Source organism: Hemitrygon akajei, chromosome 1 (genome assembly GCF_048418815.1).
Source record: "Hemitrygon akajei chromosome 1, sHemAka1.3, whole genome shotgun sequence".
NCBI lineage: Eukaryota > Metazoa > Chordata > Chondrichthyes > Myliobatiformes > Dasyatidae > Hemitrygon > Hemitrygon akajei.
Genome location: NC_133124.1, coordinates 119,810,369 through 119,862,685, shown reverse-complemented (window position 1 = coordinate 119,862,685; position 52,317 = coordinate 119,810,369). Strand labels below are relative to the sequence as shown.

Here is a 52,317-nt window from a genome sequence, read left to right as displayed (position 1 = left end):
CATAGCCCTCCATATCCCTACTATCCATTTACCTATCCAGAATTCTCTTAAAAGTTGAAATTGAGCTCGCATAGATCACTTGTGCTGGCAGCTCATTCCACACTCTCGTGATCCTCCGAGTAAAGAAGTTTCCCCTCATGTTCCCCTTAAACTTCTCACCTTTCACCCTTAAACCATGACCTCAGGTTGTGGTCTCACCCAATCTCAGTAGAAAAAGTCTGCTTGTATTTACCATATCTATACCCCTCAAAATGTTGTGTACATTTTTCAAATCTCCTCTCAATCTTCTACAGTATGTTCTAAAGAATACAGTCCTAACCCATTCAATCTTTCCTTATAATTCAGGTCCTCCAGACCCAGCAACATCTTTGTAAATTTTCTCTGCACTCTTTCAATCGTGTTTACATCTTTCCTATAGGTAGGTGACCAAAGCTGCACACAATACTTCAAATTAGGACTCACCAACTTCAACATAACATCCCATCGTCTGAATTCAATACATGGATTTATGAAGGCCAATGTGCCAAAAGCTTTCTTTGCTTCCCTATCTAACTGTGATATCACTTTTAGCAAATTATGTACCTGTATTCCCTTTGCTCTACCACACTCATCAGTACCCTGTTCACTGTGTAAGACCCACCCTGGATGCTCCTACTGAAGTGAAAAACCTTACACTTGTCTGCATTAAATTCCATCTGCCATTTACAGCCCATGTTCTAGGTGATGCAAATCCCTCTGCAAGACTTGGTAGCTTTGCTCACTGTCCATTACATCCCCAGTTTTGGGTGTTATCAGCAAATTTGCTGATCCGGTTAACCACATTATCATCTATATCATTGATATAAATGACAAACAACAAAGGGCCCATCACCAATCCCTGTGGCACACCACCTGTCAGAGAGGCAACCCTCCACAACTACTATGGGTGAAGGAATTTCATCTCAACTCTGACCTTAATGTCCAGCCTTTTGAGGCCATTATCCCTGGTTCTAGAACTCAATCTGAGGGAAAATTAACTCCAATTTATCTTGTTAGGTCCTGTTTCAAAAAGATCATCTCTCCTTCTAAACTCCAGAGCATACACAACTAATTTGCCTAATCATTCATCAAACGACAAGCCCGCTATCCATTGCTTCTAGGGTGAGGAGACCAGACCTGTACGTAGTATTTCACTTATAGTCTCTACATTATTGTAGCAAGACACACTTGAGCCCAAATCTTGAAATAAAGAAATATATACAGTTTGCCTTCCCAGTTGTTTTCATGTTAACTTTCTGTGATTCATGTATAAGAGTATTCAGGCCCCTCTGAACACCAATACTCTTCGATCATTCCCCCTTCAAAAAATACTCCAGCCTTTTGTATTTATTCTCCAAAAGTGATTAACTTATATTTTCAAGTTATACTCCATCTGCCTGTCCTTGCCCATTCACCTAGCTTCTCTCTTTCTCCCTCAAGCCTCTCTGCATCCTCCGTGCAGCCTACTCTACCACCTAATTTTGTTTCATAAGCAAAATTAATAAATTACACCTGATCCTTAATACAGACCTTTGACATAGATTGTGAACATCCGGCAATCAATAACTGACTCTCCTAGCACTGTTATTCATAGGATCTCAACCCAAACATGAATCATTTATTCCTATTGCAACACCTGTAATGATAGTAGCTGGCAGTATCTATGGATGGAAATGGGCAGGTCAGGTTGAGACCTTTCAAATGGATCCTCCTACTCTCTGCTTACTGTCCCATAAGCAACTTTTATTCATACCAGTGTATTGCAACTAATACCATGCTCTCCAGTTTTTTCATTTAAAGACATATAAAAGTTACATTAAATATTTTGAAATTAAATATTTTAAAAAATTGTTTACTTTCTCTTTTCTTTTTACTAAAAGTTGTTAACTCCATTCATTTAAATACAACTGGACGAGATGCGCCAGCTGCTATTAGCAGAAAGTTGAGGGGTCAGAAATGCCTCAGTGGGTCAACCTGTGGAAGTACTCCTGGCCGAGGGTAGAGTCCTGCAGTGAGGCCAGAAGCACCACAGGGACAGAAATCTAGAAAATTCTGACACATGCACTGAGCTGCCTGAAGTGTCAGTTACATACTAGAGGCAGAAGCACGTGGCTAATTCATGTGCTGACTAAAATACAAGCTTTTTCCTCACATCCTTAGAAATTAAATTAACAATTAACCTGTTCTGTGAAAAAAAAACCTTTGCCAAAGCTATAAGAATCAGTTTAGAATGAACACGCCATCATTTGCTTTAAGGTAGCTTTGTTTGTATGCGATAGATGGAAAGGAATGAATATCTGCTGGTCCTGGCGGGTTTGAGGAATCCGACACAGGTCACGATGGGCAAGGAGCATTCTATGGTTTATCCTGTAGGTTATGGTACTCCTCAAGGGAGTGTTTGTAGTCCAGTCCTGTTCAATATTATGATAAATTATATTTTTTTCTAAAGTTGATCCAGACATTTCTAGGTCCTTATATGCTGATGATGGGGCTGTATGGAAAAGAGGAATACAAAATATGTAATTAATGAGCTTCAAGCTGCTGTACACAAAGTGGGGAAATGAGGGTGGAGGGTTAAGCTTTCAGTGGCAAAACCTCAGATTATTTGTTTTAGTAAACGTGCCAATAGGCCCACTGTTGACCTTAGACTGTATGGTCAGATGTTGGAATTGGTGTCAGTGATTAAGTTCCTCAGTATGTGGTTGGATGTAAAACTTATATGGAAGCACCATGTCAATAAAATACTTGGGAAATGTCAAGTTGACTTAATGTCCTTCAGTGTTTGGTGGGATATGATTAAGGGGCTAATAGGGTATCTATGATTACCTTGTACTATGCATTGATTGGAGCAGTCTTATTTATGGCTGTTTTGCAAGTAGGTCTGTGGCCCCCTCACTTTTGACATCGCTGAATGTTATTCAAGCCTAGGTTTTGCATCTGTGTCATGGTGCTGTTGGGTCTCCTCCTGTTTCTGTTCTGCAGGTGGAAATGGATCAGGTGCCATTGTATTTGTGAAGACTGCAGATGGCTATGAATGGTTGGGCACACCTCTGTAGTCACAAGGATAATCATCCAACTAAGAATATATTGAAAGATTGTTGGGAACATCGAGTAGTTTCCTTTACCTAGGGTAGATTTGATACTTTGGTAGAACACGCCCAGAGGTAGTGGTGACTCTATTATGCATCATCAATATCATGGAATGGTTCCAGCATTTACAGATGGTTCTAAAGACCCAGTGCAGCAGTCTAAGTCCCAGAGTTTCAGGTGTCAATTAGAAAAAGGTTATCTAATAAACTTTCAGTTTATACTATTGAAATGGTGGCAATCCTTGCATTGCCATGGATAGAGGATGTACAGCTGAACCGTGTTGTCTGTTCTGATTCCTTCTCTGTATTGTGTAGTCTTAAGGTGGGTGTGTCCTGTAGTCGTCCAGACATTTTGTTAGACAAACACTATTACTACTGCAGTATTTAGGAGCGTATGTCTGCTTTTTGTGGATCCCAGCTCATGTAAATGAAGCCGTCAAAAGGCTGGATCAACAATCTATGAAGACAAGTGCTGTTGATACTGTTATTCCACTAAGGGGGAGGCAAATGTTTTAACTAAGGACCACGCTCTCTCAAGCTGGCAGGGACTGTGGGATACACACACAGTTATATGGAATACAGGAAAAGGTTACTCCACTTTGGAGGAGAGGAAGGCCCAGAAAGGAGGAAGTGACAATTCCTGGACCATATTGGTTTAAATGCCACATGGTTCAGCCTTGGTAAACATACCTCAGGTGAAAGTAGACAGTGTGAACTTTCAGAGAAAGTCCCACATGTATTATTAGAATGTAGGGCACGTGAGTGAGAGGGAAAGCAGACACTGGGAAGCAATATTGTTACTTTGGATAGCTTGGTGGGGTTATAGTCAAGAAGCACCAGAGATGCATAAGCAAGTATATAAATTCTTAAAACCTGTTGGGTAGTTTGATACCATTTAAGTCAATAGCATTGGGGTTTATATCATTAATTATTATCCTTATTTATAGTGTCATTTCTTCTTGGGGGAGGTGTTGGTGGTAGGTGTTACGACCACTCTCCTGAATCCTCCTCACACTCCCGTGCAGTAGGTGGCGGTAATACACCTTTTGTAAAAACAGGAGAAAATCTGCAGATAACACACACAGAACGCTAGAGGAACTCAGCCGATGGGGTCCTGATGAGGGGTCTCGGCCCGAAACGTCGAGTGTTTCCTCTTCTCCATAGATGCTGCCTGGCCTGCTGAGTCCCTCCAGCGTTTTGTGGGAGCGCATCGCCAATAAAGAGCCGCAGAACACGGGACAATCCGACGGCGTTAGGACCCAGCGGAGTGGCCGCTGTAGGGGCGCATGCGCAGTGGGAAGGTCTGGCGGCTGGCAGATGAGCGCCGGCGATAGGAAATGGGCCCGGGTAAGTGGGGAAGGGAGGGATGGTGGGAGGGTCTGGGGGGGGGGGGGTAATTAAATCCGTGGGGCGGGGTGGATATAGCAAAGTTGGTGGGCTGAGGAAAGACGGAGTGAGGCAGGGGGTCGAGGGAAATGTGAGGACTGCAAACTGAGGAGGCGAGGTTAGGGGTTTGGTGGGGTAGTGAAGAAATTGGGTGTATTTGGAGGATGTGAGGGGTGGGGAGAATAAGAAAAACGGGGCGAGTATGGGAGAAGGAAAGGAGTCGGGATTTGTGCCATTAGAATGCACCTCTAATTGATGTTAAGATTTCTTTGAGAAAATACATGTTCATGTGTCAACTTGCAGATCCACACGGGACATCAAGACCCCACACCGTGGTTCCATCTCGTGACCCACTTGTAATAGATTATTAGAGGCTGCTGCCACACGAGCAACTAATATTTTAAAAACTACATTACAAAATGCAACAACTCAGGAGAGACCTTCAACGAAAATTTGAAACACTTTCATACCAACTGTAATTTTTTTCAAATATGGTTCAGGTAGTATGTAGGGATATGTTTTATTTATATCTGTTAGATAGAAAATGGCATCACAGTGTTAAGAATGACAGTACAGTACATTGTTGGGGAGGGGGGAGCTTTTCATTGACCCATGGCTGAAATAATTAGTTATCAAGGATGGTACAGTAGTATAGACATTTAGTCCTTGGGCATCATCACTGACCTCTCCATTAAAAGGTCAGAAGTGAGGATGGGTTCTTGATTTTACCAATGTTCAATTTCACTTCACAACTGTAGGTAATGAGTTAATAATCCCCAGGATGTTCAGTGGCATTACTAATGCTGAGCTCTTCACATCTGATATTCTGAAGGAGCAGAAGATTAACTGGAATAGTCACAAAGATTATGCCTACTAAACCAGGTTAGAGGCTGTGTGTATTGCAGTTAGTGATTCTCCTGGTGTTCTAATGTATTTTCATTATCTGCAATATACTTTATGTTGAGACTACTCTTGACATTCTTGAATGAATGCAGCAGCAGCAAACACAGAGCTCTACAGCATTTGGGAGAAAACGGCGTGCTTGAGTGGCAGCCATTACTTCACACTAAACACTGCCTATCTCCCTCTTGGCACACTGAGGGTTTGGTGAATACCATCAACAGCAGTTTCAGTGCTTCCCAAATCCTCAATTTCTACCACCCAGGAAGATCGGGGCAGGAGATGCCTGAGAACTCTACCACAAGCAATTTCCTGTTTAAATTCTGGTACTGATCGTTTTCTCATTCTAGTGTTTAACTGCTGGAACAGTCAATCCATATGGGGTGCAAAGGTAGCAACTTACCACCACCTTATCAAGGTTAATTAAATATGTGCAATAATTATTGGCTGTATAGGTAATGCCCACATCTGGTGAATGAATTTACTAAAAGAAAGCAACTGAAGACAAGGTGTGGCTTTAATCACTGAAAATTGGATATGTATAATCAGATTTATTTTCATGATTTTGTTTTTGTTTTGTAGCATCAGTACAATGCAGAGACATAAAATTAATACTAATTACAAAAGTAAATGCTGTAAGATGGAATAATGAAGCTTGTAGGTTCATGGACCATTGAAACAGCTTCTTTATTGTTGTGTGCAAGTCTTTGTTCCATTGTTCAAAACTGGAGTAGGGATTCTGAAGTGTTGCTGGGCTAGAGAAAGTTAACAACTCAAGATTCTGCAGATGTTGGAAATCTAGAGCAACACCCATAAATACTGGAAGAACCCTGCACCTCCTCCCTCTTCCCCACCTTATTCTAGATTCTGCCCCCTTCCTTTCCAGTCCTGATGAAGAGACTCGGCCTGAAACATCAATTGTTTATTCCCATCCAGAGGAAGCCTGATTTACCAGCTTCCTCCAGAATTTTGTGTGTGTTGGTCTAGAGGAAGTTGCAATTAGGGATGACTGAGATTTGGAATGATCTTAACAGTTTTACATTTCTAGTATTTTATAAGACCAAGAGGAGGTGGAGAAGGCTCTACAGCTCAGCATGCCTAATCAGCCAATCCCAATTTTTGCTGTTTGGATCTTTGGCCTTCAATAAGTGTAAACTATATTGTTGATTCTGTTCTGCTACTTGTAGCCAAAGTGAATGACGAACTCACTAGATAGCTTTCAGGCAGAAATGGACCCTGGGGAAATCAGGCACAAGACACTGTGCTATTAGGTGTTAGGTACATTAGCTGCTTTGCTTTAAGCCAAACACGCAATTGGAAATAAATAAACTAACAATCCTGTAAATCCATTTTCTTTCAGATTTATAGCTAGAATTGCCTTATTTTTCTCTTATTCCCCTTTCCTCCTGATATTATTTCCTCGAGCATATAATTGTTGCACGTTTCAGTGTATTGTTGGGCTGTAGAGGACCTAATCACGTGATAATGAAACTAATAAAGTCTACTATCATTACACCAGGGCTTCCCAACATTTTTAATGCCATGGACCCCTTCATTAACTGAGGGGTTTGTGGACTCCAGGTTGGGAAATGCTGCATTACACTGAAATTGATGACAACAGTAATTTAGAAATATTCCCTTAACATCCTTCTTGGTTTGCTGCCTGATAATTCTTCAACATTTGTAGTTGATTGTGCATCAGCCTTCTCGATGATGTGCCATGGATCCCTTAAAATGGCTGCCTGGTGACAAGTCCATGACTCGGATCATTAGATCTTTGATAGCTTTCCTTATCCATTATGCTGGCCTTTGTAGTCCATCCTCACCAAGGATGCACACATTTTCAGTAGAAGTCACTGATTTTTCCATTCCTGATCTTAGAGATATATCATTGCCTTACATTAGGGGAAATTGTATGGCCATCAGAAATCTGGAACCCAGCTTGCTACTTCCAACTTCTCAATTGATCAGGCTGGGGTTAAACCGGCGGGTTGCTGGTGGCGCTGCTGAAAGGGCCAAGAAAGGTCTATTCCACGCCGTTTCCCTAAATAACAAAAAAAACACATGCTTAGACTGCAGGAACGAATCTCAAGGCAGGAACAATAATTGCATATGCATTCTGATTACTTTTGCCTAAAACAATGTAAAGTCTTTATACCATCAGTTAGTGGGAGGGTCAGTTATAAATTAAAACTGCTCAAAGTCGTTTACTGGTGGCAACGTCAGCTGTATCAATACACTGCCGCTTATTAATTGGGGAGATAGGGACTTAATTCAAGAGAACAATGAGTGTGTAAGAGAGGAGTCTTTCTTGAAAAGATACAAATGTTTTCATTTTTTTATCAGTGAGAGATAAGAACATTATTGCAATTCCTTCTAGTATCAGCATTTTATTGTTTCCTATCTTACTCATTTTAATGATCTTTTAAAGGATTATCTGGGAAAGGAAGAACGTAACGTTCACAAACTCAGTATCGAAATGCAATTGAAGGTTCTAACTACTGTATAAACAAATGCTTTGTCTTAGAAATACAGAATGTACTTTCCAGTGAGACATAACATGGATGGCTTACAATCAATAAAATGTAACCTGTTTTAACTCCTCCTTTTCCTTACAGTGGGAATAAAACGATGGTTTTTTATTGCTTTTTTTTTCCCGAAACAATAATCACGCTTTTTACTATTTCAGTTGTTGGCGTGGCATTGAGGAAATCCGGATGTTTAAATGACATCGCGAGAGATTTTAAGGACGTGTTGGTCTCTCCGCGGCGCACATTTCAACACTGCAATTACCCTACACTTTCGAGGCGCCCTCGGGACCTTTTACAAGGCGACGAACGCAATGCACCAGCCGGTTGACGATTGGAGATTTGGTGCCTGAGAAGGGGTTGACGATCTCTCTCGGAACGTTTGGAATCTGGGTGTGAAATAAAAAATGGAAGAACGTCTCGGCTCTCTACAGCTATTCGCCCTACCTGTCAGCAAGCTGGCTTCTTGGATAGCGGCAGTAGCAATGATTTTTGGCGGTGTCTTGCCTTACATTCCTCAATATAGGGACATTAAACGAACCCAGAATTCAGAGGGATTCTCCATCCACGTTTGCCTGGTGTTACTTGTGGCTAATATATTAAGGATATTGTTTTGGTAAGTGTAACGAAACTTTACCAAACTTTCTAACACTCGAGTTAACCGCACGGATCCTCTATTTTAACCTTTTACTCTAATACTGCGCATGTTTAATTTGATGATTGTGGTTTTTGGATACCAATGAATACTACAGTTTAACCTTGGAATCGTGAAGTGTGATGTCCTAGTGATTTTAATAGAGAACTTAGCTGTGTTTTCAGGAAGTTAGTGTGTACGTTTCACGATGCCGCCTAGGCCAAGGGGATTGTGATTTATTGTACACGTGTCTGAGCACTATTTTGTCTGGATTATACGTTGTAGTTTCATAGATGTGAGAGTGCAAAGTAATAACGAGACGCTGAGCACCACAGCACAGAAAAGGGCCTTTCTGCCCATCTAGTCCATGCTGAACTGCTATTTTGCCTAGCCTCAATGACCCACACCTGGACCATAGCCCTCCATGCCCCTCCCATCTATGTACTTAGCCAAACTTATGTTAAATGTTGCAATCAACCAGTTCCACTGGCAGCTTGCTGCCCACTCAGAGGGCGGTGTGAATGTGGAAGTTTCCCTCAGGTTCCCGAAGTATTCTACATTTCACCCGTAACCTATGATCTCTAGTGCAAGTTTCACCCAACCTCAATGAAAAAAGCCTGCTTTTGTTAACCCTCTCTGTACTACTCATAATTACATATACCTCTGTCAAATCCTAAGCTACAGGGTCGAGAGTCCCTGCCTATTTGGCCTTGCCCTATAACGTATATCCTCAATATCATTGTATTTTTTTCTGTACTCTTTTAATTTTATTGATACCTTTCCTGTAGGTAAGTGACCAGAACACAACACTCCAGATTTGTTCTCACAAATATACAAGTTCAATATAACGTCCCATCTCCTGTACTTAATACATTGATTATGAAGGCCAATGTGCCAAAAACTCTCTTTACGACCCTATCTATCTGTAACGCCACTTTCATGGATTTATGGATCCATATTCCCAGATCCTTTTGTTCTCCCACACTCCTCAATGCTTTACCATTCATTGTGTGTATCATAGTTTGTCCTCCCAAGGTGCGTCAGCTTGCACAAGTCTGCATTAAATTTCATCTGACTATTTATCAGCCCATTTTTCCAGCTGGTCCAGATCGCACTGATAGACTTTGTCACTGTCCACTACACCCGCAATCTTTGATGTCATCTGCTGATCCAGTGCACCACATTATGATCCAGATATAGATGGCAAACAAAAGTGGACTGGGTATCAATGGCTGTGGCACACGACTAGTCACAGGCCGCCAGTCAGAGAGGCTACTGTTTACCATCACTCTCTGGCTCCTCCTGCGAAGCCAATGTCTAATCCAATTTACTACCTCAGCTTTGCTTTTCTTTTGCTCTCTATATATCTGTAGAAACTCTTGGGATTCGTCTTTAACTTTGTCTACTAGAGCAACCTCATGCCTTTTAGTCTCCTGTTTTCCTTAAGTGTTTTCTTATATTTCTTGTACTCATTTGTTCCTTGCTGCCTATACTTTATATTCACATTTTTATTTGCTTTTGCGCTACTATTAATCTAACATATGTATACTGTATATATTTTAATTTTTTCCTATATTTATCATATATTGCATTGTACTGTTGCTGCTAAGTTAACAAATTTCAAGATATATGGCTGTGATATTAAACCTGATTCTGTTATACTGCTTCTTAACTAGGGCCTCAATATCCCTCACATCCAAGGTTCCCTAAACCTGCTAGACTTGTCTTTTATTCTATTGGGAACATAGGCAAATCAAAATTCCACTTTTGAAGGCCACTTATTTTCCAAGCTTTGCCCGACAAAAGACCTATCCTAATCCACACCTGTCAAAATTGGCCTCAGATGGTTATGCGCAAAATGTAGACAAATGGACTAGTTCAGAAAGACATACCGGTTGACATAGCTGAGTTGGGCCTAAGGGACTGCTTCCGTGCTGTAAACTGTTTGGCTTTATTTTCTTAAATAGCATGTAAATGGAGTTAGATCACAGATTACCCATGGTGTGATTGAATGGTAAAACTGATTTGGGTTAAAGGCTCTTCCTGTTTCTTTAAAATGAACATGATAAAATCAGTGGCCAATACTTTACTACCATGATAATCTTGTTGATAAATACCATAAATTTAAGCTGTTCTATTAGTCAGTTTCTCAGTAGGTGTTCTCATCAGTCTGCTAAAAATGCCCCAGAATTTTCTGAATGTTCCTTGAGGGGGTGGAAAAGGCAATACTTGGCACTGAAGGTCTAGGCGCAGTGTTGCAGAATCAGCAATTTTTGCGGTATGTATGGCCACAGAGATTATGCAGAATGCATGAGTAAGATCCCTACTTAAAGCTAACATTTTTTTTGTAGCTTGTGAAATTCAAAAGCAGTAAGTATCTGGTATATTCAAATTCAAAACTAGAAAATTGAAGTATGTGTTAGTCTTGGAATCAGAATGATGATTTTTAGGTTACTTACAAGTTAAATAGAGCCACTGCATCACACCTGCAGTGACCCAGATTCTGTTCTGACCTCTACTGTCTGTGTGGAGTTTGCACATGCTCTCTGTGACCATGTGGTTTTCCCCTGGGTTCTGCAGTTTCCTCTCCCAGTCCAAAGGCACATTGGTTAATTGGCCACTATAAATTGCCCCTGGTATAGGTAGGTCTGTGGAAGGAGAATTAAGGTTGAATTGATCCACACACGAGTGGAAGTGGGTTGCAGAGAACCAAGTGGGTGAATGTATTTAATGGGATCGCTCTGATAGCTAGTATATACTTGATAGGCCAAATGGCCCCCTCCTATTTCAAAAGGAATGTGAAATGTGAGGTAAATTGAAATAAATCTGAGGTAAATATGAAATTGAAGATTCTTAAGTGCTGATGACCTGATTTTAAATAAATAAATAATCCCCCCCCCCCCCCCCCCATTCTGGGTGTGACTGACCACCCCTAGTTTCCTTTTAAAGGTGGAAGTGGACTGTGCAATCTTTTCTGGTTAAAGTTATTCCTTTGATGCTGTTGGATAGAAGAGAGGGTTCCAGGGTTTAAATCTAGTGACTTTTTCTATATATTTCCTATATATATTTCCTAATCAGTATTATTTTTCCCAGGCGCTTGCTGCCCTTGCTCTTCTTGGAGTAGGGGGTCATATCATTAGGTGGTTCTGTCCATGTAAGTTCATTTTGTAGATGTATACTATTCTGCCCTCGCTCAAGAGTTTTCCTGTTTTCTTAAGCTTGGTGACTCCAGTCCCAGCATAGCTGTAGCTGAAGACGATTTTGTTATTCACCAACGTGTTGCAGCACGCAAGGAGCCAGTGTAAAAAGACAGTACTTCTCAGTGTTCTAATGAAAGGCAGATTCAAATATTGATTGAAATTCTGCTGACTTCTAACAAGTGCTTCTATCCACTAAATGAAATGTACAAATGATTATAGCTGACCTAATGTTGAAGACTAATTGCTAAATGTGATAATAAGTAATCAACAACAGCTGTGAAGTTAGAAGTAGTGAGATCTAGTAATTAGAGATAAACAAACCACATCAGGAAAGACCTAACACTCCCCAACTAGTATCTGTAAGATGCCATCAACTGAACTAATGGCTTTCACAACAAACGACAGTACACATATTGAAGTCAATGCTCCTGATCAACAGAATAGCACAGTCAAATACTAGAGATATTTATGACCATCAACTGGATTCGAAATACAGGAGTACAATTTTGACCTTAAAGTGGAATCACTACCCAAACTTTGAAATAAGCCAATTAGATACTATCAAATATACAAGAGAAACTAAAACAATTCTAGAACCTGTACAAATTTGAAATATTGACTTCGGTTTTACAGATTTGTAACCGAAATTCATGTTTATAAGTGTATGATTTTTCACACAACCGACACTACCATCTTTTCTGCCCTTCCCCAACGTCAATACAATATGAATCATCAATCTGTACATTAATTTCCAAACAATCTATCTGAGCTCTTCTTTATTGATATTCCAGTTATGGAGCTCTCTACTTCATATGGCACTTTGCCCTACCCCACAAAGTTACGATTCCGGGTGACTGACTCCTCTGGAAATTGTTCCACCATTTGGCGTAAGTTTGCCAATTTGTTTGTCTTAAGATAGCTGCCCATTCTTTTTTCCCCTTCAGTGCCAATCTTTTCCTGTTGGTCTGAAGAATTGGAGTGGAGGTATTCCGTAAAAGCTGGAGGAAAGGCAACAACTTGAACTTCTTGACAAAGGCGATGGTGATGGACTTTAGGTAAAGTCCCTGCATTGCTCCCTGCTGCTATTGATAGTGAGGACGTTGATGTGGTGAGGACCTACAGGTACTTGGAGATGCACCTGGATGACAGACTTGAGTGGAGAACCAACACAGAGGCTGTGTACAAGAAGGGCCAGAGTCACCTCTACTTCCTGAGGAGACTGAGGTCCTTTGCAGTATGCAGGCCTCTCCTTCACATGTTCTATCAGTCTGTTGTCACCTGTGCAGTGTGTGCTGGTGCAATGTCATCAACATGAGCAATGCCAACAGACTCAGTAAACTGATTAGAAAAACTGGCTCTGTTTTTGGAGTCAAACAGGAGGAGGCTGTGGTAGAACAAAGGTCCCTATGGAAAATCCTGGCAATTCTGGACAATGTTTCTCACCCTCTGCATACCACCTTGGCTGAACAGAGGAACACTTACAGTAATAGACTAAGACAACTACACTACTCCAAAGAGTGCTGAGGTCCTTCTTACCCTCAGCCATTAGGCTCTGAGTCAACCTATAGCAGGGGAAGTGATGACCCCGTCCTGTTAAACTGCTAGTGGTAACTTACTTTTTATTCTTTCTGCTTCTTGCCTAATGTTTGTATCTGTGCACTTGTAATGCTACTGTGACATGGTAATTTGTCTTGGGATCAATAAAGTATCTCTATCTTTCACAAAGAGGATGATGCAGATGTTTCCTCTTGAAGTTACTAATGTCAATCATTTTTATTCCATGTCTGTATAGAATAGTATTGGATTGATTCCCTGCATTGTACACAGCAGTAGTTTCTTCCATGCAATCCTTCTGGTTAAAGATGCTCACATAATACTGTTGGATAGAGGATAGAGAGTTCCAAGTTTTAAATAGTGATTTTTTTGAAGGACTGGCCATATATTTCCTAATCAGTATTAGTTTTCCCGGGCACTTGCTCCCCTTACTCATGGTGTAGAGGTCGTATTATTAGGTGGTTCTGTGCGTGGAAGTTCATTTTGTAGATGTCCACTGCTGCCGCAGTGCACTAGTAGCAGTAGCAGAGAGAATGCATATTTAGGATGTGATGTGGGATGCCAATCAAGTTGTTGTTTAGTCCTATAGGGCATCAAGCTACTTGAGATTTGTTGGAACTACACTCATGCAAATAAATGGAGGATATCATTAACAGGAGAAAATTTGCTGATGCTGGAAATCCAGATCAATACACACAAATGCTAGAGGAACTCAGCAGGTTGGGCAGCATCTAAGGAAAAGAGTAAACAGTTGATGTTTTGAGCCAATACCCTTCATCAGGAGAGTATCAGATTATATTGCAGCATTGTTGTTGATGGAAAGACTTTGGGGTATAGGAAGGTGATTTGTTTTCTTCAAGGAACCTTTTCTCTGATCTGCTGGTGGCTGGTCCAGTTTCTGGTCAGTAGTCGGCCTGTAATTGTTGATAGTAAAGGACTCAGCAATGATAAGGCTGTTTAAAATTAAAGATAGGTTATTGTACTCCTGGTGTAGTTGAGCATTTGCTCTACTGGGGTGAAAATGTTAACTGCCATTTATCAGTCCATGCCTAAGTGTTGTATAGGCCTTCCTGTGTGTAGATGTAACTTTTTCTGAGGAGTTTTGAATGGAATTGAAAGTGCAATCATCAGTGACCATCCCCACTTCTGACTTTGATGGCAGAAATTTCATTGAAGTAGCTGAAGATGGTTGGACTTGGACAGTGTCCTGAGAAACTTGACCATCTTCCTTTGTACAAGGTAAAACCTCATCCACTGGGCTGTTTTCCCATTGATTTAAGTTTTATAGCTCTTTGATGCCGCAGCCAGACAAATACTAACTGAAGGTTACTCACTCTTGCCTCACCTCTAGAACTCATGTTTGGATCAAAGACGTACTGAGGTCTGAAGTTAATAAGCAGTTTATTGGTGAGTCAGTACTGTCAGAAGTATAATCAGTATCCATGAAAGAAGGCTGGTTTCCTAGTTGTGCTGAGCTGTGCCCACAACTTTGCAGTATCTTGCGGTCACGGGCAAAACAGTTTCCATTCCAAGCCATGATGCATCCAGACAGGATGCTTTCTATGGTAGATCAATTAAAAATTGGTGATGGTTGACAGGGACGTGCCAAGTTTCTTTAGCTTCCTGAGGAAGTAGAGGTATTGGTGAGGTTTCTTGGCCGTAGCATCTATATGGGTGGACCAAGACAGGCTATTGGTGATGTAAATTCCTTGGAACTTAAAGCTTTCAACCTTGGCACCATTGATATGGATGAGCATGTGCACTGCCCAACCTCTTTCTCCCTACAAAGGTCAATGATTAACTTCTGTTTTAACACTGAGGAAAAGGTGTTGTCATGACACCATGTTACGTGGTGCTCTATCTCCTTCCTATACTCCGACTCTATTATTTGACATATGGCTCATTTATGGTGTTACATGTTATATACCTGAGCAACTTTCCCCATTGTCAGGTAGAGCTTATCTAGAGGTACAGCTAGCTATTGAGTGCAGGTCTTCAGTACTACCATGCCTATAAGAAATATTCACCCCCCACCATCCAGAAGTTTTCATGTTTTATTGTTTTACAACATTGAATCACAGTGGATTTAATGTGGCTTTTTTGACACTGATCAACAGAAAAAGACTTTCATGTCAATGTGAAAACAGATCATTACAGAATGATCAGTAAATCTGTGGGAGTCATGGAACTTTATTTTTGTTTGAATGCTGACTACTTGCAAAGTGGAAAGCATTGAAAATAACTCCAGCTTTCTGACACTAAATGCAGGCCTGTCTCTCAACAGCAACATTACAACAGTTTCTTCATGGTCATTTTCTCAAGGTAAACTGTCAATTGGCTCAAATTATTTAGCAGTATGTTACAATACAGTTTGATACAATTTGTAGCATAGAAGTGGTATCTTTTTCCATTATATTGATAGTAAGTGCTTTTGACTTGCTGTTAATTGTCCAGAATTTACTGGCAAACTAAAATTGCTGAATGCCCTATTAATGAAACATCAGATTTGAAGTGGCAAGCTAGCATTACACACTTCAGCATACATCAATATGTCTGAACGGTCACATATGTTGATGTGCATAATAGTAGCCTGCCAATATTATGGCAGGCTAGTAATATTGCCATATTATTACAAAAACTCACTGTGGGGTAGTGAGTCCCCTTGGTTAGCACAGGATTTCAAAGTCAAGTTTAATCTGAGTTGTACAGAAAAAACACAAATTTTAAATTGATAAAGGATCTGATTGGTAAAGGTTGCAAGCCAAATTGCATGTGACCTATCAGAGTATATATCCATGCTTAGTGTGCTAACTTAATATTTCATAATGGGAAATGTAGTACTATTCAACAGAACATGCCATGTTCTAAAGCTGTTTATTTTAATTAATTGTTTAAGATATTGTGGATCCAGTGCAGTTGATGCCTTATCTAAAATTTACCAGCTTGGGAATTAACTGGGAAACTTTCTGGTACCAATCCTACACGTCACTTGACAAATTGCTGTCATTCACAGAGAGGTTGAGAAATCTTGCATTACCACTGAATTGTTATGCACGAGACTTGAGAGCTCTTTTAAAAAAAAATTATTGTAACCCCCTGGGTCGCTTCAGGCTCGCTCAGCTCATTCTCGTCTAGGGGGAGCAGCCTTCGGCCCCGCCAAACTGGGTAATCAGCTGGTGTGGATGCTGTGTGATGTCCCCGCCTCGCCAAAGAACAGGCAGTACACCCTATGCGATTACAATGATTACAGTTTATAAAGATTACTATAACTAAGTAATTAATAACAATACAGTATACATGAAGGAAAAGAAAATAAAGAAAAGGTGCCAAACTTATCAAAGTCCAAACCACTTCGTGCACAACAGTTGAAGCTCAATTACTGAAGTCTTCTGGCCCCCATTCAATCCCCTCCGAACTCCTCGACTCGCAGCTCAGGACCACCCGAAGTGGCCAACCAAGCACATCTATCTTCGTCTCCTCTCCTCGGTACCTCCTGGCCTTGGACCCTCACTTGGGGTCTGTTCCTCACCCAGTTTACAGCATCGCGTCCTCTCTCTCTCACCCCCTCGCGCCGATCTCCCCAAAAGCCCACCAACAATAGTTTACGGACTCAGAAGAAAGAACAACATTAATCCCAATTGGTTTACAGAGGAATACAATTCTCGTTATCAGTAAATTTGAACCCAAACAAGCTTCCAGCACTCTCTCGCAACAAAGAAGCATTCCTACTTTTAACAAAACAAAGAAGCCATTTTGATTAACATACACAGTAACAAAGAAAAAGAAGAAACCCCCCTTTACATTATAAAAGGATTTAATCAGCTGAATGTAAAGAGCATACTACAGCTTGAATCCCTAACCCTAATAACTGAAGAAGAAACTCCCTCACTTTAAGAATGTTTGGAGTATGGAGTTTACTTCCATATGGAAAAAGTAAAGTTGATGTAACTTCCATTTAGGGAAGTTGGGAAAACAAAGAAGAAAATGAATACAAATGCTGGTGGGATAAAGTGAAGAAGGCTGGCAGGTGGTTTGTGTACAGTAGAGAGAAACTGGCATAGAACAGTTAATGCTGTCATCTGTAGGGAGTGGAGCCCCTGCTACATCTGATCTATTCCTGCACATCATCTTTCATACCCTTGCCTCCTGGACAGAACAAGGATTCTTCTGTCGTCACTTTCTATTCACTGATCTTCGCAGTCAACAGGTTGCTTTTCCCAGTTTCTGCCGCTTTCAAAGAGTGGCATGTGGCACCACCACACACATCATCTCCACCCCTCCTCTGTTCATGACTCCCTAATCTGTTCTTTATGCTCCTTTTCTTACAGCACTTTCCTATGCATCTGTAAGAGATGCAACACACCTCCTTTCACCTTTTCACTTCCTGCCTTCCAGGGATCCCAAAAAGTCCTTCTAGGTGAAGCAGAAATCACTTGTTCTGATGTTCTGCATTCAGTGTTCATACTGTGGTCTTTATATTGGAGAAATCATTGGATTGTGGCTTTGTGGAGCACCAGTATTACTCAAGTGCGGTGTACACAGTGATAAATCGGAACTTCTGTTACCTCCAAGCTAATTCCTCCCTAGCACCAATAACCCCCCCCCACCCCCCACACCTGTCACTATTATTACAGGCCCATTGTAAGCTTCAGCAGCAGCACCTAATCTTTGACCCAGTTTCTGATGGAAGTACTAAATGAAAACAGAAAATGCTGGAGAATACAGCACTATAGAAAGAGGAACAGAGTTGGTGTCTTGGGTTGAAGACCCTTTGTCAGATCTTGTGCATCACAATACATGAAACTTTAATTCTGGAGTGATAAGTCATTGTGCTTCATCAGTAGTTTTCTGTCATAGGTGTGGATATAATCTGATGACTGGTCAGTGTTCAATTTCATTAGCAACACAGAAAATAAAGCACGGAGCAGACATTGACACTATTAAACCTGTGTGAATAAGTAACAGTTAACTTTTTTTGTCCTATTGACGCCAAGCAATGATTGGGTCCAGCAAAACTATTTCTACCCACTTCCTCCTGATATTCAGTGATACTGCCAACACTGAGTCCACCACAATCAACTTCTTGAAGGTCAAGATTCATTCCAAATCAAGCGTTGTGGCAGTACTATAACTGCAAGTGCAGATCAAAGACTGTGTGCCCTGTAACAAGTGCCTCTTCTTCTGACTCCCGGAAGCCTTTCCACCATCAGCAAGCCACAACTGGTGGAATGCTCACCAGTTACCTGGAAGAGTGCAACTTCAACACCAGTGTGATACCACTCAGACGAAGTCACTTGTTTGATTGGAAATTTATCCACCACCTTGGATATTTATTTTCATCACGTCCAGCACATATTGCTGCAGTGTTTCCATCTACCTGTGTTAGTTGCCTAGACTACTCCAATAACACCTAACCAGTGACTCTGCCACCTGAAAAGTCAAGTGTACCGGGTTCATGGGAATGCTAGATGCTGGCCTCCAAGTTCCATACCAATCTGACCAGGAACAACCGTGACATTCGTATATTTATATGTATGGTTTTGTAAACTTGCAAACAACCCCTTTGTTGATATAAGTATTTCTAGAGACATAACAAAGCAACATTTCAGGAGCAGATTAACAACAGATGCTGTTTACTGTACTTTGAGTAATTGGGATTGATTACTATCCAGACTAAATAAATAATATTTAAATGGGGCAAAGAGCTTTCTGGCCATCCACTGCTGAAGTAACAAACTAGCACAAATAGTGCTCATAGTGGTTATATTATAGGTGAATATTAAGCTTATTAATGTTAAATTATTTATTATAGCTTAGAAAACATTCTGTAGATAGTACTTAAAAATGGAATCCTAGTTACTGAGTTTTGGGCTATTTCTGAATTGCAAACCCTGTGTGAGTTGAGGCTTTAGTGTATTACCATTTCTTCGTGGTTGACTCTAAATCTTGCAACTGCCTGCTTAACAACATTGTTGGGAGTATCTTTACCAGAATGATCACAGCAGCTCAAGATCACCTCTTTCTTTCAGGCAACTGGGGATGGTCAATAACTATGACTTTGTTGATGATATTTGTATCCTGTTAAATAGAAAGGTGCATAATAGTTTGAAGTTGGCAACATTAATGCATTTGAGGGAAGACTTTGTTCATGAGGTAGAGGGGAATGGAGGCCCAACTTACCTGGTCTTTTTTGAGATGAAAATAGTTTGTACAGTTCGAAGTGTGAATCTAATGTTTTCTTTGCTTAAGGTTTGGAAGGTACTTTGAGTCACCCCTCTTGTTACAAAGTATTACCATGATCATTACCATGTTAGTGATGTTGAAGCTATGTACAGCTGTCCGAATGATCAATGAACATACGACACGACGCCGTGCCTTTTCAGGTTAGTGTTAATGTAATAAAATGGTGGTAGTCAAAATAATAATATAAGTACTTTATTGATCCCAAGTGGGAAATTAAAAGCACACTTAGCAATAATAATTAATAATAAATATAACTAATAATAAAGTACAGAATAATATACACAATTTACCAATGTAGGAAATAATAAAACAGAGTCCATTGTACCACGTGTGTTTCTCCTATTGCACAGAGATGAACTGTTGTATGTGCTTACTGCATCTGGTAGTTGTTTTATCATGAAAAATATTTTATTTATGTAACAAAAATTTAAATGAAAGCAGCAATTTCAAAAACTTATACTTCTATTAAGTTTTAACAATATTTAACTTTAGTTCCTGATTCCATAATGATTTAATCACATATTGGGTGGGGAGGAATTCATTTTGAATAAAATGCTTTCTCTAGTGGTGCCTTATCTAGCCCATCTGTGTATTTGAAATTAACACACTTGCTGTGAGGTCATTGGATGTGTAATTTGGACAAATATTTTAAATCAACTGTCAAGACATGAAAAGTATGAAGCTTTATTATTAACTTAAACACAAGAGGTTCTACCGATGTTGGAAATTTTGAGCAACACACACAAGATGTAGGAGTAACTCAGCAAGTCAGGCAGTATCTGTTGAGGAAAATAACCAGTTGCTGTTTTGAGGTGACACCCTTCAACAGGACTGGAAATGTGAAAGGTGCAGAAGCAAGAATAAGATGACTGGGGGAAGGGAAGGAGTACAGCTGGCAGGTGATACATGTGAGACCAAGTGACAGGGAGGTGGGAAGGTGGAATGAAGTGAAAAGCTAGGAGGGGATAGGTGGAAGAGGTAAAGGGCTGAAGGAAGAATCTAATAGAGTACAGTGGAATATGGAAGAAGGGGAAGGAGGAGGGGAACTAGGGGGAGGTGATGGGCAGGTGAGGGATGAAAAGGTAACCTGAATGGAAATGGAAAAGTGGGGGTGGGGGGGGGGGGGAGAAATTACTGAAATTTAGAGAAATTGATGTTCATACCATCTGGTTGGAGGCTCACCAGACAATATTAAGTGTTGCCCTTTCAGTTTGAGTTTGGCTGCATTATGGCAGTAGATGAGGCCATGGACAGACATATCAGAATGGGAGTTGGGATTAAATGGGGTAGCCACTGGGTACCCTGCCTCTTGCGGTGGAGTGAATGAAGGTGCTTGACTAAGCAGTCCCCGAATCTGCATTAGGCCTTGCCAACGTAGAGGAGACCACACTGAATGCAACAGATGACCTGACAGACTTGCTGGTGAATTGTCACTTCTCCTGTAGTGACTGTTTAGGGCCTGAATGGTGGTGAAGAAGGAGGTGTATCCAGCACATTATTCTCCGTAACTTCTGCCATCTCAAATGGGATCCTACCACTAACCACACCTTTCCCTACTCTGCCTACGTGACTGTATGTGACTGCCTTGTCCACTCATCGCTCCTCACTGATCTCCCTTCTGGCACTTATCCCTGCAAGCATGGCAAGTGCTACACCTGCCCCGATACCTCCTCCCTTACCACCATTCAAGGTGCTTCTCCTCTACATTGGTGAGACCAGATGTTGATTGGGGGAAACCTCTTCGTCAAGCACCTTTGCTCTATCCTCAGCAAAAAGGCAGATTCCCAGCGGCTATCCATTTCAATTCCTTTTCCCATTCCCATTTTGACATGTCTTTCCATGGCTGTCTTTACTGCATTATAAGGCCAAACAAGTAGGCGGAGCAACACTTCATATTCAATCTGGTTAGCCTGATGGCATGAACATCAATTTCTCTAATTTCTAGTTATTTCTTCCCCCTTCCCCACCCTCCTCTTTTTTCATTCCCCATTCTGATTTCCCCTCTCCCCCTTCTTTTCTCCTTACTTGCCCATCACCTCCCTCCGATGCCCCCTCCTCCTTTCCTTTCTTCCATGGTCCACTGAGGTCTCCAATTAGTTTGCTCTTTCTTCAGCCCTCTTCTACCTCCACCTATCACCTTCCAGCTTCATACTTCATCCCCATCCCTCACCCACCCAAGTTCCATCTCACTTGTCAGCTTGTTCTCCTCCCCCTCTGCCTATCTGTTTATTCTGGATACTACCCTTTCCAGTCCTGATGAAGGTTCACAGCCTGAAACATTGACTGTTTATTCTCCTCCACTGATGTCGCCTGACCTACTGAGTTCCTCTGGTAGTTTCTGTTTATTACTAACTTTACCCTCCAGCACATCTCTTTACTGTATGAAGCCATTCTCTCCTTTTATAACTTATCCTCTATATCTAATCTAATATCTGTATCTAATATTTGTAGCATTGACCATATGCACTGCATTCTGTTTTAACTAAGTCACAGGAGGAAACTCAGCCTGACATGGCTAATGAGGTAACTGTTGCCAACTTCTCAGCTTCTAAATCTAAGCAGCCAATTTGTTGTCATTTGGGGGAAGGAGGAGGAAGTTGCTGCTGATGATTGAGGCTAAACAAAAGATATGTTGTTTTAACAAAAGGGTGTTCTATCAACTGGTAAGCTTTAAATGTTAATGAGTTGTTTTTTTGTTTAACATCACTCAACAGTAATTGTGCAAATTAGACATTCTACAATTTTTTACTTGTGTTGAATAAGGTCCCTGATTCTATTGAAATTACACTAAATCATCAGTTATCCTGATGCTTTGCGCGTCGCTGTTACAGACGTATACAGCTTTAAGTGTTGGGCGGAAATAAAATTGACTTATTAAAGTAAGTCTGGATACAGATAAATATATGCTTTGCACCAGTTTTTATAATACTGCACCTAACTGCTAATTGTTTCCCAGGAGATTATTTTTTTTATCACTGAGATTCCTTATTGAGCAACTGGCCCTTTGAGCCATGCTGTCCAGCAACCCCTGACTCGTCACAGGATGATTTACAGTGATCGATTTGCACCAACTGGTACATATTTGGACTGTGGAAGGAAATCGGAGCACCCAGAGGAAACCATGCAGTCACGGGGAGAATGTACAAATTCCTTACAAGCAGCAGTAGGAATTGAACCCAGATCACCTGTACTGTAAAATGTTGTGCTGCCCCACTACACTACTGTACCGAAATTGTTTAGTACAACACTTTCTAAAAAGAAATATAAGACTATCAGCATTCTGTTTAATGGCATTAACTTCCTCAGATTGAATTCTATTTGTCATAACATCTGGGCAATATTCCAACTTGTAATGAGACAGATTTTTAAAAGGGTGGACTTGGAAGTACAGCTGAATGTTGAATGCTGAATGGTCTGTGTATCAAATGAGATTGATCCTAATTTGAATGTTAATGTGCAGAATCCAAGAAGAGGAGAATGGGATGAAATGATCTAAGATAATTTAATATTTTCCACTGGTGCTCTATCTTCTGGGGACTCAGTGGTATACAATGTTTCTGTATGTCTTCCATCCCATTATGTACCTAGGAGATGTTTTAATCTACCAATGGGCAATAGTACAATTTTGCCTGTCTTTGTTCTTAATCAACATAAGGGCTTTTGGGATGTTGAATGATAATCCAGTCTGTTCTGAATCTTACTGAAGAAATTCTGTCTAAGGCCCTTTGTGACATTCTGCAGTTTAACTTGCTTTGGACAAACAAACTTATCCTGTACAACTGAGCATTGTATCTGAAACATTGATTGGAAGGGAAATCCCAATATTAATGCTTATAGTGCAAGGAAAATACAGGTTTGATTTTCTAAATGGGTATTGCCTGTGAATGATCGGATGATGCCCTATATTTGTTGAATTGGTTAAATGCCCTTTGGGTATTTTATATGACTCAAGAAAATAATGTCTGTTAATATTAAACAAAGATACGTCTGAATTTGTGGAAGATGGAAGTGGCTCTATTCAAGTTGCTAAAATTTTAAATCCATACTTTTAACTTAATGGTCTCATACAGTGCTGCTTTGTACTTTAGCGAAAGTACCTTAGATCTCTTTAAAGAAATAGTGCATTGTTTTAATAGAAAGTTTTAATTTTTATCCTGACTCTGTTAAAGATTGAGATTTGGCTTTATTTAAAGATTCACTTTATTTGTCACATGTACATTGAAACAACAGCATACAACGAAGTGTGCTGTTTGCACCAATGACCATGACAGTCTTAATATGTGTTGGGAGCATCCTACAAGTGGCATCATGCTTACAGCAGCAACATAGCATGCCCACAACATACTGAGCTATACAACTTTGGAATTTGGGAGGAAGCTGGAGCACCTGGTGGAAACCCATGTAGTCACAGGAGAGTGTACAAACTCCTTACAGACAGCAGCATGAATAGAACCCTGATCGCTAGCACTGTAAAGCTATACACTAACCACCATGCTGCAATGTTAAACATCTTAGCTGCTTACTCTGTTTTTGGTAGAATAACACACTATAGGAGCCATATCATGAAAACTCAACTATTAAAGCCAATTACAGATTTAAAGAGGGGAAATAATAACTTCTAGTCTTGAAGAGGGACGTGGGTAATGGAGAAAGCAGGGGCTGATAAGATTAACATGCAAACATTCTTTACTAATCTCTCTGCTTTGCCAACAAAGTAGCACTGGTCACTGTAAAATGCTGGGCTGAATCAAAATCAACTTGCTTCTTGTTCTTTTTTTCTTTTGGGCTATTGATCTAACATATCAGACTGTAAAGATGAAGAAATCAAAACTCCTAGGAAGTTCTTTCTGGGTATGTATACATGCATGTAGCATGCAATTATCTAAGATTCTTTCATAGTCTCACTCTGACGCTTGCCTTTTTCCAATTAATTTTTTCTTCTATTCAATGCCTGTTTATTTTGGTGTGGTGTACAGTGTCTTTTCATTGTAAGGGAGGAGTGTTTGCACATGTTGACATAAAATGGGAGAGATCGAATAATTGTGAGCATATCATATCCTTGTATATACTTATCATTTTATCAGGGAATATTGAACATGTAAGTGTACAACTTCAATCTAATAAAGATTTGCGCATTTAAAGGCTTTAATTTATTGAGAATATTAAGAAAGATAGCTATCTTCACGCAGTCTCAGCCAAAACTGATAAATATGTTGAGAATAAAAGGTTGAATTATTTTCACTTCTGGGAATAAGTAGCAAGTAAGTCTTTTAATTAACATTAACATAGTATGAGAGTTCCTAATAGTGTGACGGTACTTTAGCTGTGCAGAGCTAATTAATATTTGAAAACTTTAAACTTTTACAATTGTAGCTCCAAAGAAGTATTCACATGGCTGTATGTGAACCATCCTGTGTAAGCAGGCTCATGTTTAGTTAGTGAGGAAAGCAGGTTTGTGCCTTTGCTTTTGATCATGACTATTTACAAAGGTGGAGTCTGCTCAGCCTTTAATCCTGTGTTGGTGCTTAGGCTGGTTTTACATGATTCTTACAGTTGCCAGACCTGCTGGTTATTCAGAACATATTTTGTGATCAACTCAGCCAAGATGTTAGTATTAGTTTATTATTATTGCTATTATAACATGCACTGAAATACAGTTCTGCATGCAGACAGATCATGAGGTAGTAAAGAGAAAACAATGCAGAATATAGTGTTGAAGTTAGAGAAAAAATGCAGTGCAGGTAGATAGATAAAGTACAAAGGTCAAAATGAAGTAGGTAGGAGTTCAGTAGTTCCTTAAGTGTATGAGAGGTCCATTCAAGAGTCTTGATAACAGTGGAACAGAAGCTGTGTTTGAGTCTGATAGTTTATGCTTTCAGGCGATATCCAATCCTGATATTTTATGTAAGTAGAATGATTAATGCAAAGAATATAATTCCGTTAGTCTCAGTATTATCTATACCATTTAAAAGCATAAGATTTAATCATGGTACAATGCACAGCAAATGCATATTCTCACTTGTAGGAGTTTAGGAAGAATTATTAATGGATTTTGCCTTTCAGATGTGGAATTGTTGTGTTCTGTGCCACATTAGGTAAAATACATTAGTCTTGCCTAGTTTAAATATAACTGGGTAGTTATATAATACAGATGTTTTACTCTATTTGATAAATTACAATGATTTAGTTTTTTTTCTCTGATATCATGGCTTTTTAAAAGTAAGAGGTAATGAGGTTTTGGTCCTGTAGGTGTCAGTGTTTGATAGTGATTACAATAAATTGTAAGATGTTGTATAACCTTCAAACCGGTACAGCAAATATGAACACTGGCAATGAAAACTCATCAGTTTAGATGAATAAATAGCTAACATTATTTTGAGTAATTTTTCAGAAAAGATGTACTGTACTACTTACAGCTGAAGTGGTTTTAATTTAAAACTAAACACAGTGCTTCAAATGACAAAGATCACTGACCTAAGTACGGGTATACAGCTAGTACTTCATGATTTTGCAGTTCTGTGTATTGGCCCTTGCAGCATGGGACACATTCTTTCACAACTTTAGAGGAGAAATGAGAAGAAACTAAACTGAACAGAACTTTCAAAGTAAATTGCTGCTTTCACTTTTATAGCTTTTCCATTTAAAAAATATCTTTGCAGATATTTCAGTTAGTCCCAACTAATGGTGTTTTACCATGCAATATCTTAGACGTTGAGTGCCATTTCTACCCTTTTTGCTGCCCTCCTGAGTTCCAGTTGTACTGTAAACTGTCACATGCAGCATGCAGTACTTCACTTTTTTTAAATGTATATAATTCTAAGGATTCATGACTTACAGGTACTACTAAGATCTGAAAATTGGCAGGTAGGAAGCAGGCAGATTTTGGGCAAAGAGAAATACAGGGGTGCTAGAAAGTTAGTACACCCTGTAGAATTTTCTTTATTTCTGCATGATTATGACCAAAATGTGATCATACCTTCAGGCAAGTCCTAAAGCTAGATAAAGAGAATCCAATTAAATAAATAACACAAAAACATTATACTTATTGGTTCATTTATTTATTGAGAAAAATGATCTAATATTACATGTATTTGTTGGAACAAGTATGTGACCCTTTGCTTTCAGTAACTGCTGTGACCCACTTGTATAGCAGTAACTTCAATCAAATGTTTTCGGCAACTGTTGATCAGTCCTGCACATTGGCTTGGAAGAATTTTAGGTGATTTTTTTCCTTACAAAACTTATTCTCTGGGATGTTGGTGGGCTTCCTGGCATGAGCTACTTGCTTCAGGTCCTTTCACAACATTTCTATAGGATTACAGTCAGGACTTTGACTCGGCCATTCCAAAACACAAATTTTCTTCTTTTTAAATCATTCTCTTGTCTTCCGGATCATTGTCTTGTTGCATTATCCAACTTCTATTATGCTTCAGGTGATGGACTGCTTCCGTGACATACTCTTGTAAAATGTCTTGATGCAATTTTGTATTCATTATGCCCTCAATGATTGCAAGCTGTCCAGGCCCTGAGGCAGCAAAGTAGTGCCAAACCACGATGCTCTTTTCACCACACTTCATAGTTAGGATGAGGTTTTGGTGTTGATGTGCAGTGCACTTTTTCCCGCAAACATAACAATGTGCATTGCTTCCCAAAAGTTCAACTTTTTCTCATCTATCTACAGAACATTGTCTCAGAAGTGCTATAGAGCATCCAGATAGTCTTTTGCAAACTTGAGATGTGCAGCAATTGTTTGTTTTTTGTTTTGGAGAGCAGTGGTGTCCTTCCATGAGCACTGTTCTTGTTTAGTATTTTTCTTATAGTGGACACATGAACAGAGACTTTAGCAAGTTTCTGAGATTTCTACAGGTCTTTTGCTGTTACCCTTAGGCACTTTTTCACCTCTTTCAGCATTGCACCTTGTGCTTTTGGAGTGATCTTTGCAGGGCACACACTCCAAGTCTCTTACCGTGGACTGCTGAACACTCGGGTCTTTAGAAATGCTTTTGTAGTCTTTTCCAGCTTTATGCATCTCTACTATTTTTATAAGGTTCTATGAAGTTATTTTGATTGAGACATGGTGCACGTACAGATCTTTCTTGAAAAGAGCAGGCTGTGTCAGTAACCTGACTTTGTATGTCTTTTTTTTATAGGGCAGGCACCTCTACAACCCATGCCTCCAATCTCATCTCATTGATTGGAACACTCAACTTTAAATAACTTTTGTAGAAGGTATTATCCCAGAGGTTCATATACCTTTTCCAACAAATACATGTAATATTGGATCATTTTTCTCAATAAATAAATGAACAAGTATAATGTTTTGTATTATTTGTTTAATTGAGTTCTCTTTGTTTATTTTTAGGACTTGCATGAAAATCTGATCACATTTTTGGTTATATTTTTGCAGATATAGAGAAAAATTGACACGGTTCACTAACTTAATAGCAATACTGTAAGTTGTTTATACCTGCAGGGATTGGCTCCTGTTCAAATGAAAGTAAAAGGTCTTTGCTTGAGATCCTCCTTGTCATAACGTAATAAACACTGCTTAGGAAAAAAGAGTTTAGTAGTATGCAGTTGGATGATAGTATTGCATATATTAATCAAAAAATTTAGTCGTTTGGTACAAAATCTGGCTCTTTTGTGTCAGCCATTTTTAACACTGAAGCTGCAGTCATATAATTTTCTACTGTCCCTGCATCCACATCAGCTCCTCACAGCTTGTACCACCAACCTTTACACTTGGTCATCTACAGAGACCAGTTAACCTGCGAAGAGAGAATCAGAGGTAACATTTAATGTTGATGAAATGACGGGGGGTGAGGGGATTTAGAAGATTTTGAAGATTTTGAAGATTTAGAAAGAGGAAAGGCTAAAAGGGAAGGTGTCATAGGATAGATTGAATGCATTTCAGAATCTGTCCATGCTATTGGTAATTTCCAACATCCATTTTCTATTCCCAATATTCAAAAGAAGCCTGTAAACTACAACTAAAACATTCATTTACATATCTAACATTCTATTAGTGACAAGGATAATTAAGCCTGACACTTAATTAACTCTGTGGCTGGAGAATGCTGGTGGTAGTTTTATCTGTGGTTCACATAGGCTAATTCTATAGAGAGCAGTCTCCAGTCTCTTTACAGCTACATGTACCATTTACTCCAACTTGGTTATTATTGGCATCTTAATTAAACTCACTTAGTGTGATAAGAAGAACCTTATCTGCTGATAAGAGAATCTGTTGATGTTTAAACATAATTCCCTCTAACCTGAACTGTCAAAATCCAGGCATTATAAGGGAAGCTGTTTAAAACTTTATAGGAATAGATAGAAATTTAATTTTTAATATCGGTTCTATTTTGCCCAATATGTAATTTTAATTTGTTGCTGTGGGATGTATAAATGTGCTTTATTTTATTTCTGGAATTATGTTTGATGAATTGGCCATGATGTAATTTCTAATAATAATGAAAGTAATTATTACTTCATATAATAGAAAATTGCTGCAGGCAAACTTGTCTGAGTTCTGCAGTACAGGATATTTCTCTATACCTTTTGATAAGCAAGTGTTGTCTTAACCTATAGATGCTATAGGCTACCCTGTGATTGGGAGCCTCCAAATATGGGTGAATGACATCTGCCACGATGTTTCCACTAACTTTTGAGTGCTGTTGAGCACCTACCTATATAATAACTGAGCCTCGGGTTTCAGATATGATGGTTCAGCAGGCTGTACATTTCAGAGGTGGTTCCAATGGATTATGGCTTCAGTCACAAGAAATGGGAGCAGAATATTTCACTTGGCCTCTTGAGACTGTCTCACTATTTCAATATGATAATAGCTCTTCTGTACTTCCCTCCATTCCTTGAATGTTTTTAACTATTTATCTATCTTAAATATTTCCTATGATCTGGCCTCCAGCATCCTGGTTGGGGGTGATGAGAAGGTTGCTGAGAATTCTGGATGTTCATTACCCTTGAGAGAAGTCCTCTATGTGAACCTCAGTTTTAAATGTCTGGTCTCATATTTTGTAGCTTTGCCACTTTGTGGCTCACCACTAGCGAAAACATCTACCCTTTATAGCCCCCTCCCTTACTTAAAGTCGCTCTTCATTCTTCTAAACTCAAAAGAATACAGGCCAAAGCTGTCTAGTTGAACTTTCAATGCAATCATCACATCTCAGGAATTAGCCTTCTGCATCTCCTTTGTGTTATGTTTTGTAAAACTACCGTAGATTCCGGATTTTAAGCCGCTACTTTTTTCCCACATTTTGAACAGCTTTGAACTCTGCGGCCTTTAATACGGAGCAGCTAATACATGTTTTTTTTTCATGCCGCCAAAAACATTTTGCCTCGTAACAGTAGACCAATAAAATTGATGAGTAGTTCACAGAGGTCCAATGAAATTGTACGATAAATCAAGCGCACTTTCACAGTTAAATTATTGTAAATCAGTCATTTGTACTCACCCTCATCAACATGGAAAACACTCGAAGAAAAGCATTGTGCTGCCTTTATGGCAGTTATTTAGTTTATAATATTTTTGCTTAGTAATTCATTTGTTAGTTAAAGTTAGAACTGTTTTAACTATATTTGTTTTCTGTACTACATTGCGGGATGCTATGACGTCACACCCGGTTTCGCCGCGTCTTGTGGGAAAAATGCCGTTTGCGATAAACGGGACGGCGGGGGGCGAGCGGCGGAGCGAAAATGCTGCTTTTAAGTTAAAGGCGATCAATAACTTTTCCTGGTAGGCTGCAGTATATATATTTTTTACCAGTCGTTAGGAGATATTGGAATGTTGTTCAGTAAAGAAGTATACGCAACGTATATTTAAAAGTAGCTGCGTTACAGGCACGGTTCGAAAAAAAGCATTTGCAATATGTATTTGTTTATGTTACCATATGGATTTAATTAAAAGTTAAAAAATCCTCACGTGTAATATCTTTCTGTGTAAATATCTCATATTACAACGTGGGACACCTGCGGCCGAAAATCCGGTGCGGCCTGTACAAGTAAAAAATTGATTTTATTTCTAAAATTAGAGCCAGCGGCTTTTAATCAGGTGCGCTCTGTAGTCCGGAATCTACGGTAATCGAAAGAAAAACATGTGGAACCAGGAGATGCGTGTCTACTTCATTCTTTACTTTAGTGAGGCATAATGATGTGTGCCATTCATATACTTTTACATATAATACATAATTATGTAAACAATGCTTAATCAATATTTACAATAGTACTCAAATATTACTGAAATATTAAACACGGAACACTTTGGACTGCTTCCAGTGCTAATATATTGCTTTTTAGGTGCAAGGTTCAAAATTGTGCATAATATCCCAAGAGTGGCCTCAGCAACACCCTGGTACAACTGTAACAGAACCTATTTATTCTTAAACTCCGATCTCTTGGTAAAAGCCAACACACTAACTACTAGTAGGAACTGCCTGATAACTTTGTGATTCATGCACTCAGGCACCTAAATTCCTCAACTTCTCATTTGCAGTCTCTCTCTGTTCAGAGAATAACCCACATTTTGATTCCTTTTGCTGAAGTGGATGACTTTGGACTTTTCCACATGAAGCTCTGTTTATCAGGTTTTATTCCCTATTGCTCAGTCTTTCGCTCTAAAACTGTCTTTCTATGTCCCATTGCAGAATCATAATGTGATTCACATTATCACAATACGCCCTTCCACCTATTTTCATATCATGGACATTTCATTCCCTACTTGAGGTCATGAATGCACTAGAAGATTTGGTGCAAGGCTATTATCACATTGAAATTGAGTACTAAATCAAATTCTTTCAAAACTAATATTACCTTTGTGATAAAATGCACGAGAGAGAGAGAGAGAGAGTTACTGCACTTGATCATAGCTGAGGGAGATGAATGATGAGCGAGAGAGAAAACATCTTGCTGGAACTCGACAGTTGTTGGAAATGAAAAATACAAGAATGCTGAAGATACTAATTAGATTAGTTAACATTGGTAAGAGAGGAAAAGCTGATCTAATGGTTACAGATGAACAATCTTGTTTCAGAACATACCAGTTGACATAAGGAGAAAAAGCTGGTTATCTGAAATTGTTCAATTTAGTTTTGAGTCCCAACTGCTATGGTGTGCTGAACAAGCTGAAGTGCTATTTTTTGAGTTTTCATTGGGTTTCATTGAAACATCATAGAATGTGCAAGATGGAGAGCAGTGGGGTGGAAAATTAAAGTGATTGGAAGCTGGGATTACTCTTCTGGACAGATAGAACTGTTCTGTGCTTTTTGTTTTAGAGGAGACTACTTTGTTGAGTACAAAAGGCTAAATTGGAAGAACACCATATTAATAGTCACTTCACCAAGAAGAACTTCATGAGTTCCTGGGTGGTGGTGGGGAAAGGGGTAAAAGGGCAGGAGTTGCATGGGAATGTGCTGTGAGAAGACCAGGGAGTTGGAGTGGCTGTGGTCAGGTAAGGAGAAGGTGTGTATAGAACAATACAGCACAGTACAGGCCCTTCGGCCCACAATGTTGTGCCGACTCTTAAACCCTGCCTCCCATATAACCCCCCACCTTAAATTCCTCCATATACCATATGTTGGAAGAATTTACTTTGAAGGCAGCAAAAATCATGGAGGATGATCCATTGCATATGGACAGTGGAAAGTGCAAACCCTATTCTTGCTGGGAGGAGAGGGGGTGAGAACAGAAGTGCATAGTGGAGAGGAGGCCATTGTTAAAGATAAAAGAAAAAAATGGCAGCACGCTTGAATGTAGCGGTGCCTCTGGCTCTAACCAAAGGTGTAATTGTTAGTCCTTTGCATCATTTTCACGATCGCAAGGCACTGTTGGTTATTAGGAACACCAAGTACTGCAGGTCTTGCCCACTGGTGAGTTGCTGAATAGGAGTGGAGCTGCTTCAACCGGGAACTCGGTGTGCAATCTAACGGACAGTGCAAGACGCTTTTATTGTGATTGCAAGACTCTGTTGGACATTAGCAATGTAGAACATTGTGAGTCCAATTCACTGTGTAATTGGTGAGACCGACAGTCTTCACCAATTGGGCCACCAGTGGCGGCTTTGGTTGTATTGTGGAGCAGGTCCTTGTGCCTCAGGGTCACCTGTTGCGGCTGCTGAGGAAGGAGACACGAGTTGACTGTGCCGCTGAGTTCCATGCTGGGTTGGCGGCTGGCCCTTACCATCAGTGCTACCACCGGTGTTCGTTCAATGAAAGATAAGCTGGGTTGCGTTCATCTGCAGCTGTACTGTGTGATATTAGGAACTGCTATGGGCTGTTCTTGCAGAAACATGGCTCCAAGGCAATATACATGCACCATTAATCTACAGGCCTTGAAGCTCAAACTTTGGGCTATATTATTATTATTTTTTTATAACTGTCTTTCTGCTTCCATAATTATATGTGATACATGTGCTGGTGGTTCTGCATTTTGCACCTTGGCCCCGTGAGGAACACTTGTTTGGGCTCTATTCATGTGTGTGGTTAAATGACAATTAAACTTGGGCTTGAACTTTAAATCAAAATACAATTCAGAAGCATTGGTGTGAAAAATGCTTATTTAATAGAACTGGAAAACCTTACAGAATGGACTGAAGCTGGATGGGGGGAAGTAGAGTCAAGGTACCTGTGGGAGTTTTTGGGCTTCTGATGCATATTCGTTCCTGAGATAGAAATGGAGTTGGAGAAGAAAGGGAAGAGTGAAGTCACAAATGGAGCATGTAAACGTGAAAACAGTGGAATTTGGCAGCAGTCATAACGAAATGCTTGAATTGTGTATGATACCTACAATAAAAGTCATAGTCACAATGACAGAACTATTGGACTGTCTAAATCACATGTGGTTCATTAATGTCCTTTAGCATCGTTAGCCAGTTGGACCTGTGTATATACATGTCACATCTATCTGGTTGACTCTGAAGTGGCCTGGTAATTCATTTCTATTCAAGTGGAATAAGCAATGTCTTCATTTAACAGTGATGCTCTGATCTAGGAAAATCAATTTAAAGAAAACCCCACAATTATTTTAAAAAAACACTTTGAATTAATATTGCTAACATAGACAGGGAGAGAAATATATTGGAAACAGTTTGCACAAGAAATCAGTAAGGGTTAAGCATATCAACATAAATGGTGCGAATTCAAACTTTGTCTCAGTGTAAATTAATGAAGGTGTCCTTATATTACTGCAAGTGTTTATATTGGATTCTAGGTTCCTTGTCATCAAAAGCACAAAGCAAAATTTAGTCGGTGTGTGGCAGTGATTTGGAAACTGAGGGATTTGTACTTCAGATGGTTACCTGTTTGAAAGGAGGTATAACTCCTATAACTCTGGGAGATCTGGTTGAGGCCAGTCAAAGCAGATGCTAATCTTGGTAATGTTGTTGCAGAGAATAGACATTAAATTAGTGAAATTTGTATAAGAAGCTTTTGGGCTTCTTATATGTGTGCCTAGCACCAAAGCAATGATGTTACTGCTGGATTTTTGGCTTCCTGCAAAAATCTTGTGTTCACTGTAGCAAAATTTTTTTTCCCGATTTTGAGATTGTGATCAGGCACAATCAATTCAACGGAACTGTTGGCATGCAGTAGCAGTCATGACTTCGTATAGGTGGAACAGCCAGTCCCATTGACAAATTCTCTAAATGTTCCAAAAAGAAATAAAGCAATTATTACGTAATTAAATTATATATTTCAAAGAGCAATAAATGTAAGATCTTGTGTTGCTTCCTAATGAGAGTGCAAGCTTGCTTTTGATTTCCAAAAAAATCAAAGTTTGCTTTATAGACTCAATACTAGCTTAATGTGCAGAACCATTGAACAGAAAAAATAAGTATGATTAAGATAGAAGCTAAAATATTTCAAAGCCAAAAAACTAAATCAAATCCAATTTGTGGAAATATTGACATTAGAATCCATAAAAATATTGATAAAATTACACAGCTGACTGTGCCTAGCTGAAGTTGACATGCTACAGTACTGCAGATTGCAATAGCAGTGTTCTACGTGGGTGTAAAGTTGTAAGCTCCAAAGCTGCTTTTCAAATAGACTTGATTGTTCTGTATTGTGGAGTATACCTCCTCTGGGATAATGATCTAAAAGTGCAAGTGTATCTGCATCCTGTAGGCTGCAGTAATGACTGGCTTCATTGCTGGGGAATCACTTTTATGAACTTGAATTCTGAATGTTATTTGCTTATTTTTACTATTTGCACAATTCTTTTTTTTTCCCCTGCAGATTGGGTGGGTGGTTGTTGTTTTTTTTTAATGGGTTCTATTGGGTTTGTAGCTGCCTATAAGGAGACTAATCTCAAGGTTGTATACTTTGAACTTTGAGTCATTGAATATATTCAAGGGTATGATGGATGGTTTTTGGTTAACTAAGGAGTCAAGGGCTGTAGGAATTGGACAGGGAAATGAAACTGAGAATAGGTTTTTAAATTTCCTGGCTTAGGTATCTTCTTGTATCTAAGTCACCGGCAATTTAATGTGCTTGATTATTGTATGTCAACTTGATATGGCACTTTCAAATATCTATGAACAAATATCACCAAGTGACTGGTTTTGCACTCTTTCATATATTATATACATTTTATTTGTCCAACCATATGTATCTTATAAAATGTTCAAACAAATTGTGAAACTTGTTGGGCCCAGTGGCCTGTTTCAGTGCAGTACAAGCTAACTTTTTAACAGACTCTTGTATTTTTATTATTCTATCTCTAATTTGCAGCTTTTCACTATGGGTACATTCATCAAATTTTGCATCTTTGAAAAATGGGATATTGTTCTTTCACTTCTTTCAGAAGTTTAGTTTCAAAGGGCCACGTAGCAGTTTTTGTTCTCTCTCTCCTTCTTCCTTTTTGTGTCCCTCACCCATTGAACATTGTCTTGCACAAAATTACTTATTTTAAGGTCAAAATTACTGACCTTATTACTTATAAGGTCAGCTCACAAAGTGGCAATGACCCATCACTTCTGAACGAGCTCCATGCCTTTTATGCACACTTTGACAGGGAGAACTGTGATATACCCATACAAGCCTCCACATCACTGGATGGTCCTGTAATCTTACTTTCTGAAGCTCATATCCAGGCATTCTTTAAAAGAGTGAATTCATAAAAGGCATCTGGTCCAGACGGAAATTTAAGAGACTACTAGACAGGTATATGGAGGAATTTAAGGTGGGGGGTTATATGGGAGGCAGGGTTTAAGGGTCAGCACAACATTGTGGGCTGAAGGGCCTGTACTGTGCTGTATTGTTCTACGTTCTACGTTAATGTATCAGCGACACATTCCTCCCAACCTTTTGTACAGGAACCACTGCCTTGTGAAGGCAATGTTCATCATTGTGCTATCTTCTCACAGCCGCCATCATGCATGAAGCACAGAAGCTGAAAATCCCACAGTACCAGGTTCAAGAACAGCTCTATGCCTTCAACCATTCAATTTTTGAACCAACATGCAAAACCTTAATCATTCTTTTTAGCAATGCTATGAACACTTTGTCCATTTAGCACTAAAATTGATATTTTAATTTTTTTTGTAAGCACTGTTTAGTCCATCTGCTGTTCACTCTTCACTCTCCAAGCAAAGAAAATATGCTCAGTGGCCAATTTAGTAGGTACATGCATATATACCTGCTCATCAATGCAAACATCTAATCAAACAATCATGTGGCAGCAACTCTATGCTTAAGAGCATACTGACAAGGTGAAGAGGTTCAGTTGTTGTTCAGGCCAAACATCAAAATGGGAAGAAATGTGATCTAAGTGACTTTGATCGTGGAATGATGTTGGTACCAGACGAGGTGGTGTGAGTATTACAGAAACCATGAACCTCTTGGGATTTCCACTCATGAGTCTCTGGACCAGGGGTTCCCAATCATTTTTGTGCCATGGACCAGTGCCATTAAGCAAGGTGTCTGGGAACCGCTGCTCTAGAGTCTACACAGAATGGTGCAAAAACAGGAGAAACATCCAGGGAGTGGTAATTCTGTGGACAAAATGCCTTGTTAGTGAGAGAGGTCGGAGGATATTGTCCAAACTGGTTCCAGCTGACAGGAAGGCAACAGTAACTCGCGTTATACCAGTGGTTTGCAGACAAGCATCTCTGACCGCAGAAACACGTCAAATTTTTAAATTGATGGGCTATATCAGCAGAAGGCCATGAACTTGCAGCATGTAGGTTGTTGCATACGTACCATACTTTGTTACTTTGCACAATGCATATAAATGTAAACTTTGATAGTTTTATAGGAATAATTTTTTTTGTTTATAGAATTATTACAGATTTGTTACACTTGGGCATCATTTAGCCCATCAAATTTTGTATTGCAATGTGGATCCAATCAAGGAGAATACTTTTCTCTGTAGATGTAAAGATTTAAAAAAATATTTAAAACTCGTGAAAATGTATCTCTCTGTCAAGGGAGGAACAAGCTTTAAGTATAGTTTAGGTGCTGGCCTGTAGCACAAACTACCAAGAATAATTGGTACATATGAGACCGAGAAACTAAGAGTTCTCTCATTAGTTTTGCTATGAGAACTTTTGACAGGATGTTGCTCAGTAACTTTTAACTTGCCTATATAAGACCCGGACAGTCATGTAAAACCTAAAATTACATAATGAGGGGAAAAGATCCAGAAGCATTGTCAGTAAATCAGTTTGTTGTTTAAGCTGGAAAAAAAATAAACCCAGATGTAAACTACCATTGTAACATCAAGGGTTCGAAAAGGGTTTAATGTTCAAGAATTTTCTTTTAAAAGTTATTTTCTTTTCCCTGTGGATAAGTGTTTGATTCTACTTTAGTTTCTTCCTGATGAGGTTGCTGTTTAGCACTGAGATTATGGGCAAGAATGTATATCTTTAAAAAAAATATTTAGCAATATCCTCAAACATTAGGGCAGCAGGTCACTTGTAAACAATATTACCTTTTGCAGTTTGAAAATGAAATCAACATTGTACTTGGTTGGGGAGATATTTCTAATAATACTTATTATATTTCTTTAAATTGGTTCTAATAAGTTGTGTAGGAAGAGTGGAAGGTTAAAAATTGGGAATGGCAATGGCACCATGGGAGGTCGCTGGATCAGAGAAGAATAGTTTGGGATATTGTCTTAATGACAGTAACCTAGAGGCGCAGAATTTTTTCTGAGCCACAAAACATACAGTGAAACATCAGGTTTTGTGCATTATATGTGCAACCCCCCCCCACCTCCCAGCATTATTCTTTTGCACATGAAACCCAGGGATCATGTGAAATTAAAATGAGTAACAAGAGAACTAGACAATGACAGGTATGGTTGTAGTGTAACTGAGGGAAGCCAAGGGAAGTTCAGATCTTGTTGGCATTAGGTTAAGATAATGATGGCTGCATTTGAGCATTTGTGAAGGAATATGGTATCATTGACATGACCATGTACGTTGTACACAGGGCATTGGGTGCACAGAATGAGCTTCCAGTGGAAACTATAGAGCCAGGTACAATGGCCTTTTAAAAAAAACATTTTCACGAGTACATGGGCCAAATGCAGGCAAATTGGATATTGGATTAGATCAGATAGGTACCTTTATTGGCATGGACGAGTTGGTCCAATGGGCCTTTTTCCATGATGCATAACTCTGATGTCAGGGCTTTGAAGATGCCAGTCATCCTTGGGTCCAGTATTGAGTTTGAAAGGCATTCCCATGGGGTGTGCTTTGAGTTAGGTGTGTGCCTGTGAGGGGCAAGTTCAAAATCTAAAAAGATCATACCTATGTGAGGGTCCACATGTTGGCCTCAGCAACAATGAAGCAAATCAGTCTGGTTCCCTTTGTATAGCAATGCACAGTAGAGTTTCTGGGCCAAGGGCAATGTTTTTGTGCACAGTGCTGATCGCATACTTGGGCATGGATACAAAACCTGCTCTGAAAGGTGAAACGTAACCTTTTAACTGGGAAGGCTGAAGTACGATAATAAAAGATAATGTCATATTTGTCAGTCTTGGTCAGATCCTATCAATGTTCAGTTCCACATGACAAGATTCAAGAGAACTGTTGTGGATATTTTAAAATTCATTTTAAAGGATGTGGGCTTTGCATACAAGGCCATTATTTATTTCCTACCCAAAAGTTCTTGAGAAGCTGGTAGTAAGCTCACATTTTGAGTCTTTTTCACCCCCCCCCCCCCGTGCTTTTGGGTTAGAACTTCCAGGATATAGTTCCATTGATAAAAGAGCAACAATGTGTGTTTCCAAGTTTTAAGATAATTTTTGACCTAAGATGACCTGCAAGTGTGGCTGCTGCTCTTGCCATTGACGGTAGAGGTCAGGTTCATTTTGTAGGTAGTTCCAAAGGGTTGGAGGGTTAGGGTAGTGGATGGGATGCCTACAAGGCAGACTGTTTTGTTTCTGTGTGTTGATCAGTTTTATTCAGTGTTGGTGTTGGGCTTGTTCAGGAATGTGGAGGGTATACAAACATGCCTGACTTGTGCCTTGTAGAAAGATTATGGGTTGTATAAAGTAGGTTAGTAACTGCACAACATTGTTCTTTGACCTGCTCTTGTAACCAATATATTTATGGAGCCGGGCCAGTAGAGGTTCTTGGTAGTGATAAGCAATTTTCCATATTGAATTCCTGTCATCAACAAACAATATATAATTACCTTGTGGTTCATCTTTTACACTACTTATTTTTGTAACCTACAGTAGTTGCATTGTACTGGTGCCACGAAACAACACATTTCATGAACTTCGTATGTGAGTGATAGTAATCCTGATTCTGGATAGTTAGGATGGAGAACACATTTTTAATGTGTTTGACTATTGTAAAGGTTACAGACATGGGATTAACTATAAAAGGTTCTATACACTAGGTTTGCACTTCCCTGAAATTTGAAAGTGCGGGGTATCATTTAAGTTGTAAAGGATATTTTGGGGATAGATACAGATTTAGATATATTCTGACATGTATTCTTGCATCAGGAGCATAAGGAAAAGATCATTGTTCTGAAGCAAATGTACAGATTTATTAGAATGAAGAACAGACATAGAACGCCGAATCAGCCTGATTTCACTTCATGCAAAAAGTCTAAAGCTTATCTCCTATTTGCACAGTTTCACTCCACTCCTCATCACCACTATATTTGCTGATCTGAACTTCTCAAAACTGTTTAAGACTTTAAAATAGCAGATTCGCTCCATATCTGTAATCTTTTTAATGCTAAAAGCAGTTTAAAAAAAATATAACTTGCAATCTTCCTGAAATAGCTTCCTATGCATCTCTACCTTTCACCTGTCATTCGCTGTTTTACATTCGGCTGCGTAGATTCTAACCTTTGAGTTTCTCCCTAAACCTCTATCCTTCAACCCTGCTTAAAACTTGCTGAAGTTGATTAAGGTAGCAATTAACTTTTCAACATCTTCTTGGGTTCCAATCAGTGAAGTACTTTAACATTTTGTTCCTACATTACTGGTGCTGTACATTAGTAATCTGTGGCTGAGAGTGCAAATGTAGTGTCAGATTAAGAATGCCTGTGGAAGTCTGGTGGTATCAGGATTTGTAATTGAAATTTAAAAAATAAATTTAATTTGAAAAAATTTTATCTACATGGGTTCTGGTTAATTGGGCCTTTGGTTTTTGGGCCACTTTTTTGGAACAATTCTTAAAGAACAAAAACAAATCAAGAAAATAGCTGGAATTCCCTCTGTTTATTTGAGACACTGTAGCTTAATTGGGATGAGAGACTGTCAGTCACATGAATTTGTATGGTCGTTAGAAACTAGTCCACTCTAAACACTGTTTAGAGTGAACAGTTGATTTTGCTTGTGTTGTGTATCCATTAGAGCTGATGGATGCTGATTCAACAAGCAGTGATTTTTTTTCATATGATTTTTAAAAGAATTCTTGAGACCGTTGCCGTGAAAATATTTGACACTATCCAAAAATATTATTCTGCTGGATCAAATTAAAACCCATCTGCCTAACACCACTCATCATCAGCTGGTAGAGGTAACTGGAATGCCAAAATCGACAATTGAGTGCTTGATACTTCAGCAAGATAAACTATGAGAAGAATGGGCATTATGTGAGGAACAACAGGGAACATCCCAAAAATGAAAGCTTGAAGCATGCAGATGTTGCAGAGGTCCCCAATCAGTGTTTTTTTTATTGTAACTGGACAAGGTGTGAGTGCCATTGGACCAATGCTTATTTTTAAAAAAACAAAAGTCAGAGGTACTGGCTAAGAAGCTGGGTCATGAAGATTTTAAAGCAAGAGCTGGTTGGGTGTCTCGATGGAAATGTAGGCACCACATTAAGTTCAAGAAAGCACATAGCAAGAATTTAGGGCAGATTATATTTACAATGCTGATGAAACAGGCCTTTTTTTTTCAAATCATGCCACGCCAAACAACACCCTTGGCTACAAACACATAACACTATCCAGTTCAAAGAAAGCAATGGATCACAGAACTGTGTGTTCAAATATGTCAGGAACTGATTGAAAAATTGGTTACTGGGAAAAGTGTTAAACCTCTGCTTTAAGGGGTTAAGAATGGATAGTTTACCAATCTAGTACTATGCCAGTGTACACTCTATGAATTCCTCTGTCGGTAACCATTATGAACAAATACAGTTTTATAGTACTGTAGTAATATTGATGGTATTCTAATTTGTGTATTTCATTTAAATACATAATTTGTTACTCAATTAAATAGCAGTTTGCCTTTTTTTTAATATATACCTTTTTATCTATTTCCATGAAACTTTGTGTAATTTGGGCAGCTGTTTAATCGAGCCAAAATGTACTGGTCCCGATGGTTCCCAGTTAACCAGAATTGTGTGTGTGTAATTTATAAGCTATTGTAATTGTTTTCTTTTTGTATTGTTGAAAACAACAAATTTCACAACATGCTCCAGTGATATTTAAGCTGATTCTGATTTTTTCCAAAGAAACTAGCAATTCGGATAGAAATTTTAGTGTCCTATGTACTGTGGAAGAAATATGAAAGTGGAAATAGAAGCTCATTTATCACTGCATAGATAATGCCATTCCAGTAAACAGGAAAATGAATATAGTAGGATGTACAGTTTAAATCTATTATCTTCTCATGTAGCAATTGAATGTGACATGTTATAATGCTTATTTCATTGTGATATAATCTAAGACTATTAAAAGCCTAGAAATTTGTCAGGAACGTCTCTTAACATTTTTGTTTCTGCTTTAGACTTTGATCTACAGTACTTCTGGATGTGGAGCAGATTTATTGATTATATCCAATGCATATTGGCTTTCACTGTTGTAGCTGCATATATAACCTACCTCCTTATTGATTCTTCGCTCTTTGTGGAAACTCTGGGTTTCTTTGCTGTCTTCACTGAAGCCATGCTGGGGACACCGCAGCTGTATCGTAACTATGAGAACAAATCCACTGAAGGAATGAGGTAAGAAGGCCTGTGTAATACTGATAACATTTTTGTGGGAAGAACAAGCTTTTATTTAATTGTATGTTTGACCTGTTGATTACAATTTTGAGAGGACTAAAAAGCATAATCATATTCAAGTTTTAGCAAGTTGGTGTTGAAGGACAGTTGAAGCCAATGATAGTGGATAGCCAAATGTTGGTCAAGCCACCAGAAGAGTTCTCCGCTCTTTTGCATCTTCCTGAACTATGAAGCTTTGATTTTACACCACAGCTGATAGATTTCATCTCTAAAGCTGTAGCACTTAGTGCCACACTAAAATGTCAGCTTACATTGTAGGTTTCAATGGGTACATTTAATGTCAGAGTTGTATACAGTATACATCCTGAAATTCTTTTTCTTCCCAAACATCCACGAAATCAGAGGAGTGCCCCAAAGAATGAATAACAGTTAAACGTTAGCCCCGCACAGCTCCCCCCCACGCATAAGCAGCAGCACAGCGACGAGTACTCAAGCGTGCAGCAAAGCATCAATAAAGACACAGACTTACAGTACCCCAAAGACTACTCGTTCACCCGGTAATTCGACATACTACAGGCTCTCTCTCTCCCCCTAATAGGGAAAAAGAGGTGACCCGTTTCACAGCAAGAGGGGACACTTAACAAAACAACTCACTGACTTATGATGTTAAAAGTCTGTTGCTTCGCTTTTTCCAAGTTCTGTGCCCAAAGAACTCAGGTCTCTGGGCATGCAGACAGCTCGCTGTTTTTGATCTTCCGTGTACTCCCACGACACATCAGGCAGTGGCACCGACCTCAAATCTGCCCGCCTCCAGAGCCACGAAAATCCGGCACCCTGAAGGCACGCTAGTCTTCCAGGCTGGCTGCTTTTTGACGTGCTAAGGAAGCGTGTCCTTGGCACATCAAAAAGCGGCTGGTCATGAGGCCCTGAGAATGGGTCCCATTTCCGAAGTCTGCTTGTAACTTTAGGTCAGGGTCTTCAAAAGAACCCTGAAAAGGAAAAAAATGAGATATTAGAGATAGGAATAGAGCTGTTTTCGAAGATGCAAGCAAAGGAGTCGCCGATAGGCACCATCGTCCTAAGCTTCGCCCTCCCTCACATTTGCTTTGTACGGTTTTGGTCCTGGACTGGAAGTTGAGTACTTCAGGTGGCAAATGTGAGATCTCAAACAATATACAGAAGCAAATTTAAAGATGTAATTAATAATGCAGCATCCTAAAACTAAGGCTGCTAATAGATCAAGTGACTGCATCCCTCAAAATGACTTTCTTTTATTTGAAATATCTCTCATTAACTTAAACCAAGCTTTTCTTTTTAGGAACACGGAGTTGGGAATATGACAGAATCATTTGATTTCTTGACTCATTAAGAGTTGACCATAAGAGCAGAATTATGACATTTGCTCACCAAGTCTGCTCCACCATTTGATCTTGGCTGATTTATTTTCCCTCTCAACCCCATGCTCCTGTCTTCTTCCCGTAACCTATGATACCCTTACTAATCAAGAATGTGTCAACCTCCGCTTTAAATATAGCCAATGAATTGGACTCCACAGAGTTCGTGGCAATGAATTCCACAGATTCACCACCTCTTGGCTAAAGAAATTCCTCCTCATCTCTGTTCTGAAGGAACATTCATCTATTCTGAGGCTGTACTGTCTGGTCCTAAGTTCTCCCAGTACTCGAAACATCCCCTCCACATCCACTCTTATCTACTCCTTTCAATATTCAATAGTTTTCATTGAGGAGCACCTGCCCCCAATCATTCTTCCAAAATCTAGCAAGTACAGACCCAGAGCCAAATACTCCTGATATGTTAACCCTTTCATTCCTAGATCATTCTCAGAAACCTCCTGGACCCTCTCCAATGCCAGCACATCCTTCCTTAGATATGTGGCCCAAAACTGCTCATCAAAATATCAAAGATGGCCTGACCAATGCCTTATAAATCCTCATTATTACTTTTATCTTCTACTCCTCTCAACATGAATGTGATCATTGCATTTGTCTTCCTTACTACTCACTCGACCTGCAAGTTAGCCTTTAGGGAATCCTGCACAGGGTCTCCCCAGTCCCTTTGCACTTCCCATTTCTGAATTAGCTCCCCTATTTAAAGAACAGTTTATTGCTTTAGTAAACACAAAGTTCACTGCAGATGCTGTGGTCAAATCAAGACATACAAAAAAGCTGGATGAACTCAGCAGGTCGGGCAGCATCCGTTGAAAGAAGCAGTCAACGTTTCGGGTCAAGACCCTTCATCAGGACTCGAGTTTGGTCCTAAAGTTGTCCTGATGAAGGGTCTCAACCCGAAATGTTGACTGCTTCTTTCAACGGATGCTGCCCGACCTGCTGAGTTCATCCAGCTTTTTTGTACATCTTGAGTTTATTGCTTTATTGCTTTTATGAAATTGCATGACCATACACTTCCCTACGGGCTATTCCATCTGGCATTTCTTTGCCCATTCTTCTAATCTGTTTAAGTTCTTCTGCAGTCTCCCTGTTTCCTTAATACTACCTCCTCCTCCACCTACCCTTGTACCATATACAAACCTGTCACAAATCCATCAGTTCAGTCATCCAGATTATTAACATATAATCTGAAAAGTAGCAGGCCCAACACTGACCTCTGTGCAACACCGTCGGTTAGCAGCAACCTACCAGAAAAAGTCCTGTTTATTCCCACTCTGTCTTCTGGCAGTTGGCCAATCTAATCATTTTTCTAACTTTTGTTTAGAGATTCAGCAACAGGCCCTTAGGCCCTAACAAGTCAGTGCTTCCCAATTACAACTACTTGATCAATTAGCTTACTAACCTGTATGTGGGAGGAAACCAGAGCACCTGTAGGAAACCAATACAGTTGAGAGAAAAATGTACAAACTCCTTGTAGGCAGCTGTGGGAATTGAACGCAAGTTGTTTCCACTGTAATAGTGTTATGCTAAAACTATGCTACTGTATCACCTATCTTTGGTTCATGCTAGTATCTTTCCTGTAATACCATGGAGTCTTAAGTTGTTTAGCAGTCACATGTGCAGCACCTTAAAGGCCTTTTGAAAATCCAAGTTAAGAAAAATCCACTGATTTTTCTTTGTCTACCCTTCCTATCATTTTGTCAAATAATTCCAATTTCCACAGTGAAGACTGTTGCAAAATACTTATTCCATTCCTTGCCCCCCCCCCCAATTACTACCTCTCCAGCATCATTTTCCAGTGATCCAATATCCACTCTCGCCTCTTTTCCTCTTTATATATCTGGAAAAAAAAATCTGGTAATGGCAGCAAAATCGAGGCCCGAAGTGAATTGCCGTGGTGGGGCCGGGTCCTAGTGTGAGGTTCAGGCAATTTAAACACCGGCTCGGATAGTCTGAGGGCCCCTCTCTGTGACAGTAGGGTTGTGAGAGTGCCCCCAGCTGCTGTGCTTCATGTCTGCGAACTTTGCGGTGATTTGCCCCGCTAATACGATGAATGCCTAGTCTGTGGTGCTCTCGGGATTTGGATCGAAGGATTCCGTTTGGCTCAGAATGCTGTTCTTGCTCGCTTCTATTGTTTGCATGAGTTTTGTGTTGTTTTTTCCCCCCTCTTTCTCTGGGCGTTGGTCTTGTGTTTTTTTTAAGTGGGTTCTTTTGAGTTCCTTGCTTTGCAACTGCCTGTAAGTAAACAATTCTCAAGGTTGTATAATTTATACATTGATAATAAATGCACTTTGAATCCCTGAATCTTTTTTGATACATTTGGCTAGCTTACCTTCATATTTCATCTTTTCTTTCCGTATGTTTTCTCTTTGCCTTCTGTTGCTTTTTAAAAGTTTCTCAATCCTCTAACTTCCCACTAATTTTTACTATATTATATGCTCTCTCTCTTGCTTTTCTGCTTGACTTCTGAGGTCATGCACAGTTACCTCGTCCTCCCTCTGGAATACTACTTCATGTTTGGGATGTATCTATTCTGCGCCTTCTAATTTGTCACCAGAAACTCCAGCCATTGCTGTTCCTCTGTCATCCCTGCTAATGTTCCCTTCCAATCAAATTTGTCCAGCTCCTCTCTCATGCCTCGGTAATTCCCTCTAATCTGTAATACTGATTCATCTGACTTTATCTTCTCTCTCAAACCGCAGAGTGAATTCTATCATATTATGATCACTTCCTCCAAAGGGTTCTTTACCTTAAGCTCCCTAATCATATCTGGTTCATTACACAGCACCCAATCCAGAATTGCCTTTCCCTTAGTGGGCTCAAACACAAGCTGCTGCAACAAGCCACATTATAAGCATTCTACAAATTCCCTGTCTTGGGATCCAGCACCAACTTGATTTTCCCAATCTGCCTGCATATTAAAATTCCCCACGACTGTGGTAACATAGCCCTCATTACATGCCTTTTCTATTTTTGCTGATATTTGTATCCCACATCTAGGCTACTGTTTGGGGCCCATCAGAGTCTTTTTACCCTTGCAGTTCCTTAACACTAACCAGAAGGATTCTACATCTTCTGATCCTATGTTATCTGTTTACATTTTTTTTAACCATTGGTGCTACCCTAACCCCCCTGCCTACTCTTTCATCTGTACCATCATCATATTCCTGCCCTGACTAGCACATGGCACTGTGAGTAATCCAGAGATTGCTACTTTGGAGGTCCTGTTCTTCAGCCTTTTCCCTAACTCCCTGTACTCACTGCATAGGACCTCTTTCCCCTTTATTCTGATGCCATTGCTGCCAATGTGCACCATAAGCTCTGGCTATTCACCCTTCTTCTTGAGAATCTTCTGCTGCTGCTCTGGGACATCCTGGCCCTAGCACCCGTGAGACAACACACCATTCTGGGTTCTCTTTTGTGGCCACAGATCTCCTGTCCATCCCCCTAACTATCACTACTACTTGGCTTCACTTTGCCCTTCCCTGCTGAGTCTCAGAGCCAGCCACAGTGGTACTGGCCTGGCTGCTGTTGCTGTGCCCTGATAGATCATTCTCTCCACCCCCCTCCAAAGGGGAATACTTATTGCTGAGAGGAATGGCCTGCACTGACTGCTCACTCTCCTTCGCCTGACTACCTACTCTCTGAAGCCTTCAGCCTGGCTGTAACCACCTCAGTAAAAGACTCATCAATGAAATTTTCAGCCTCCCAGATCATCTTGAGTGCATCCAACTCCAGCTCCAGTTCCTTGACCTTGTCAGTCAGGAGCTGAAGTTGAGACCAGTGCTGTTACTGTTTTCGATGCCTTCAGCCAAAAATTCTAAGAAGTGCAGAGGAAGTTGCTGAGGCAGAGATAGGATGATGCAAATGTAAAATGGTTCTTGTCTTAGTTTGCTGAGTTTTGAGGGAACAGGAAAGATGTACATTTATTTAGTGTCTTTCATTTTCCTAAACATTTTCCCACCAACAAATTGCTTATTGTAATGTAGAAAATTTGTGCACAGCAAGCTCCCACAGTCATTAAGATAAGGTCCCACCTGTCTGCTTTTCATAATCTTAGTTGGACGATTACTAATGCCTCCCCTGCTTCTCTACAATATATTGCCTTAGGCTCTTTTCTATTCACCTGAGAACATAAGCAAAATTTTGTTTTAATATTTTATCCAAAAGATAGCACTTTTAACTATACAAGGTTCGCTTCACAGGAATGTTAACATTTTGTGTGATCTCTGTGCTGGAGGGGACTTAATTCAGTGGCAAGATTGCTACAGCGGATTATTTGTTCTTCCCAACTTTTAACTTTTATTCTTAAGTATTAAACAAAACTCAATTAGTCAATGTAAGTGAAATAAAAGATCTGGTAAATGCAAACACTTATTTTTTTTGTGGAGCTCTGTGGTAGTAAAACCAGCAGGTAGCAACTAATCAGTCTTCCAGGTAGTGAAACAGACAGTGTATAAAATTTACAGCAATACAGTTTATCCTGTAAACACTTGAGTTTACCCAAGTGTTGTAAATGAATGATTAGTAATTTTCAATGTTTTCACTCCCCATGAAGTATCACAATGGTGTTGATGTGGATGAGTGGCGACACTTTCAAGACTGCTTACTTCATTCTGAACCAGGCACCTTTCCAGTTCTGGGTATGTGGATTGCTCCAAGTTTGTGTTGATATTACTATCCTCTTTCAAGCTTACTACTATGACCGTTACCCTCAGAAACCATCTTCTCACACAGTTCCTTCCACGAGCACCAAGGCACTTTAACTGCAACGTTATTCAACAGGAGCACCAAATGATCATATCTTGCAAGGGACAGCAAAGCCCTCAAAATTGAACCAGTGCCAATAATATAATGTTGGTTCTCAGGATTCTGGAAGGATCTCAAAGTTTCTTTCAAGAAAAAAAAAAGTTACATGGTTAAACTATTGTCAGTACGTCTTTGATTATTTATATGTTCTATTATGTTTAATTCACCATTGTCTTTCACTTGGTTTATCTAAATGCCTTACCATATGTATAATTTTGGAACATTTTTGTTTTCTGGGATTCCCCCCCCCCCCCCACCCCCCTGGTGTTTTGTACATTTTGCAGTGTGATTGTGTTTTGATCTTCTAACAAAAACAGTTTGTTAAATCCTTCATGTCCAAAGAGTCTTGCACTAAGCACCCACTTTTAAACATGAATCTTTTGATTCATTTTCATGTGTTACTTTATTATGACCACTTTCTTCTCAAAAAGCCACAAGGAGACAAATTTAAAAGAAATTAGTTTGATATTTGGAAGGCACAGAATCCACTTTCACATTACTTTGTTCAAGTGATCTGAGTAATTTCATCAGTAACTGGTTAAAACAGCTTTCAGAGGTATTGTGGGGAACTGGGAGCCAACTTAATTTGTTTATGATTGGATGCCACAGTGATGTTGCCCATTGGTACTGGGCACAATGGAGTGGAAGAAAAAGTATGGACTTTAATTTTGTGCTTCGGATCCCCACCACACTTCACACCAGGTGCTTATCCAGGGTGACTTCTGAGGGCCTCTCAGAGTGAAAAGTGTTGGTACAACATTGACAAGGGAAACTAAGATATTTGCTCTATCATAAATGATAGACGATCACTGGAGAAGAGCAAAAAGTAAAGGAAAATATTTTGTCAGATATACTCAGTACTCAGCAATGAAGTAAGTTAATTGTAGTCACTCTTCATCTTTAGTAAAAATAGTAATGGAAGTGAGAATTCTTTTTAACAAAATTGATGACGTTTACTCTTTCAATGATCTCCAAATGCTGACTCTATTTTTACCCTTTCCTCTAGATTTATTGGCATGTTATCTTCACACATCAATTTTGCTTGGTGGTGTAGCAATCATTCTTAAACACAGATCTAGTTTGCCTTTCGTCTGCCCCAGTTCTCAATGTTCTCATTGGTGCTTAAATCTGCCTACATTTTTTACAGAGGATTTGGTTAAATAAATAAGCACTTATATGTAAGAATTTTGACTATAATCCATTTTGGATGCTTCCTGTGCTGTTCTTCATATCAAAAGACTAACTCAATATTTTCTCTCTTCCCACTTGGGGAGCGTCCTGGTACATCATCTGCTTTCCCCACACCTTGGTGATTCCTTCATACTCAGCACTCTGAGACAGCCATTGGAGCCAGAGGCCAGGTTTTACCACTTTTAATATAGTTGATATAATCCAATCCATTTCCTACAAAGATAAGTCTGTATGATAACATTAACGGCTGAATAAAATTAAATCTGCTTTCCAGAATACTTTATTAAAGAACTTGGTACCAATGAATTCCAACCCCTTAAAGGAAGTATGATACAGTCCTTAGTTAACCAATCTTTTTTCATGTTCTTAAACTGTTGAACTCAGATCGGATCATTTTTTTGTGTGAGCAATAGTGTTACAATTAGTTATTTGGCATTCACAGGATTCCAGCAGTCTGTGAAATTGTGTTCTCTCAGACTGAAGTTAAACTGTCACCCGCTAATTTACAATGGCTGGAAGCAATTTCACCTATTTTTGTAAATAGGTGAGTAAAGCTGTTACAGAACTACTGCTCTAGGTGATTTATCTTTAGCTGTGTAGAGCAACAAATGAGAGTTATATCTTGAAACGTTCTTAACAATTTCAGAATTAGGTTATCACTGACTTAGATGACATAAAATTTGGTTTTTTGTGGCTGCAGTATGCAGTAGTGCAAAATCAAAATTGCTATAAAATTACAAAAATAATTAGTGCAAAACAAGGAATAAAGAGGTAGTGTTAATGAGTTTATGGACTGTTTAGAAAGGTGTTGGAGGAGGAGAAGGTGTTCCTGAATTGTTGAGTATGAGTCTTTAGGCTCCTTTACCACCTCCCCCAGTGGTGGTAATGAGATTTACAATCACCACTTTCTTAATTTTGCTTGGGAGCTATTCACTAAATTTTTGCTGAAACTTTGTCACTGGATAACATTTGCTCTACAACAGGTTGCTGGTTGTCATTGTTTGCTTTGGGCCTAAGTGACCTTACAAATTTAAAGAGGAACATTTTAAGCCAAGTTGTCTGTGCTTGTGTGTTCATATGGCAGCACGTGTATTCAAAACTTAGGGGCCTGCTAAATGCTGGCCTTTCTAATTTAGTTATCAAATAATTAAATTTTCTAAGATATTTTCTTAAAATACTTTTCAAATTCAAGGACAGTTCCATATCTGTGCCATATTTGTTCTTTTATTAGCTGCTTTTAAGATTTAGTAACAAAAACATTTATTCTGCTGAAACCAGTTTGCGCAGTTTTTCTTACTGGTGTTCTGAGTAAACCTTGTCTACCTTTATAACCCAAATTCTACAGTCACTGTGTAAACACTTACATAGGCCTAATCCGGTCATTTGTGCAGTTTGTAGCCAGCATATGGCCACAGTACAAGATAGAGCCTTCTGTTCTCAATTAGCAAGGGGAAAAAAATGAGGCTGATCTTGTCTGGCATCACCCATTGTAACTGCTAGCTTTTAGGCAAGTTCCTATACCTGTTTATAGTTTTAGTGTGAATTTCTGTAAACTCACAGGGAAGTCACACCATCTTATCATTTGCTTGCTTAGTATTTTGATATTTATTAAATACATACAATGGGATTTATACTTTGCTTTTGGGAATCTTAAAATCTCTATCTGCATTCCTAGAATATAAAATACCATTACTAGTGCATGTTGAAAAATAGAGATATTTCTAAACTTGATTCCTGATATTAGGTGCAATAATCTTAATTATGTTTACATAATGTTCTCTTGTCTATTTGGTTATTTTTGCTAAATGATAGGGAAGTATTTACAATGGTCAAATGGGTACATTTGGATCTCGCACTTCTTGACTGGTCATGAAATGTTGAAATGATTTTTCATTTTTTGTTTTTACAGATTACGTTGAGTAGGTTTACATCATTTTAGCATTTAGTGTATGTTTATAAGCATCTGAATAATTAACATCTTTGTATTATGTCAAATCTACCAAAAAAGTAAAAGATTTGTTCATTGTTTAAAGAAACCAGGTGAAAGGACTGAACTGGCACAAGAATGTTGCACAACACAACCAGCCTTAGCCTGTGCTGCCGATCAGCATTGTATGTAGGTGCTTTACTACTTATTGATGTATTATAAGGTTACTGAAGGAAACAAGAAAACATGACAAAACTTGAAGTGCATTCATTAGAGACTCTGTATTCATGTATTAAACTAAAACTTAAATAAAAGTATTTGGAACTGAGAATAGATTCTTGTGAATGCAATTATTTCCTTCCAATTAAATCATAGATTAGAGCACACATTTCTAATGTTATATTTATTATGTAAGTAAACACAAATATAAATTACAAATATGTACTATATTACTATTTTCATTTTGTCAAGAGTGATTCTGTTCATGGGATATGTTGCATTAAAATACATGTTAATTTTGATTTTCCTCGTGCATAGGAGTATGCCTTACAGATTATGCTCTTTTCTGCTACCGTTAACAAGTCTGGGACAGTCCAGACTGATTACTCAAGCAATGAATCATAGTTTTGATGATTAATAGTGGCACAGTTTTATGGATATGTTCTCTGATATAAATGTGCTATACTTTTTGAAAATGCATTAGAAGTCTTCAGCCACATACTAGCAGAAAAATGTGGTAATTTGTGCATTAACTTTTCATTCTCTGTGAAAGCCCAGACTTATTCACTTTTTCCTAAAATAAATCTGCATATCCAGTCAGCACTCTGTCTCAAACCAAAATGTGATAATTTATTCTTTTGAATAAAGAAATATTGTACAATGACAAACTGGAAACAATCATCAATGCTTTGAAAAAGCCCAGATCAACATGCGTACCTTCTGCTAATGAGCAACTTCTGTTTATCCAAACTTTGACGTGCTATTGTTTGTTGCGCTA

General features: G+C 39.2%; 1 protein-coding gene across 3 annotated transcripts; it reads left to right on the top strand.

Annotated features, from left to right (window-relative positions):
• The first annotated feature begins 4,174 nt into the window (after window positions 1-4,174).
• slc66a2 (solute carrier family 66 member 2) lies at window positions 4,175-51,647 on the top strand. 3 transcript variants are annotated; one of them, XM_073050766.1, is made up of 6 exons: window positions 4,175-4,454; window positions 8,083-8,537; window positions 19,559-19,692; window positions 24,359-24,403; window positions 41,768-41,984; window positions 47,952-51,647. In XM_073050766.1, the coding sequence occupies exons 2-6, from the start codon at window positions 8,329-8,331 to the stop codon at window positions 48,157-48,159; spliced, it is 813 nt and encodes a 270-aa protein (XP_072906867.1). In that variant the 5' UTR covers window positions 4,175-4,454; window positions 8,083-8,328; the 3' UTR covers window positions 48,160-51,647. The 3 variants fall into 3 exon arrangements, with proteins under 3 accessions (XP_072906867.1, XP_072906888.1, XP_072906877.1); XM_073050776.1 differs by lacking the exon at window positions 4,175-4,454 and adding an exon at window positions 5,252-5,375; XM_073050787.1 differs by lacking the exon at window positions 24,359-24,403.
• The last annotated feature ends 670 nt before the right edge of the window (window positions 51,648-52,317 follow it).

Coding starts and splice junctions, on each gene's coding strand:
- slc66a2 (XM_073050766.1), top strand. CDS start 8,329: ATGGAAGAACGTCTCGGCTCTCTACAGCTATTCGCCCTACCTGTCAGC. Junction 24,404..41,767: donor TCCTAGGAAGTTCTTTCTGG/GTATGTATACAT, acceptor TTTCTGCTTTAG/ACTTTGATCTACAGTACTTC. Junction 41,985..47,951: donor AAATCCACTGAAGGAATGAG/GTAAGAAGGCCT, acceptor CTCCCCATGAAG/TATCACAATGGTGTTGATGT.